The sequence below is a fragment of the Triticum aestivum genome, chromosome 1D (genome assembly GCF_018294505.1).
Source record: "Triticum aestivum cultivar Chinese Spring chromosome 1D, IWGSC CS RefSeq v2.1, whole genome shotgun sequence".
Taxonomy (NCBI): Eukaryota; Viridiplantae; Streptophyta; class Magnoliopsida; order Poales; family Poaceae; genus Triticum; species Triticum aestivum.
Window position 1 is genome coordinate 323,537,803 of NC_057796.1, and position 72,089 is coordinate 323,609,891.

The following is a 72,089-nucleotide window of genomic DNA, read 5'->3' on the forward strand; positions in this document are numbered from 1 at the left end:
TAGCATGGAAAACTTTCCGCGCTATATCCTCCGCGTCCTCAATCCTCTTTCCATCTCTTGCGTTATTCCGGGCCAGCCATAGACCATAGACACCTTGCAGCATTACAACTTTCTCATCATCGGATGCTTCGGAGAACCAGGAGAGGAGCCAGTTTGACAGATCGCCCTGGGAGCGCACTGAATCCGGCGGGATCGCCATCGGAACTCCCAATTCCGAGCCCATGATCTTCCAAAACTTGACTGAGTGAAAACATCCCCAAAACCGATGCATGTTAGTTTCCTCGCGGCCACATGCCACACAGAAAACTCCAGGCTTTATACTTCTTCGTTGTAGTTCTGCCCCAACCGCCAGCCTGTTCTTAGTCAAACGCCAAGTATGCGTTTTCACCTTCCCCGGAGCAATCGAGTCCCATAGACAAAGCCATGCTTTATGATTCGCCACTGACGATGACGACTCCGGCCGTCCGGATCTGAGTCTCTTATGCGCCATCTTCAAGTGGTACACCGACCTCACCGAGAAGACTCCACTTTTGGTATAATTCCATGTTAAGTAGTCTTCTACGGCTGGGCCACCAATCTGTGTTTGCATGATCTCTCTTGCCTCATCCGGTGGGAACATTGACTGAACCTTGATCGGGTCCCAAGCATTGCCATGACTATTTAGTAGATCACTTACTCTATTGATGCCCGGAATAAAAGTCTGGCCCAGTGGCGACAGACTACCTTTCCTTGGTATCCAATTATCGTGATGAATTTCGATTCTTGACCCATCTCCTATCCTCCATATAAGACCATCTGTCGTGGTTTTGTCATGGCAGATGTCCTAGTGTGAGGACTTAGTCGTGGAGCCATCGCAACGTAGTTAGCTTAAAGGGGTTAAAGCGGGACAAAGGACGCAAGGAGTTTATACTGGTTCGGCCCCTTGCGGTGAAGGTAAAAGCCTAATCCAGTTGTGGCGGAATTGCTAGGGTTTCGATGACCAAGGAGCGAATACGCTTTGCCTGGCTCTCGATCTGTTGTTTCTTGTCCCTAAACTGCCACCGGGTTGTCCCTTTATATACACAGGTTGACGCCCGGCAGTTCACAGAATCCCGGTCGGCTCATAAACGTGTCCGGCTCGGTTTCTACCCTTTCCTATCTTACAACACAAGTTATATATCATATGGCGGTTTATGTTTACGGACCCTAATCTGCCTTTGGGCCTTGGGCCTTTATGTTAGATCTCTTTCGTAAAGCGCCATACTCCTTGTCTTCATGGGCTTCAATATGAATAACTCATTATGGGTATAACTCGGCCCCTCCTGGGCGGTTTATACTCAGTAGTAATATCCCCAACATTAGGCCCCAGATTGATTTGAACCTGTTCATGTCAATCTTCAATACTTAGGAGAATTCCTTTTTCAACACCTTCATGAAAATCTTGTAACTCGTCATGACGTCATCTTCCAAGATCATGATAATCCGCCGTGACATCATCTGCCATTAACTTTATATAGAACCCGAATCTTTTAATACTTCTTCTTTAATGAATCTCCGAAAATTGAGGCGTCTGTATATCTACAGATCTGTTTTTCGACCTCCTCAATTCCCGCGCCTGCCACTTATCCATTCCCCTTATAAATAGGACCGGGGGTCATTTTCACTTATCCCCTCGTGCCTCTTCACTTCATCTCTTCCTCGCGTCGACCTAGCGCTGAAGCTCAGCCGCCGCCGCCAAGTCTTCGTCCTCAACCTCAACTCCGGACGCTGCATCACCCTGATCGTACCAGAGAATCGCGGCGCCACTCTGCTATTCCATCAGCATCAGTAAGCTTTCCTTCTTTCCGCCATAGATCTGCCATTAGGGTTTCAGTGTTCATCGAGGTTCGTCGGTGTTTGTCGCTGTGCAATAGCTCTTTGATTCAAACCTTGACTTTTATCCCGTACTGTGATATCCGTAGCCCTTCTTTCCATTACTGCATCTCATTTAAGTAGAAAATCCCATCTGGATCCTTCAACTGTTCAAGTACCAGAATATTTAAACATGAATATCTTTTCATTTTCTGACACGCGGTAGATCCAGATTTGTAATGCCAATTTGTGAAACCTGTTTTTCCATCACTTAGTTATCTAAGATCTGTACCTTCAATACTAACGTTGGCGGTTTAACTTTTTAGAAAATGATAACCCGCCAGGTACCATTAGTCCCCTCATAAACCGCCAATCGCTTGTCATTAGAACATCAACCTCCGGTTTAACAATCTAGCATGCTTTAACAATTTCTGCCTCTTAACCTGTAACACTTTATGCTTGCCAATCATGAATCTTAAACCGGCATAAACCTTCCTTCAGGTTGTTGCACAAATGGCCAAGTCTTTTTACGCTTGCAATTGGGTCCCTTCCCGGGTTACTGAAGAGCAACTGAACGGGTGCGTCGCAACCGGCGCTTTAGCAAAAAAGGAAGTCATCCACTGGAGAACCCTTGGTCCAAAAAATCCTCCTGAGCCCAAGGATGGAGAAGTAATCGTGTTCGTTGATCATCTGGGTCGAGGGTTTAGCCCTCCCGGATCAAAAAAATTCGTGACGTGCTTGCAAGCTTCCAACCCCGCCCTCAAGATATTGGACCTAACTCCGTGTCCAATATTTGTAATTTTCAAGTGTTTCGCGAGGCTTATCTGCAAGAAGAACCCACCATTGAACTGTTCAGAGACTTCTTTTATTTAAACCGTCAGACTGAATTTACAGATGGGCCCAACACTGAACTTTGCGGGGTCTCAATTCAGAAAAGGAAAGATGCCAGCTTCCCTCATGCCAAACATCATAGTCACCCGAAAGACTGGAATCAAACTTGGCTCTATTGCCGAGATACGTCTCCAGCTAACGAGAATCCTCTGCCGGGTTATCATCCTCACCGGCTTACCAATGCACATCCATTTCCCCAACGACTTAGTGCCAAGGAACGAGCCAAATATGCACCACAGCTTTCAAAGATTCGAGCCTTCGTTGCGAACGGTTTAACATGCATTGATTTTGTTCATTGCTGGATCTCCTGGAGCATTCTGCCTTTAAGTCGTCGCCCCGGTTTAATGTGCGAGTACACAGGGGACTTGAAAGATCCTCAATGGCATATTGACATTCAGCTAACAGAAGCTGAAATCACTGAAACTGTCAAGAAGATATTGGATGAACCGGTGGCTGTCTGCAGCAAAACAGGGCTTAGTCCCTTCTGCGCTTCCAATAAACCGCCAGCTGTAAGAATTATATAACTCTTGTTTTAATCCGGTCCTTTAAGATATTCCCTTATAATTTTGTCAATCTTTGACAGGGTGATGATCCGTTCTGGAAGAAGAAGCCACAGGACAAACCGGCCAAGACACCTCGCCCCAAGACTAAGGTTACCAAAAAACCTACCAAGAAGAAAACCGCCGAGTCCAACGATTTGAACATTGATGATGATCTTGATAATCCGGAATCAGAGGTAGAACTTGATTCTCTTGGCTCCTTTTTCATACACCTCATTGACAATGACTATTATCAGGATGATGCTGAAGCCAGCCATGCTGATGATGTAGACGTAATTATTCTTTCCTCCGGTTCAGATCCTCTGCCAACACAGAAAACCCGTCAAGCAAACCGGAAAGTAAGATTTTCTCACCCCCTAGCTCACTTGGATCCAAACTTTCTTTTGAAGAAGCAGCAACATGAAGCTCGCCGCACAACCCGGCATAGCGGCCAGGTGGTTACCTCATCCGGTTTACCGAACACGCCGGTTCGTAAACGCCGCCCAGAGGTTTCACCTATTCCTGACACATCTTATCCCAAGGCAGGTTATTTCCGACAACCTCTTAATCCGTCTGATTCAAACTATCAGGGAACATCTCATTCATCCTCTGGTGAGTCAACAGGGACACAGCTTCCACCTCTAAAAACTGTTCCTGGGTAAGTATATTAAACTAACCATTTATACCTTGTGGTTGCTTCTCATACTAACCTTTATGTTCATTCCTTTCAGAGCCAAGGCCAGGCCCAGCAAAAAGGCCAAACTGAATAAATCAGCTGATGATAATACAGCCACTGAACCAGAGAAAACTCCAGAACCGAAGGATACCAATGCTGACGCTATTCTCAATGATCCGCCACCGCAAGATCATGACTTAACAACTAAACAAATGGAAGTTGATCCTGAAGAAGGCCATGTTGATAAACCGGCAAGCCCAGTCGGAGCTGCTAACAAACCGCCAAGCCCACTCAAAGCTGTTGATGACAACACGAATGACATTATGATTACCGGCGTCGGCCACACCACCCCTGGCAATCCTATCTCTTTATCAAAGCATAGTGCCAAGGAAGAACTTTCTGCTATGGATAAGGGCAAGTGGAAAACAGATTTGTCAAGCTATGCCCACCTCAACGCCCAAGACCTTCATTCTGGATTTTTAAACCGCCTGTACACAAGCCGCGACTATGAAGCCGATTTAGTGAGCATGATGAAGGAGCGATATGAGGTAAATGTTGTTAACTCTGCATAACTATTCTTCCTTTATATCCACTTTATAATATCAACTCGAGTAGCCCCCAAGGGCCGGTTTATCATGTCCATATAAACCGGGACTGTGTAATACTTCAACCTTGCTTGCCTAGCCCCCAAGGGCCGGTTTATCTTTTCAAGATGAACCGGGACTTTAGCCTATAAGGTGCAAACTCTTGTTGAACATTTTTGTATACCAATTAACCACCAAGCTGATTGATAAAATAACATCCATAGTGTTAACTTGAGCAAATATGCATTAGCCCCCAAGTGCCAAGAATAACACTTGTATTGAGCTTGGGACTTATAAAAACTTTTTGATAAAAAGCAAATAGGCATTAGCCCCCAAGTGCCAAGTGCAGAACTTGATATGTGCTTGGGACTTCAAATATATGCTGCGACCTCATAAATTGAACATTACTTGCAGGCTGATCTTAGCAAGAAAGAATCCCAAATCGCCGACCTTCAAGAAAATATTAAGTCCCAACAATCAGAGACTTCCAAGGCTAAAGAAGAGTTGACCAACGCTTTAACAGCCATGGAGAAACTGAAGGAAGGCTTTAAGAAGGAATGGGCAGACTGGGACACAGAGAAATCCACACTGCAAAAGAGGGCTGAGGATGCAGAAGTAGCCCTTAATCCGGTGGTAGAAGAGCTGACTGGCTTGAAGCGGCAAATAAATGCCATGACCACTGCTGTGTTTGGTAAGTATCCTTATTATAAACGTTTAACATGTATTGTCCCATAAACTGCTGGTTTATCGACGTTCATAATGATGCAAGATCTCGCATTACCCATCTGGGCTCTAATATGCAAAAGAAATTGAAGGCTGCCTATACTCTTATAGAGCAATTATATACCGGCGCGCAACGGATCATCTTTACCGCCTCTCATAACAAGTCGCCCCCAACTTTAATCAAGGGGACATTGGAAAGACTGTCCATGTTACCTGCCCGGTTTGAAGAATTGAAGAAATCGGCTGCTAGGGCAGGTGCTCTTACTGCATTAACCCGGGCCAAAGCATGGATACCTGATCTTGATCCGGCCGATATTGGAAACGGCTATCCAAGCATAAAGGAGGACGGTTCAAACTTTGATAATGACGACCTCCGAGCCATAACAAGGGAAATGCGTCCACTGGCTAGCAAATTGGCTGAAGAAACTGATCTTTCACACTATCAGTCGACTTATGATGCCAACAACAAACGGGTTACTGCACCAACTTATGATGCACAAAATCTTATCCCGCCAATCCGTAAGCACACCTATGCCCCTGATGTTGAACCCTCCACGCTTATAAGTGATGAAGATGTATTCCAAGCCCTAACTGGGATCGATTGGGCAACCATTGACTTCCAGCCACTGGGTGGAGAGGAGGAGGATGAACCAGCGCAGGATGATCCACAACCGTCAAGTCAGCCCGACGAAGAGTCATGAACCGGAGGCTGGTTTAGCTTCTGCATACTGCAACACTTGTTGAAAACAATTATCCTTTTGGGAATCAAAACGCCTTGTAATAGGCTAGTTTAAACGCTTGGTCTGCTATGCCATCGTGCATATTCACTTTGCATGATACTGTTAATCCGCCATGATTAAGATATGCTATGTCTTCTTATAATCCTTAGCAGTTTATTCAATCTGTTCCTGCATACAACAAGTTGAAAGTGTCCTGGCGGTTTACCGCCGGACGGGTCATAATGCCCATCATATAGCCAGGGTTTATAACCAAGGCTGTACTTAAGAATACTCAAATGTGAAATATATCATACCTGTGATATTGAATCACGTCGTTGGTTTACCAACTTATTATGGTAAGGGTGATAACCCAAATCTTGAACATTGATAAATCCTCCTATGTTTTGCCGGTTTATAGCAAAGCCAGACCGGTTTTAATAAACACCGGATTATCCTTGTATCATACTGGCGACTTGTAGTCGAAGCCAGACCGGGTCAATAAACACCGGATTATAGCTGACCGTGCGCTGACAACTTATAGTCGAAAGCCAAGCCGGGTCAATAGACACCGGTTATCTTGTAATTTTTTACTGGCAACTTATAGTCAAAGGCGAGGCCGGGTCAGTAAACACCGGATTATTATAAACCTCATCAAAATAAACCGCCAAAAGACTTCAAAAGAAAACATGCAAGAAGCGAGGCTTTTCATGGGCTGCCAGGCCCAAAAACGAGGCTTTTCATGGGCTGCCAGGCCACTGAGTTAAACCATTTTACAAAGCCTTATAAGATGGACCTCACATTAACCAATTGTCATTTTAACTATGACAAGTTCAGGGTCTGTATAAGATTGACTTGTCAAACGTTCGACGGGTCTTACCAGGATTACCTGGGCGGAGTGACTTACTTAAAAGGCAGGATAACCCGGGGTTTTAGGTGAATACACCTGGCTTCCAAGCCTGGCTTTTATAGCCTATTACAAGGTTATAGACTCTTTGTTCTTGTAGAACGAAAGAGCCCCCAAGAAATATTTTGAGCTGTGCTCAATGGGTGCCTATGTTTGAGTTGTGCTTTTGCAACAGACTCTCTTTGGCCCCTGTAACTTTGGGTAGCAAGCCCCCAAGTTTTTTTATGTGGCCTATAAGCCGGATCAATGGGCAATCAGAACTCCATTTTATAAACAGAAGCCCCCATGTAACCAAAAAACTTTGAAGGAAGAACGGCAGAGGCCCCGCTTTAGCAGGGATGCCGGTTTATTATATTGATCATAATATATACATTGTCAAGAATATGTACATAAGAGGAGCCTATGGCTCAGGTGTAGTAAGGCCGAAGATGAGCGATATTCCACAGCCGGTGGGTCTCCTCCTCCGATTTACGTGAGTCTTTGTGCTCTCGAACATCGATAAGGTAGTATGACCCGTTGTTCAGATTCTTGCTGACCACAAAGGGTCCTTCCCAAGGTGGGGATAACTTGTGCATATCAGTCTGATCCTGGATGAGCCGGAGCACCAGATCGCCTTCTTGAAAAGTTCTGGTTTTAACCCGGTGGTTGTGATAACGACGCAGATCTTGCTGGTAAATCGCCGAACGAGCCGCTGCAATATTGTTGGAAATATGCCCTAGAGGCAATAATAAAAGGTTATTATTATATTTCTTTGTTCATGATAATCGTCTATTATTAATGCTATAATTGTATTGTCCGGAAATCGTAATACATGTGTGAATACATAGACCACAATGTGTCCCTAGTAAGCCTCTAGTTGACTAGCTCGTTGATCAACAGATAGTCATGGTTTCCTGACTATGGACATTGGATGTCATTGATAACGGGATCACATCATTAGGAGAATGATGTGATGGACAAGACCCAATCCTAAGCATAGCATAAAAGATCGTGTAGTTTCGTTTGCTAGAGCTTTTCCAATGTCAAGTATCTTTTCCTTAGACCATGAGATCGTGCAACTCCCGGATACCGTAGGAGTGCTTTGGGTGTGCCAAACGTCACAACGTAACTGGGTGACTATAAAGGTGCATTACGGGTATCTCCGAAAGTGTCTGTTGGGTTGGCACGGATCGAGACTGGGATTTGTCACTCCGTGTGACGGAGAGGTATCTCTGGGCCCACTCGGTAATGCATCATCATAATGAGCTCAATGTGACTAAGGCGTTAGTCACGGGATCATGCATTGCGTTACGAGTAAAGAGACTTGCCGGTAACGAGATTGAACAAGGTATTGGGATACCGACGATCGAATCTCGGGCAAGTAACATACCGATTGACAAAGGGAATTGCATACGGATTGATTGAATCCTCGACACCGTGGTTCATCCGATGAGATCATCATGGAACATGTGGGAGCCAACATGGGTATCCAGATCCCGCTGTTGGTTATTGACCGGAGAGGCATCTCGGTCATGTCTGCATGTCTCCCGAACCCGTAGGGTCTACACACTTAAGGTCCGGTGACGCTAGGGTTGTAGAGATATATGTATGTGGAAACCCGAAAGTTGTTCGGAGTCCCGGATGAGATCTCGGACGTCACGAGAGGTTCCGGAATGGTTCGGAGGTGAAGAATTATATATAGGAAGTCCAGTTTCGGCCACCGGGAAAGTTTCGGGGGTTACCGGTATTGTACCGGGACCACCGGAAGGGTCCCGGGGGTCCACCGGGTGGGGCCACCTATCCTGGAGGGCCCCGTGGGCTGAAAGTGGAAGGGAACCAGGCCTTAGTGGGCTGGGGCGCCCCCCTTGGGCCTCCCCCCATGCGCCTAGGGTTGGGAACCCTAGGGGGGAGTTCCCCCTTGCCTTGGGGGGCAAGGCAACCCCTTCCCCCCTTGTGGCCGCCGCCCCCCCCCCCCTTGGATCTCATCTCCAGGGCTGGCGCACCCCCCCCAGGGGCCTATATAAGGGGGGGAGGGAGGGCAGCAACACAACAGCCTTGGGCGCCTCCCTCCTCCCCTGTTACACCTCTCCGTCTCGCAGAAGCTCGGCGTAGCCCTGCCGGAGACCCGCTACATCCACCACCACGCCGTCGTGCTGCTGGATCTCCATCAACCTCTCCTTTCCCCTTGCTGGATCAAGAAGGAGGAGACGTTGCTGCACCGTACGTGTGTTGAACGCGGAGGTGCCGTCCGTTCGGCACTCGGTCATCGGTGATTTGGATCACGACGAGTACGACTCCGTCATCCACGTTCATTGGAATGCTTCCGCTCGCGATCTACAAGGGTATGTAGATGCACTCCCTTCCCCTCGTTGCTAGTATACTCCATAGATGCATCTTGGTGAGCGTAGGAAAATTTTAAATTATGCTACGATTCACAACAGTGGTATCAGAGCCAGGTCTATGCGTAGTTACTATGCACGAGTAGAACACAAAGAAGTTGTGGGCGTTGAGTTTGCCAATTCTTCTTGCCGCTACTAGTCGTTTCTTGTTTCGGCGGCATTGTAGGATGAAGCGGCCCGGACCGACCTTACACGTACGCTTACGTGAGACAGGTTCCACCGACTGACATGCACTAGTTGCATAAGGTGGCTAGCGGGTGTCTGTCTCTCCTACTTTAGTCGGAACGGATTCGATGAAAAGGGTCCTTATGAAGGGTAAATAGAAATTGGCAAATCACGTTGTGGTCATACGTAGGTAAGAAAACGTTCTTGCTAGAAACCTACAAACCACGTAAAAACTTGCAACAACAATTAGAGGACGTCTAACTTGTTTTTGCAGCAAGTGCTATGTGATGTGATATGGCCAGAAGATGTGATGAATGATATATGTGATGTATGAGATTGATCATATTCTTGTAATAGGAATCACGACTTGCATGTCGATGAGTATGACAACCGGCAGGAGCCATAGGAGTTGTCTTTATTATTTTGCATGACCTGTGTGTCATTGAATAACGTCATGTAAATTACTTTACTTTGTTGCTAAACGCGTTAGCCATAGAAGTAGAAGTAATCGTTGGCGTGACGACTTCATGAAGACACAATGATGGAGATCATGATGATGGAGATCATGGTGTCATGCCGGTGACGAAGATGATCATGGTGCCCCGAAGATGGAGATCAAAGGAGCATGATGATATTGGCCATATCATGTCACTATTTGATTGCATGTGATGTTTATCATGTTTTTGCATCTTATTTGCTTAGAACGACGGTAGCAAGTAGGATGATCCCTTATAATAATTTCAAGAAAGTGTTCACCCTAACTGTGCACCTTTGCGAAGGTTCGTTGTTTCGAAGCATCACGTGATGATCGGGTGTGATAGATTCTAACGTTCGAATACAACGGGTGTTGACGAGCCTAGCATGTACAGACATGGCCTCGGAACACACGCAATACACTTAGGTTGACTTGACGAGCCTAGCATGTACAGACATGGCCTCGGAACACGGAGGACCGAAAGGTCGAGCATGAGTCGTATAGAAGATACGATCAACATGGAGATGTTCACCGATCTTGACTAGTCCGTCTCACGTGATGATCGGACACGGCCTAGTTAAGCTCGGATCATGTTTCACTTAGATGACGAGAGGGATGTCTATCTGAGTGGGAGTTCATTAAATAATTTGATTAGATGAACTTAATTATCATGAACTTAGTCTAAAATCTTTACACTATGTATTGTAGATCAAATGGCCAACGTTGTCCTCAATTTCAACGCGTTCCTAGAGAAAACCAAGCTGAAAGATGATGGCAGCAACTATACGGACTGGGTCCGGAACCTGAGGATCATCCTCATAGTAGCCAAGAAAGATTATGTCTTAGAAGCACCGCTAGGTGAAGCACCAATCCCAGAGAACCAAGACGTTATGAACGCTTGGCAATCACGTGCTGATGATTACTCCCTCGTTCAGTGCGGCATGCTTTACAGCTTAGAACCGGGTCTCCAAAAGCGTTTTGAGAAACATGGAGCATACGAGATGTTCGAGGAGCTGAAACTAGTTTTCCAAGCTCATGCCCGAGTCGAGAGATATGATGTCTCCGACAAGTTCTTCAGCTGTAAAATGGAGGAGAACAGTTCTGTTAGTGAGCACATACTCAGAATGTCTGGGTTGCACAACCGCTTGTCTCAGCTGGGAGTTAATCTCCCGGATGACGCAGTCATTGACAGAATCCTCCAGTCGCTTCCACCAAGCTACAAGAGCTTTGTGATGAACTACAATATGCAGGGGATGGAAAAGACCATTCCCGAGGTATATTCAATGCTGAAATCAGCGGAAGGGGAGATCAGAAAAGAACATCAAGTGTTGATGGTGAATAAAACCACTAAGTTCAAGAAGGGCAAGGGTAAGAAGAACTTCAAGAAGGACGGCAAGGGAGTTGCCGCGCCCGGTAAACCAGTTACTGGGAAGAAGTCAAAGAATGGACCCAAGCCCGAGACTGAGTGCTTTTATTGCAAGGGAAGTGGTCACTGGAAGCGGAACTGCCCCAAATATTTAGCGGACAAGAAGAAGGCCGGCAACACCCAAGGTATATGTGATATACATGTAATTGATGTGTACCTTACCAGTACTCGTAGTAGCTCCTGGGTATTTGATACCGGTGCGGTTGCTCATATTTGTAACTCAAAGCAGGAACTACGGAATAAACGGAGACTGGCGAAGGACGAGGTGACGATGCGTGTCGGGAATGGTTCCAAGGTCGATGTGATCACCGTCGGCACGCTACCTCTGCATCTACCCACGGGATTAGTTTTAAACCTCAATAATTGTTATTTAGTGCCAGCTTTGAGCATGAACATTGTATCTGGATCTCGTTTAATTCGAGATGGCTACTCATTTAAATCTGAGAATAATGGTTGTTCTATTTATTTGAGAGATATGTTTTATGGTCATGCCCCGCTGGTCAATGGTTTATTTTTGATGAATCTCGAACGTGATGTTACACATGTTCATAGTGTGAATACCAAAAGATGCAAAGTTGATAACGATAGTCCCACATACTTGTGGCACTGCCGCCTTGGTCACATTGGTGTCAAGCGCATGAAGAAGCTCCATGCAGATGGACTTTTGGAGTCTCTTGATTACGAATCATTTGACACGTGCGAACCATGCCTCATGGGTAAGATGACCAAGACTCCGTTCTCCGGAACAATGGAGCGAGCAACCAACTTATTGGAAATCATACATACCGATGTGTGTGGTCCAATGAGTGTTGAGGCTCGCGGAGGATATCGTTATGTTCTCACTCTCACTGATGATTTAAGTAGATATGGATATGTCTACCTGATGAAACACAAGTCTGAAACCTTTGAAAAGTTCAAAGAATTTCAGAGTGAGGTTGAGAATCAACGTGACAGGAGAATAAAATTCCTACGATCAGATCGTGGTGGAGAATATTTAAGTCACGAGTTTGGTGCACACTTAAGGAAATGTGGAATAGTTTCACAACTCACGCCGCCTGGAACACCTTAGAGAAATGGTGTGTCCGAACGTCGTAATCGCACTCTATTGGATATGGTGCGATCTATGATGTCTCTTACCGATTTACCGCTCTCATTTTGGGGTTATGCTTTAGAGACTGCCGCATTCACTTTAAATAGGGCTCCGTCGAAATCCGTTGAGACGACACCGTATGAATTATGGTTTGGGAAGAAACCTAAGCTGTCGTTTCTAAAAGTTTGGGGATGCGATGCTTATGTCAAGAAACTTCAACCTGAAAAGCTCGAACCCAAATCGGAAAAATGCGTCTTCATAGGATACCCTAAGGAAACTATTGGGTACACCTTCTACCTCAGATCCGAAGACAAGATCTTCGTTGCCAAGAACGGGTCCTTTCTAGAGAAGGAGTTTCTCTCGAAGGAATTGAGTGGGAGGAAAGTGGAACTTGATGAGGTGATAGTCACCCCCTCTGAACCGGAAAGTAGCGCAGTGCAAGAAATGTTCCTGTGGTGCCTACACCAACTGGGGAGGAAGTTAATGATGATGATCATGAAACTTTAGATCAAGTTACTGAACTTCGTAGGTCCACAAGGACACGTTCCGCACCAGAGTGGTACGGCAACCCTGTCCTGGAAATCATGTTGTTAGACAACGGTGAACCTTCGAACTATGAAGAAGCGATGGCGGGCCCGGATTCTGACAAATGGCTAGAAGCCATGAAATCCGAGATAGAATCCATGTATGAAAACAAAGTATGGACTTTGACTGACTTGCCCGATGAGCGGCGAGCCATAGAAAACAAATGGATCTTTAAGAAGAAGACGGACGCGGATGGTAATGTGACCATCTACAAAGCTCGACTTGTCGCTAAGGGTTATCGACAAGTTCAAGGGGTTGACTACGATGAGACTTTCTCACCCGTAGCGAAGCTGAAGTCCGTCCGAATCATGTTAGCAATTGTCGCATACTATGATTATGAGATATGGCAGATGGACGTCAAAACGGCATGCCTTAACGGCTTCCTTAAGGAAGAGTTGTATATGATGCAGCCGGAAGGTTTTGTCGATCCTAAGAATGCTAACAAAGTGTGCAAGCTCCAGCGCTCAATCTATGGGCTGGTGCAAGCATCTCGGAGTTGGAACATTCGCTTTGATGAGATGATCAAAGCGTTTGGGTTTACACAGACTTATGGAAAAGCCTGTGTTTACAAGAAAGTGAGTGGGAGCTCTGTAGCATTTCTCATATTATATGTGGATGACATACTATTGATGGGAAATGATATAGAATTCTTGGAAAGTATAAAGGCCTATTTGAATAAGTGTTTTTCAATGAAGGACCTTGGAGAAGCTGCTTATATATTAGGCATCAAGATCTATAGAGATAGATCAAGACGCCTCATTGGTCTTCCACAGAGTACATACCTTGACAAGATATTGAAGAAGTTCAATATGGATCAGTCCAAGAAGGGGTTCTTGCCTGTATTGCAAGGTGTGCAATTGAGCACGGCTCAATGCCCGACCACGGCAGAAGATATAGAAAAGATGAGTGTCATCCCCTATGCCTCGGCCATAGGGTCTATTATGTATGCCATGCTGTGTACCAGACCTGATGTAAACCTTGCCGTAAGTTTGGTAGGAAGGTACCAAAGTAATCCCGGCATGGAACACTGGACAGCGGTCAAGAATATCCTGAAGTACCTGAAGAGGACTAAGGATATGTTTCTCGTTTATGGAGGTGACGAAGAGCTCGTCGTAAAGGGTTACGTCGACGCTAGCTTCGACACAGATCTGGATGACTCGAAGTCACAGACCGGATACGTGTATATTTTGAATGGAGGAGCAGTAAGCTGGTGCGGTTGCAAGCAAAGCGTCGTGGCGGAATCTACATGTGAAGCGGAATACATGGCAGCCTCGGAGGCAGCACAGGAAGCAGTCTGGATGAAGGAGTTCATTATCGACCTAGGGGTGATTCCCAATGCGTCGGGCCCGATGACTCTCTTCTGTGACAACACTGGAGCTATTGCCCTTGCGAAGGAGCCCAGGTTTCACAGGAAGACCAGGCATATCAAGCGTCGCTTCAACTCCATTCGTGAAAGTGTTCAAAATGGAGACATAGAAATTTGTAAAGTACACACGGACCTGAATGTAGCAGACCCGTTGACTAAACCTCTCCCTAGGGCAAAACATGATCAACACCAGGACGCAATGGGTGTTCGATTCATCACAATGTAACTAGATTATTGACTCTAGTGCAAGTGGGAGACTGTTGGAAATATGCCCTAGAGGCAATAATAAAAGGTTATTATTATATTTCTTTGTTCATGATAATCGTCTATTATTCATGCTATAATTGTATTGTCCGGAAATCGTAATACATGTGTGAATACATAGACCACAACATGTCCCTAGTAAGCCTCTAGTTGACTAGCTCGTTGATCAACAGATAGTCATGGTTTCCTGACTATGGACATTGGATGTCATTGATAACGGGATCACATCATTAGGAGAATGATGTGATGGACAAGACCCAATCCTAAGCATAGCATAAAAGATCGTGTAGTTTCGTTTGCTAGAGCTTTTCTAATGTCAAGTATCTTTTCCTTAGACCATGAGATCGTGCAACTCCCGGATACCATAGGAGTGCTTTGGGTGTGCCAAACGTCACAACGTAACTGGGTGACTATAAAGGTGCATTACGAGTATCTCCGAAAGTGTCTGTTGGGTTGGCACGGATCGAGACTGGGATTTGTCACTCCGTGTGACGGAGAGGTATCTCTGGGCCCACTCGGTAATGCATCATCATAATGAGCTCAATGTGACTAAGGCGTTAGTCACGGGATCATGCATTGCAGTACGAGTAAAGAGACTTGCCGGTAACGAGATTGAACAAGGTATTGGGATACCGACGATCGAATCTCGGGCAAGTAACATACCGATTGACAAAGGGAATTGCATACGGATTGATTGAATCCTCGACACCGTGGTTCATCCGATGAGATCATCGTGGAACATGTGGGAGCCAACATGGTTATCCAGATCCCGATGTTGGTTATTGACCGGAGAGGCGTCTCGGTCATGTCTGCATGTCTCCCGAACCCGTAGGGTCTACACACTTAAGGTCCGGTGACGCTAGGGTTGTAGAGATATATGTATGCGGAAACCCGAAAGTTGTTCGGAGTCCCGGATGAGATCCCGGACGTCACGAGAGGTTCCGGAATGGTCCGGAGGTGAAGAATTATATATAGGAAGTCCAGTTTCGGCCACCGGGAAAGTTTCGGGGGTTACCGGTATTGTACCGGGACCACCGGAAGGGTCCCGGGGGTCCACCGGGTGGGGCCACCTATCCTGGAGGGCCCCGTGGGCTGAAAGTGGAAGGGAACCAGCCCTTAGTGGGCTGGGGCGCCCCCTTGGGCCTCCCCCCATGCGCCTAGGGTTGGGAACCCTAGGGGGGAGTTCCCCCTTGCCTTGGGGGGGCAAGGCAACCCCTTCCCCCCTTGTGGCCGCCGCCCCCCCCTTGGATCTCATCTCCAGGGCTGGCGCACCCCCCCAGGGGCCTATATAAAGGGGGGAGGGAGGGCAGCAACACAACAGCCTTGGGCGCCTCCCTCCTCCCCTGTTACACCTCTCCGTCTCGCAGAAGCTCGGCGTAGCCCTGCCGGAGACCCGCTACATCCACCACCACGCCGTCGTGCTGCTGGATCTCCATCAACCTCTCCTTTCCCCTTGCTGGATCAAGAAGGAGGAGACGTCGCTGCACCGTACGTGTGTTGAACGCGGAGGTGCCGTCCGTTCGGCGCTCGGTCATCGGTGATTTGGATCACGGCGAGTACGACTCCGTCATCCACGTTCATTGGAACGCTTCCGCTCGCGATCTACAAGGGTATGTAGATGCACTCCCTTCCCCTCGTTGCTAGTATACTCCATAGATGCATCTTGGTGAGCGTAGGAAAATTTTAAATTATGCTACGATTCACAACAAATATCACGCTCCTCATCTAACAGGTCAAGTGCTTCCTGACGTGCTTTCTCATTGTCAGCTTCAACATAAGCCGCCACACGAGGCGAGTCATGACGGATGTCACTAGGGAGAACCGCCTCTACTCCGTAAACCATGAAAAAAGGTGTGTAACCCGTAGACCTGTTAGGTGTGGTATTGATACTCCATAACACAGAAGGTAACTCTTCCACCCAACAACCAGGCGTCCTCTGTAAAGGAACCATAAGCCGGGGCTTGATGCCTCTCAGGATCTCCTGATTGGCCCTCTCCGCTTGACTGTTAGATTGGGGGTGAGCCACTGACGATACGTCAAGCCGGATGTGCTCACGTTGACAAAATTCTTTCATAGCACCCTTGGACAGATTAGTGCCATTATCAGTTATGATGTTGTGTGGAAAACCAAACCGGTAAATCACTTTCTTGATGAATTGAACCACCGTGGCTGCATCACACTTACTGACTGGCTCTGCCTCCACTCACTTAGTGAACTTATCAACCGCCACCAAAAGGTGGGTCTTCTTATCCTTGGACCTCTTGAAGGGCCCAACCATATCCAGCCCCCAGACTGCAAACAGCCAAGTAATTGGAATCATCCTCAATTCTTGAGCCAGTACATGAGCACGTCGTGAGAATTTTTGACAGCCATCACACTTTTTGACCAAGTCTTCAGCATCAGCATGAGCCGTCAACCAATAGAAGCCGTGACGAAAAGCCTTGGCTACCAGGGACTTTGAACCGACATGGTGACCATAATCTCCTTCGTGGATCTCACGCAAAATCTCACAACCTTCTTCGGGAGGTACGCAACGCTGAAACACCCATGTTACACTGCAATGATGCAATTCTCCATTGACAATGGTCATTGACTTGGATCGCCGGATTATCTGCCTGGCCAAAGTTTCATCCTCAGGTAACTCGCCCCGGGTCATATATGCCAAATATGGGACTGTCCAATCTGGGATAACATGAAGAGCCGCCACCAACTGAGCCTCCGGGTCAGGAATAGCCAAATCCTCCTCTGTAGGTAACTTGACCGACGGGTTATGCAAGACATCCAGAAAAAACATTGGGCGGCACCGGTTTACGCTGGGAACCCAAACGGCTTAAAGCGTCCGCCACTTCATTCTTTCTCCGGTCCACATGTTCAACCTGATAACCCTTGAAATGACCAGCAATAACATCCACCTCTCGTCGATAACCTGCCATGAGTGGATCTTTGGAGTCCCAAGTACCAGATACTTGTTGAGCTACCAAATCCGAGTCACCAAAGCACCTAACCCGTCTTAAGTTCATCTCCTTATCCATTCGAAGACCGTGGAGTAAGGCCTCATATTCAGCTACATTGTTAGTGCAAGGAAACATTAAATGGAGAACATAACAAAATTTATCACCTCGAGGGGAAGCTAGCACAACTCCAGCCCCTGAGCCCTCCAATTGCCTGGACCCATCAAAGTGAATAGTCTAGTATGTGTTATCCGGTTTTTCCTCCGGCGCCTGCAACTCTGTCCAGTCATTGATGAAATCCACAAGTGCTTGGGACTTGACCGCTGTGCGAGGCACATATTTTAACCCGTGAGGCCCAAGCTCAATGGCCCACTTGGCAACCCGGCCAGTTGCTTCCCTATTTTGGATTACATCTCCCAACGGAGCAGAACTGACCACGGTGATGGGATGACCCTGAAAATACTGCTTAAGCTTCCCGCTTGCCATGAAAACTCCATACACCAGCTTCTGCTAATGTGGGTACCTCTGCTTGGACTCAATAAGCACCCCACTGATATAATAAACCAGCCGTTAAACCGGATATTCCTTGCCAGCCTCCTTACGCTCCACCACAATGGCCACACTAACAGCCCGGGCATTGGCAGCCACATATAACAATAGCGGCTCTTTATCTACTGGGGCAGCCAGGACAGGTGGCTCAGCTAACTGCTTCTTCAAGTCCTCAAACGCCCGCATTAGCAGCATCACTCCAGACAAAATTATCCATCTTGGTTGCCCTGACTGCCTTGATTGCCATGACCGCCTTGATTGCCTTGAAATCCTGAGCCAAAACTGCCTCCACCATAACCCGGCCCATGAGAACCGGGTCCTGACCCGCCGCCCGGTCCATGACCATCTTGGAAAAGATTTGAGTTTTTGAACTCCCTCATAATAAAGCAATCCTTCCAGAGGTGCGTAGCTAGCCTTTCTCGCGTCCCGTGCCTTGGGCAAGGCTGGTTTAACAGGTGCTCAAGATTGATACCTGATCCTCCACTCCGCGGGGGCGGTTTACCCTTACGACGCTGACCATTGTTCTACGTGTTGGTGTTAGCCACAAAATCCAAACTGTTATCCGCCTTGCGCTTACCGTTGTTTCCATGGCCCGCCGGGTTATGCTGTTGCCCTTTGGTGTTGCCGCTCTTCTTTCCCTTTCCCGGCTTTTCATCGTCAGACTCGGGGTCCTTCGTACTATCAGAGTCGCATACTTAACCAGAGCTGCCATAAGCGTCCCCATGTCATTACAGTGACGCTTGAGCCGTCCCAACTTCAGCTTCAGAGGCGTGAACTGGCAATTGCCTTCCAACGTTAAAACTGTTGTATCGGCATTGATGCGGTCTGATGAATGCAAGATTGCTGAAACTCGGCGCACCCAATGAGTTGTCGATTCACCTTCTTCTTGGACACAGACGGCTAAATCCACAATTGACATGGGCTGCTTGCACGTGTCCTTGAAATTCTGGATAAACAGGGCCTTTAACTCAGCCCATGATCCAATGGAGTTAGCTGACAAACTTTTCAGCCAAGTACGAGCTGTTCCTTCCAACATCATGGTGAAGTATTTAGCGCATGCCGCATCATCCACATCCAGCATCTCCATCGCCATCTCATAGCTCTCAACCCATGATTCGGGGGGTAAGTCGGCAGTGTAATTGGGCACTTTACGAGGACCTTTGAAATCCTTGGGCAGCTGCACATTACGTAGAGCCGGGGTGAGACACAGCAACCCCAAAGAACTGAAAGCAACACCTGGTTCCACCGAAGTTGTTGGACAAACCGGAGTAAGCTGACGGGCCGCGTACGGCGCTGCTAACTCGGCTTCTCGACGTGCTCTATCGTGATCCACCACGTCCTGAGCATTAGCACCACCGCCCGCCGGGTTATGCCCTCGAGGTGGGTTACGATTCCGCGCACTGCTTGATACAGCTGGTTCATCAATATGCCTGCTGTAACTCTGGCTTGGGCGGGGGATGGAATGAATCCTCTCGCGGCTGTACGAATAAGCCTGCTGCTGAGTCAAGGCTGTCTGAAGGAGCTCTCTAGCCCGTCGCATCTCAACCGCTACTGGGGACTCGCCTTCGACTGGGAGGGCCGCCAATCGAGAAGCAGCGGCGACTATGTTATCCAAAGGGTTGGAGTAATGACCCGGAGGCGTTGATACGTGCTGTGACGGGACATTCTGACGAGGCGGATCCATCGTGCGCGGCTGAACCGGCGCCCCCGTTCCAGGTGCTTCCACCCGGTTTACCACTGGCTGGTTACTGGTTCCTGCTCCTGGCGTGTTAAAGAGATTCCTTGCCTCATAAACCGGAGGCAGGTGAGACCGGTACCTTCTCCTCATTACATCATTTGACGCGTTTTGATCCAACATAAGCCGGTAAGCCTGTGCACCCAACTCGGCCCGCTCTGCAGCCATCCTGGTGTTCTCAGCTGCCAGGTCTGCCTTGGCTTGAACTATCTGATCCTTCACTTTCGCAACTTCCGCGTTATGCTGATCCTGATTCGCCAGGTTAACTTCCGTCGCCAGCAGTGTTGCCAAAGTGTCAAATAAATCGGACAAAACCTGAACCGGCGGTTGCGCAGGGCCTCCTGCCCCAGCTGCTGTCGCCGCCGCTGATCCGGAGATCATCGCCGCTGCAGTCGAAGAGTGCTGCACTGACTGTGTACCGGCCATGAAGATCGCAACACGGCTCGGCGGATCGAAGGGGTCCGGAATACTGTCTTGCAGTTAGTACAATGACTCGGACTCTCCGGTAGATGACTCGTCATCAGAGTAAACAACGGTTTCACCACCAGATGCCGATCTATCCTCAGATTCTGCTCCGTGGATGATTCCCACGAAGGCATGCTTCATGGCAGCCTGAACCCGGGCGGGTCTCGCACGCTGAGCCGTTTCGACGATGTCGGTGCAGATGTCCGGCTCAGGGCCCGGTTCGCCGATCTTGCCAATGAAGACGTGAATACCGCTGAAGGGAACCCGGTATCCGTACTCAATTGAGCCGGCCTCGGGGCCCCAGCCTGCATCGTCGATGTAGAGCTTGCCGCGACGACTCTTGGTCATCCGGCCCACGGCGTATCCCTTGAGCCCTTCGAAGCAGCCCTCTAAGAACTTGAAACCATCATGCGATAGCCCCACGGTGGGCGCCAACTGTCGTGGTTTTGTCACGGCAGATGTCCTAGTGTGAGGACTTAGTCGTGGAGCCATCGCAATGTAGTTAGCTTAAAGGGGTTAAAGCGGGACAAAGGACGCAAGGAGTTTATACTGGTTCGGCCCCTTGCGGTGAAGGTAAAAGCCTAATCCAATTGTGGTGGAATTGCTAGGGTTTTGATGACCAGGGAGCGAATACACTTTGCTTGGCTCTCGATCTATTGTTTCTTGTCCCTAAACCGCCGCCGGGTCGTCCCTTTATATACATAGGTTGACGCCCGACGGTTCACAGAATCTCGGCCGGCTCATAAACGTGTCTGGCTCGGTTTCTACCCTTTCCTATCTTACAACACAAGTTACATATCATATGGCGGTTTATGTTTACGGGCCCTAATCCGCCTTTGGGCCTTGGGCCTTTATGTTAGATCTCTTCCGTAAAGCGCCATACTCCTTGTCTTCGTGGGCTTCAATATGAATAACTCATTATGGGTATAACCCGGCCCCTCCTGGGCGGTTTATACTCAGTAGTAATATCCCCAACACCATCCAAAAGCAGGTTCCTCCCATGGATTACGCTTCTGAATGTGAAAAACCCACCCCCCGGGCACGTAGCATTGAGAATGGAGGAATCAGGGAAGTATCGTGCCTTGAGAACCCTCGCACAGAGGGAATCTGGGACCTGCAGTATCCGCCAAGCTTGCTTGGCGAGTAATGCTTGATTAAACGTCTCCAGGTCCCTAAATCCAAGGCCTCCCTCATTTTTACTTGTACACATCTTATCCCAAGCTATCCAATGCACCTTCTTCTCACCATTGACTGCACCCCACCAGAAGTTCGACGAGATTGATGACAAATTCCGGCACATTTTCTTTGTGAGTTGAAAACAACTCATGGTGAACGTTGGCGTGGATTGGAGACCAGACTTAACAAGGACTTCTCGAGCTGTTTTTGATAGCCCTTGGCCCTTCCATCCCCTACTTTCTTCCCTGCACTCTCTTTAACATACTTGAAAGTTCCGTCTTTGGATCGCAAGGATACACCCATTGCTAGGCAAGTTGTCAAATTGTTGTGTCAATGCTGTATTGGGAGGAGGGGGCCCATGAGGAGTAGGAAAAAATAATCTGGACAAGATTTTGCTGTATCACACTTACACCACCATAATCGCATTGACATATGTCGAAGCGTTGGACAACAAACCGTATGTCGAGAGCCGTTGATTCAGATGACCAAAACACTATAGGCTCTTCGATATCCACCTCGTCGACAATAACGACCGTGCGCGGACGATAATAGAATTGTGCAACTTTTTATTCCGTTCAACACCATCTTCACCATCGAGACGTCACTGCAAACATCACAAAGACCTAATATGGTAGAAATTAAATCCGCACACGATTCCCGCACCTTTCGGTTGCATAGAGAGATCCGAGGCGAGGGAACCGGCGGCGGAGTGGACGGAAAACCTAAACTCTCTTCGGCGTCTCTAGGGTTCACCTGTTTTGATCATAAATCCCATCTGTATAATAGGCACGAATTAAATTTTTTCCCAAAATGAAACAAGAAATTAAGTGGTGATCCTGCTGTAGAGTTCGGCCCGGCCCATGTAGCCCCAACTTAATAAAACCCGCCGGCTGCTGCTTCCCTCGCTCTTCCATACTTCCCTACTCACCAGCTGACGGCGGCGCCGCACGAAAGGAACGAAGCGCCTCTCGCTCCCGCTCGCCGCCGCCTCCGGCGCCGCTGCAGGTCAGGTGCCTTCCTCCCCGCTCCCTCCCTCCTCCCCGTTAACTCTGCCGTCCTTCTTTGTCGCGTACTCCCCCCATCCACATAGCTAGCGCTGGCGGCTGGCGCCGATTCCAGAGCTCGCTCGGCGCGCGCCTCCGGAGCCAGCGGCGGCGCGGCGCTCCTGTTCTCGTGCGCATTTTCTGTTAACAAGTGAGGATCCGAGCTACGGGAGGCCTCTTTCACCCTGCGAATTTTCAGGTTTGCTTGCGGTTATTGCTCCTGTTCGATAGGAAACGCCAGCAGCGAGCTCTAGCTTTGCTGATGTCAGGTTGTTCTAGTAGAGAATATTCTGCTGCGGCTATGCTAGCCAAGGTCAGTTCTTTGATGCCGGCCGTTCTTGTCGCTCGCCGCCCTAGTCGGCTGCTAGGATGTAAGCTTCCGACGATGCTTCCATACCCCGGTCGGTTTGGTGCCTGTTAACATGTCGTGTGAGACGGATAGGCTTTCTGACATGTACATTTGTGAAGAAGATGCTTGTGAAGTTTGCAAGTTCTGTTATTAGGCAAAAACTTCTTAGAAATTTATAGGTTTCGATCCAGAGCTAGTTTGATCGATGTCGCATGTCTAGGAGTTGTTGGTTCTATCTGAAGTGCACAAGAGATTCTGCGGCCTACGTTTGTACTGCTACTGCCGGCTTCAGCAACCAGTGGAGATTTCAACATAGTGGAATTTGCCAGTTGCCGAACTCGATATCTTTCTTTTTGCTTATTTTGATAGATTCATTGCCTGGTGTCTTCGATCGATAGCTATCGCTTCATTGTAGTGGAAGCATTGCTTATTTGTTTACTTCTCATTGGATTATCATTTGGTCATGCAATTCTACCATGCTTTACTTTTACATAAGTTCCAACTCTAATTTGTTAGAATATTTGAGAAATTATGCCACATTATCCTCGAGTCATTGCTCATCGCCTCTGGTGCATCTCTATGGTGCCGAAGAAGCTCTAAAACCGCAGTAGATTGGAGCAAGATTTTTTTTCCTGGAAACATAAGAAATCCAGTGATCGACCATGGTTGGGCCCTTCGGAGCGAGTGTGTTTAAGTTAGGGGAACTTTTTTCGAAGGTAGTTAGGGGAACTTGAGAATGGTGTGTTTGTTTAAGGGGGGTCCCTACTTTAGGGGCCTTGTTTTTTTTTTTGCACTCCAACTATTTCTCCTATAATCTCCTTCGAATTTTATGTTCTTCTCTTTTTCGCATTAAAAAAACTAGCATAGGCGAACTCCAGGCTATGACAAGGTTTGGCTATCAGGGTGACGAGCTCCGGTGAGCTCCCTCGAGTTCCGACGATCGTTGTTAGCGAGCTCCGGTGAACTCTGGTGATCTTCAGTGACCTTCCATGGGTGGCGCGGCGGCCTATGAGCGAGCTCCGGCGGTGTAGGAGCGGGGAGGGGGGGGGGCTACTTTTTCCATACGTGTAGGAAGAAAATGAGGTGTGAAGCGGGGGTCCTTAGGAGGGTACGGGGTGTGTGCAGGGTTGGACTTTCTCTATTACAATTCATACATTTTTTGTCTAAAAAAACCAGTCTGTTTTTCTACTTGTTTTTTTCGCTGTGCTGCACAGTGATAAAGTTTTTCCTTTTTTTTGATTGAGGGGTCTCTGCCTCGGTTAAGTTTTTTTTTTCCTGAGGGAACTCTGCTTCTGTTAAGTTTTTTTTTTTTGAGGGAAGTCTCTGCTTCGATTAAGTACCACGGGGGGATGGTGTCCAAGAACAGCCCAACAAGGCCCATTAGGGTTGTATCAACCCCCTCACTTTGGTCACATCGTCGTACCCCACACCGTTTTCTATTCCTTCCCACTTTTGTTTTCTCCCGCGAGCAGCTCCTGCGACAGCTGAGCTGCGGCCTTTCTATTCCTTCCCACTTTTGTTTTCTCCCGCGAGCAGCTCCTGCGACAGCTGAGCTGCGGCCGCCGCCGCCACACTTTGCTTCGCTGTGAGCAGTCCCGAGCGAGAGCCGGTGGGGGTGTCGGCGAGGGTCTGCCAGCGAGGAGATCGCCGCCGCTGCAGCCTGGTGTGCGCGCGCTCCAGGCTGCCCCGCCACTCAGGCACCGGGTTGCAGATGCCGCCATTGCTCCTGCTAGGCTGCTACCCTCCGTCGCCAGCCGTCCGCGCTGCTGCTGCCACCTTCGCCGCGCACCTGACCGCGCCGCCGCCCGGGAGTCGGCCCACGCAGTCGTGTCGTGTTGCCCTCTGCCGGCGCGCGCGGCAGACGCAGCGTTTGACGTCTATCTTTCTGGCCAGACGCATTCCTCGGTTAGTTCTGCGAGTTGATTCCTTACATTCCGGTTTACGAATCAATGGAGGTGCCCTCGGCGAACGCAGGTAGTTGTAGTAAGCTATACTTCAATGGCCAATTATTTCAATAGTCATATTCTAGCGATAGGGGATAGTAAATATTACACATTCCCACGAGGCGGTGAATCAAGAGATGCGAGAAATACAAATGCAGTAGAAAATTAGTTATACTGTTATACTCGGATAGACTACTTTCTTGTGCGCCTCATCCCATACTCTGATAAATATGGCATGAGCATGCACATCACCTGAGTCAAGGGATGTGCATTCCTTCACCAAAACATTGGTAGATTAGAAATCCTCTTCAAGTGTAGTAGAAACTGCCGGTATCAAGAACGAAATAAATGAATCTCATGGAGGAAACCCAAATAACGGCAATGGTCATGATATATTCAGTTTGTTACTCTGTATGATTTTGTGCAGCACCGTTTGTGATTCTTTTTAAGGCAACCTTTGTAATCCGCCAAAGATACTGCCACCTGCTTAGAATATACTCCCTCCGTTCCATAATTATTGTCAGTTATGGAACGGAGGGAGTATTATTTATCAGTTATTTGCTCTTGTGGTAAAGTAGGTGACATATTACTCTTTGCATCCTTGATCGTAGGGTCTTTGGCTGAACTTAATCCATTTCACACATTGTTTCATTACTTCAGTTGACATACAGATAATTGATCGTCACAGTTTGAATAGATTACTTTTTGAAAGTGGTACCTTCGTGTAGATTTCAACTACAATTTGAAGATGTAGTGGGTTGTGATATGAAACTATTTTGGTAGATCATATTATTTCTACATGTAGGCATTTTGGCCATCTCCTTGGAATTTTCTCATATGGAACTATTTTGGCAACTATTTACAGTACACTTATCATTTGGATTCTGAACATTTTCAGGTGTCTCACAAAATTTACCATGGATGATTTCAGTTTATGTCTACTAAAAAATTTGTTTTCCCCATGCAATGCACTTTGTTCTAAATGTTATCACAATTTTTTTTGCTGAATACCTTATGTTCTCTTAATTTAAGCAGAGCATACAGAGGCTAAAGTCAACCTTAACATGGAGGATGCTAATGCAGTAGTAGATTGGAATGTTGACATTATTGGCCCAGATGGTGGTAGCGGCGCTTGCCGCAAATTGGCGAAAACTGAAGACCCCGATGCCACGGAGTGTTCAAGTTCCTTTGGGGACACACTATCCGGATCTCAGGATGATGCAAAGCCTTCAGAGATTAGTGACATTGAAGTAGACTCACCATTCTGCCGATATCCTCATAATGGTGATGCTGCTGCACTCTTGGATGCAGCCGCTGCTGACAATTTGGATAGATTATTGAAGTAAGTTGTTTGGGTAACTGATTACCTCCCAACCTTGTTTTTCCGCCTTAATATAAATGTCAAATCATGTTTTCAGTAGTTGCTCATCTTGTGATAGACTCGAACAGAATGAAAATTATGGTAGAAGCAAAGTTACCCTTATAACATTTTCCTTGCGGAATCAATTTGGGTAACTGATTACCTCCCAACCTTGTTTTTCCGCTTTAATATAAATGTCAAATCATGTTTTCAGTAGTTGCTCATCTTGTGACAGACTCGAACAGAATGAAAATTATGGTAGAAGCAAAGTTACCCTTATAACATTTTCCTTGCGGAATCAATTTTTTCACTCATGCTAAAAGCATTGAGTTATTATACTCATTTGAGCTGTAATCGCTCTTATCTGGATGATATTTTTCCCTCTGAAAATTAGTCAGAAAACTTCTTATCTTGAATGGCTAATGTGAGACATGAATTTGGTACTTAATATGCCAACCAATTGTTAGTCTGTCTACAGTTTGAAAGGAGCATGATGTTAACCAGTGAGAAATTAAGAAATGACGAATAAACGGCATAGTAATTAGATAGAGTCAGCTGAAGAACAATAATATGCTACACATTAACACTTGTTTGCTGTAGGCAGATACTAGTTTAGGTCTTCTATCAGTTCAGAACTGATTGGAAGTGCATACCCTGAGGAACTTATAATTCATAAGCAATTTACGGATTAGTTATTTGCAGTTGAAGTTTGCATGTGCAGTTTCCTGTACATATATTTGGTGCTATTAGTGCATGAGCTTAATTTTCTATTGAAGGGCTATGTTCCTTCATTGAACTCTTTTTGACCAGTTTCTAGACTTCATCTTTGCTGGTCAGAGCATTTGTACTCCAATATGTTAAAGTCCAGTGTCCACTTGGTGCGCACCCTCCACAAGCTATGGGTCCATGCACACAGCTATGGGTCCATGCACACATAGCACCCTGCTTGCACTTTGTCTCCCCTTGTTGTAAAGGGGTTGATCAGGAAGTACTTTTACTTTTAGACCAAACTAAGCATTATATATGCTAGTCACTTTAGACTTTTAGTGTGGCCCATGTGGGTACTATGCCATGCTACAACTCTGTAACCATATGAGCCACATGGCCCAGGCTGCAAAACTAGTCAGGTGTCACTTTATATTTAATACCCATCATATGTAAAAATTCTTATAGTGATAAAGAAGCATGTCTTCGATCTGATGTAATTGATTCCTGAAAGTGGGACTTAACAATATCACAAGTGAAATGTTTACTCTTCCGTCCAACGCACATGCTGGCTCTAGTTTGTGATTTTTTTAAGCAAGTAAATTGATTAAAGCTGATGCCTTTCCCAAACCCTTCTCCATCAAGCTAAGGCCCTTGCAAGTTTGATGATGCCTGTACTTTAGATGTACAATATGCCATTCAGTTGTGTGTATGTTTCTAGTTTTGTAGCAATGCCTGATTTCTTGGATTCCTATCTGTGGTGTTATCTCAGTGGTCTTACTATTAACATGTGGCACAACCGCGTAAAGCATATTTGAGTATTTAACGCAACTTATCATCCATTGCAGAAAGAAAAAAGTGACTGATCATTGGAGAAGCTATATCAGCCCATTAATGTGGAGATGCCAATGGTTAGAGCTGCGGATGAAAGACTTGCAATCTCAAGTATCCAGATATGACAGGGAGCTTGCAGTACTTAAACATGAGAAAGAGTTACAGACAAAAATGATTGAGTTGGACTGTTCCTCGTCGAGATCAGTGCCCTTCTCTTCTCATTGCTGCAGGAAGACTATGAAGAGGAAGAAGAGAAAGAGAAATGAGGAGAAAATCAATGCTCCCTCATACATCGCAACCCACACCATATTGTCTTATTATGGTAACCATTGTGTTCTACTTCACACAATTTATTACAATCTGCCCTAGTGAGATCTCATTACAATCGTCCTGCAGAAAAAGAGAAAACGGAAGGTGATGGCCATTCTATTGACGACATTGGAAACTTAGGTAACACTGGCAATTGCTTCATGATTTCAAAACAAATATGATCTCTCGAACACCTAAAATGCTAGTGATTATATTGTTCTACTTTCTGAATTCGTTTTCCTAGTGCTTTTGTCCAGAAATAATGTGTTGCATACTTATAGAGCACAAAGACACTGTTGGTTGCATCTTGTATAGAGGAAGAAACTCATTTCCTGCTTACGATAGTAGTAGCACTCTAGATATGATGACTCAACTAATAAAAGTTATACTCATAATTGCATGTCAAGGTCAGTTTAACAAGAAACCATACATATTGTAATCAGTGCTCTGTTTGCTGGAAATAAATAAAAATGATTTGTTTTATATGTAGCAGATTAGTTCACAAAAGTTTTTCTGACCTTTCAGCAGATGACAGCACAAAAGGAAATAATGACGCTGACTGGCTACTCGGTAATGGAGACGATGCTACTGTCGAGCAGATTCTTGTAAGCATTCAGTCTGTTCAAGACAGAGTCTGTAGTCTGAGATCAGATCTCAAGAAAGCAATGGCCAAGAAGAGTAAGGGGCTTCTCCTTAAAGTCAACACACAGGTCAACGGCGCACAGAGCTCTAATTGCTCACATGGAAAAGGCAAAGTTGCTGAAATGCCTGAAATATCACCTCAAGATGCATCGGATTGTGATATGGGTGATACGGACATGCCCGATAGTGCTGTCTCAAGCTATGGAGAAGCTAACAATATGGATATTTTTGAGAGCACGATGAACCTATTGTCAGTTGAAGATCCAGATAAAATTGGTGAACTACGCCAGGTAAGCTACCACAACTCTTTTATATCACGCCATAACAAACTAATTCGTCCACCTATTTGGAGGAGCTTGAGCTCCAACCTCTACCACCCCACCCCTTCAAGAGCCAAAACTCTCCACAACAATGTTTCTGGTTAACTTCTCCTATGCCATAGATTCTACACTATACACGTCATACAGGTTTGACAAACCTTGACATTTCCATGTGGCTAACAATCCAAGTTAGTGAATCAAGTAGGTAAAGGCTAACAATGATAGATTGTCTACTGAAATATTTTAAGCATGATCACTAATGGGATTTGATGCGTACTAAATCATGGGTAGTCTTAAAAGTGGCAATTTTAAAGAACTGTGTATTTGAAGGAGATGAAACCCAAAAGAAAATCGTTGGGGCGTAATCTTAGCGACACGCTATATTGGAACCCTGGTGTGGTGTCGATCTTATGGGTTTCAACTCTAGTCTACCCCAGCTTGTTTGGGACTAAAGGTTTTGTAGTAGTTGTTGTTATTGTTGTGGTGGTGGTGTATTTGAAGGAGGTCAACTCTTTACTATTATCTTGCTTTGCTTACAGACTTCAGAAGATGTATTGATCGACAACCAACCAGCTGAGGAAGGGTATCAAAATTTTGAGGTGATCAGTCACCCATGCCAGCGACTACGGGTATCAGTCAAGAGGGAACAGGTACCTGTCAAGAGAGAAACTGTAGCACATTCTGAGGATGAGAGCGTCGCCGCCCCCATGGCGGTCGTCAAGGAAGAAGGCACAACCAGGATGGGCCTCCAGGGGATCTTGAAGCCCTGCTACACGGGTAAGAGAAATGGGAGGAGGCCGAAGATTCTAAGGCGCGGTGGTTCATCATCTGCTCTCAGCTCATGGAGGAGCGCCCGCACTCGCAAGAAGAGGAAATCGTAGATGCAGATCGTCTCAGTGAACACACCCTATCCTCTCGCTTCGGTTCTTCCGTTTAATTAGATGATGATGACGGCAACTGCACACTTCCTCTCTCTTTTTTTTCCTTCTATCTGACTGATGACATTTTCGCGGAGCCAGAAGAGAGTGATGGAAAATGGCGCTATGGCTTTCAGCCGCGAGGTGCTTGTAAACCTAGCAATGTCTGTTTCTGTTTCTATTGTTGTTGTTGCGTCTGGTCTTTGTTCTGAAATAGTCGAACTTTGGTTGTTACAGTGTAACTTTTGAAAAGGCTTTCCTGCAATGTTGTTTATTTTCAGACGGGCACTTGCGCGCCAACTCCTTGACTCTACTGAAAAACGTATTTTTGCGTGCAGTTTAAAAGAAGAAAACCACTGAGTTCAGACTAATGGAAAACTTTCATCTATGTCTATGACTACTTGTAATGAAGAAAATCCCATCCACCTGTACGATTGAACGTGCTTCTAATTCATGTTGTTTTCCCTGTTTCCAAATTCATGACCAGCAGCAGTGCTCTGAAAACAGAGCTCGTTTCCTCCGTATAGCTGCAGCCGGCAGACGAGAATTTGGTGCTCGGGCCAACAGGGAGCAACGGAGTGTTGTAGGAACTTGGATACAGAACGGACATGAAAACGTGAAACATGAGTAGTTTATTCCATCCAGTCCAGTACGGCGAGTACCTACTCTCCGGAAAACGACACTACTGCAACGTGTCTGCCTTGCGTATCTTTGCCGTGGACACGAAAAATACATGGAAATAATGCAGGACTTCGTGAAGAAATGTATTACTCCCTCCGTTCGGAATTACTTGTCTCGAAAATGGATGTATCTAGAACTAAAATACGTCTAGATACATCCATTTCTGTGACAAGTAATTCCGAACAGGGGAGTACGTGTGTACAAGCTCTCCGGATTAGAGCATCCACGGCCGGGCTCGGCAAATCCCGTGCTTTAAACGTCTGCGGACAACTTCGGTCAAACACAAACAACGTTGGAAGGCTCCTCAAATATCGTGATTACACAACTTCATTCCTCATATAAAAATCTCAAATCCATGCACATCGATCATATAGATAAATATTATATATAAAGTAACATTTGTTCATAGAAAATACATAGTCAAACATAAAATTTATTCAAAGTGCATAATTCAAACATTAAACTCACTGGTTTTCACTGTGGGTTCACATATGCTTCATAAAATCATTGAGTAGTTGCGTGCACGTGATAATCTCGAAGTTGTCGACACTTTTTCAGAAAGTTCACAATATGCTCTGCATCTTGTTTCAGGAAGCGACGGACATATACTCTGGACTTCTCAAAGTCATGCATTCAGACTGTCCCTTCATCCTCATCCTCAACGATCATATTGTGTAAAATGACACAACATGTCATCAGCTGCCACAAAGTCTCTGATTCTCACATCATTACAACTCCACGAACAATACTCCAACGAACTTGGAGCGCTGCGAATGCCCTCTCCACATCCTTCTTAGTTGCTTCTTGCATTGTTGCAAAGTAGCATTATTTGTTGCCATGCAAGGTAGCACTTGTTGATGGTGTAGTTGCATGGCAACACATCCCCATCGCAAAATCTCTTGAAAACAACGAAGATCGACGGAGCACATTGATGTCATTGTGATAAGCTGACATATGCCAAAGAACCTATGCCAAATCCACAAGTCCCTTGATGTCACTACTTCTAGTATGATGGAGGCTCTTTGATGTGACCTTGATACACCTTGCATGAATCTCTAGGTTAGTTCTTTCATTGCCAATGCATGCAATCAACTGAACCGAGCATAGCTGAAAAACCCCTTGCCGCTCCAATAGCCATCAACCTTTTTGTATCTTGCACAGTTAGTTCTCTGAAATACTCTGCTCCAGACACCTTCATCACGACGCGGGCAAATCTCGCAGTGGTATCAAGGCATGTGCTCTCCCCCATTTGAACCATCTCAGCAATGGCATCAACTATGATACCTAATGTAAGCATCCTCAAACCAACCATGCATTTATGCAATGGAGAGAACAAGAGTTGCCCGCAACAATCCCTCTTGAGCTAAGTAGGGATCATGTGCATCCACTCTCTTCACCGCGCAAGAACAAGGGTTTGCGCCTACGGGAGCATCAACGAAGTAATGAATCGAGGAATGCTGATCCGGGCTAGAAGTAGTCCTTGTAGAGTAGTCGTGCGCCAGGACCCTAACCAGAACCCTCCTCTCTTTGATTGAACACTTGAAGTTCAGAATGAGTTGTACCAGTGGCGAAGCCAATGTATAGGCTGTGTAGTCAAATGACTACACAACTTTGTGGAAAAAGTATCATATATAAGCACAAATCATGCCAAAAATAATACAAAATTTGTAGAAATACATATATCTTGACAACACAAGATTGAGTTGACTACACATGATTAAAATCCTGGCACCGCCACTGAGTTGTACTTCCCTCTACATTTTCTCATGGATGCTGATTATCATCATCAAGTCAGCACTTCGTCGTCCGAATCTGACGAATCGAAGAACTCTTTTTTAATGAATTCATCAAGCTCCTTGTTTTGATACTCCTCATCCGACAAACCAGGCGAATCCATCATTTTGAAAACAAAAGAATCCAAAAAAATTGCTCAAACATTTTGTCGAACACATAGCGGCAAGGTGTATGACGTAAGAAGCAGGACATACTGCGGTGGCGTCCAGTGTGATGAGAATGGTGAGGAGTTTTGTGCCGGTGGTGGCGGCGATGTGGGTTCGGGACGACGATGGAGCTAGGAGAGGGCCGTCGCGGATAAGGGAGAAGACATGAGGGGAAAATGACAAATCTGGCTAGGTCGGGACGATTTGATGAAATTTCAGGTGGGTCTCTTTTGTCTGGTCCGGTGAGGCGGACACGCTCAGGCATGTCCAGACCTCCCATATCCATCCCAGATATGAGAGGTGTCGGTCAGCCCAGACGCCAGTGACCGAACTGTTCACCCAGACGTGTAGGACCAATATAAGGGTCTTGCTGTAGACGGTCTTAGGGCATATCCAACACGGACTCCTAAACTACCCGCAACTATCCGGACCGAGTGGTCCGGACGTGATTTCCCATCCAACGCGGTACCCCATCGGTCCGTGAGTCAGGGCGTCCGTTTTCCCGCAAACCCGAGGCAAACCAGGGGCTTTGCAAGCTTCCAGACCGCTGCCACGCATGTGTCTGACACCCTGGTCCAATCAAACCCCTCATGCTTGAAAAACCCTCTCCGCGTGAAATGGTTGCCGCACATTCATGCCTGTCAGCGCCGCTCCAGAGCGCACATGACTCTGCGGCATTAATTTTTCTGCGGCCGCCGGCTCCATCGACGAGGAGGAGATCGTCATCTCCTACGCGACGAGGACCAGGCGTCGCCGTAGCAGTCACGCTGCTCTCGGAGGCCACGGCCACAAACGATGAGTTCGTGCGGCAGATCGACCTGCTGGCGGACTAGTTCCTGCGGCAGATCGAGCTGGGACCAGTCCGCCGACAAATACAACATTTTCTTGTAGGGGTGAGCGTCGGAGATGCCGTGCCGATGAGATAAAAGGTGGGTTGTTCAGTCTGGCGTATCTGCGCCCATTAATTCCGAAAGCAGCGTGGAACAGATCGATGGAGCGAGTGGTCAAGATACGCACTCGCAAGCATGGAGCTAGCAGTAGCAGGTGAGTTGGCTTCCGCTTTCCACTACTACTTCACTTTCATCGGCGCGAGGCCGCGACGTTGTTGCTGATCGAGTTAGCCAGCTACCACTCCAAAGTCCAAACGTGATCTTGACCACAAAGAACCTCGGTGCATGCTTGGATCCTCTGCGCCGCTCGATCGGCTCCCTCTTTTCTTTTCCCAGGTGAAGTCGCCGTTAGGCATCGATATCGCACGCGCACAGGATCAAACAAACCAACGAACCTGAGTAGGGTGGGCCAGGGCGAGCTCTTGGGTCTGCTGCTTCCGTCTTTGAATGGTCCGGCCAGGCATAGTCCAGCTGAACCAAACATGTGATCACGTGCCAGTTTTGTCTTGGTCTCGCGTGATGGGAGCCATTGCGTGGCAGCTCTGTCACTTTGCGTGGCAGCAGCTAGCCACCCGCGGTTTCGACCATCGCCATCTCGTTCTACTCCGGCCCCTTCGCGCCTTTGCTTGGAGGCTTCCACGCTCCTCTTGCAGCTTCACCAGTTTGTACCGTTTCGTCAACGTTAAAGGTGCCAATTAGTAAAAGCACCGTCACAATACACATGGCCGAACGATACAATACAAGCCATGCAAGCAGATCGAAAGAAAACCGAGAGGGCGAAATCGAATAAAAATAGGACAAAATGACAAAGAAGACACCGCCGGACAAGAGCACACGATGGCGTGAGCCCACCGTCACAATCCGACCGCTCATGTCCGAGCTCCACAACGACACCCCACAAAAGTTGCATCGCAAGGTGTTACCGCTATCGAGTCCAAACATGTATGGGTTTTCATCTGGGGCCTGACCTCGGAAGGAAATCCATTAAAACGTCCTTAAAAGAAAAGTGACACTCATAGATGCCCCGTCGTCTGCATCAATGTACGAAGCTTTCGCTTGAGCCCTTACCCGCACCATCAGACGCCTGCGCCATCCCTAACTGCGTGGAAGTCCAGCCCACCAATCTAGAAATCGGCCTTGACACTTCTATTGTAAGACCACGAGCCATCCATCGCTATACCCATTGCCGCCCATGCAACCAAGGGCCACAATCACCACCGTCACCACGGCGCCCGTTACAGAGCGGACCTAATAGCCCGCCATCCGGGGCCACTGCTCCGGCACTCTAAGCCAAACATCTCGTCGACGCAAAACGCGCTTACGTCACCCACTAGGAAGGGAAGCAGACACCTCCCAGCCGACCCATGAACCCCACTTTGATAGAAGAGCGGAAAGAGGTCACAACTGACACACCGGCTACCTGGCAAAGAGGCACCAAGCCACACTTGAGGGAATCCAGTCCCGAGCAGGGGGCAATGCCACATCACCATACCAGCGACTAGGTTCGTGTCGTTGGCCGACTTGCGACACGCCCCACCAGAGGGGGCCTCGACCACCGCCCCGTCAGATTAGGTCGCTCCAGATCTTGACTGGGGACACCCAGATAGCCGGCACTCCAACCGCTCGGGTAGCCTCAGCCGTCAATCATTGCAGCCTCCAATGCCCCCCATGACGAGTCAATCTCCGTCGCCACCTATAGCGGGCCACCATCCAGTCATCAATCAAAGCCAATGCACCCGCAGAGAAATGCACGCAATGCCTGCCCAGAGCCATCCGAGCACATTGGACCGAGCCAGGCCGGCACCAACTGCCATCAAACGACTACCACCACAACCACACCAGCACATCCACCGGCATAATTCACCATGGCAAAGGCACCCGCACGTACCCCGCCCCTCTTGGTGAGCAAATCTGACCGAGAAACCCGCCACTGCCACTCCAGGCACGCCCTGCCACCATGCCTCCACACCCCGCCAGTGCTGCATCTCGACCTAGCAGCATCGGGCTGTGTTGATTCCACCATGCAAGGAGACGAGAAGGCCCTGTCGATGCCGAACGGGCTTCGCCGGACAATGCCCTCTGGCGTTGCTGAGGGGGAGAAGGGAAGGGGATGGAGGGTACCGGTAACGGCTAGGGTTCCCTCCCTGTCGCATGCGGGGACGGCGCATGGAGGATGGGGTGGGGTTTTTCAACCAATTATATATTCTCGGAGTGAATATACATGTAGTTCTAAAATAAGTACGTTTCCAAGTGAGAAGATCTTAGGACTCTTTGATCATAGTATAATAATATTATATAAATAGAAAAGCTATAGAAAATACAATGACATGTATCTTAAATATAATAGGTATGAAAAAAAATAAGTCGTCTAGTTCGTAGCATAGAGTGTTTCGGTCAAGTATGAGCTAATGCTTATTTTTGAAATATGAAGGATCAGAATGTGAATTTGTTCCGCAAAACGAAGAACTCTAAATAAAATTTTCCTACAAAAATTACATCCTACAAAATTCTTGTAAGCCAAAGAAGGTTTTGCTCTATCTAACTACGATTCAGATAGTTGGACCCTTTTTATGTAGAACTCCCTCCATTCAGTAATCAACATATCACAAGATGCTATCGCTCCATATGAGCTGCCAATGCTCTACATTCTTATAGCTTTATAGCTTTAGAGCATCTACAATCAGATCCCTTACTTCCTAAACGTCCGGGCGGGCAGCCCAGACAATAAAGCGTCACTCAAACGGAACCCAAACCCAGCCCAAACGTTCGGGTTGTCTCACACTCCTCATATCCATCCCAATGTCGGCGGATATGGGGACGCCTGCTCGAAGCCGGACGCGTCTGTCGCGTCGTATCCAATAGGTCGGACCCTTCACAAATCTCTTCAAATCGTGCCCAACCTAGCCTGACATATCCTCTTCCTCTTTTCTCGTCTGCCTCGTCCCCTCCTCCTACCTAGCTCCGTCGCCGTCTCCAACCCATAGCGCCCCCACCACCGGCCCCGACCCCCCTCCCCGGTTGTCCGTACCAGCCCGGTACATCCTACTCCTACGGACAATCACCTCGCCCTCTATTTGTTCGATGAAATGTTCGAGCTATTTTTTAGATTATTTTGCTTATTTGTAGACAAATGATGGATTCGTCAGATGATTTTTGAGAACAAGGAGCTTAATAATTTCATATACAAAGATTCCGTCGATTCGTCGGATTCGAACGATGAAGATGTTGAAATGATATTGATGATGAGCATCCAGGAAGAAATTGAAAGTAAGTGGAGCATGTTTTAAGCTTCAAAGGTTCCATAAAGGCAGGAGAGTTGTTCCCAAGGATAGGATCATTGGCGCACGGCTTCTCTACAAGGATTGCTTCAAACCTGGTCTAACGTACCATGAAGGGTTATTTCGACGTCGCTTTCTGACGAGCAGACCATTGTTCTTGTGCATAGTGAATGATGTGGAGGAATATGGTTCTTATTTCAAGCCGAGGAAGAATTGTTGCGGACAACGGTCGTTCTCTCCTATAAAGAAATGCACGACTACTATGAGAAGGCTTGCATATGGTAAAGCCGCAGATGGCGTTGATGAGATTGTCTAGACGGGGGAGAGCACATACCTTGAGGCCACGATGAAATTTGCATGCGCCATGATGAAGGTGTTTGAACCGAAGTATCTGAGAGAACCAACTGTCGAGGACACGGAAAGTTATTGGCAGTTGGAGCAGCAAGATGTTTCCTAGGTATGTTCGGTTCAGTTGATTGCAAATACTAAAATGCAAAACAGGTAAACGGTAAAAATGCACTTCATGGTGAATTTAATGATGCCAATTTGTATTACGGGTGTTTGTATTTTTTTCTATAAACCTATCAAATATGCACATGTTTGACTTTTAAAACCTATTATGCACTACATTTTTTGAAACAGGGTCAGTACATATTTTATAAAGTTATTACGGTTCTCTGGAAGCCATTTCATCTCACTTGCAAGAGCCCCATTTTTGGCATTTCCCTCCATCTCCTTGTACAGCCGGCCGCGCAATGTCTGGCAGTTTCGGCACCATGGGTACCCCAAGCAAGAAAGATCCTCTTCGTGGTTACCAAACACAGCGCGTCGCCATCACCTGCCGTTCGGCGCAAACTAGGAGCTGATAAATACGACATGCGGCCAACAACATATATAGGAGCCAGAGGTTGCCCAGAAGAACACGAGGCGTCACTGTTGGGCGACGGAGAGATATGAGGGCCATACCCTGCGCCGTGTCGCTCATCCAGCTGCTGCTGCTCGTCGCGCCATGGCGAGGCGGCGGCGCGACGGCGGCCGGAGCTCTCAACTTCACGAGGGCGGACTTCCCCGGGGACTTCGTCTTCGGCGCCGGCACGTCGGCCTACCAGGTACGTGCGTGTTCGCTCGGCGTAGCGGCGCAGTTGTTTGGTCCTAGCGCTTGTTTCCCGTGATGGAACGGAGCAGGCTTTGCTTTGTTTTTCCCGTCGATTTGATGGGTTTCTTGCTTGGTTTTGTGTTGCGGGTTCAGTACGAGGGGGCGACCGACGAAGACGGGAGGAGCCCAAGCATTTGGGACACTTTTACTCATGCAGGTGATGATAAATCTCACATCTTATTGGCTCCGTGCTGCATGATCATATATTCATATTTACATGTAGCTTCATGGCTAAATGGTTTTTTTTTCTCTTTCTTGAGTTCCTTCCATGATCATGCTAGTGATCACTGATTGTAATTTCTCCAATTCTGAATGAAAAAACAGAGCACCTTCTATGTTGGTGAAAAAACAATGCTATGAGCTTAGTTTTTTTTGTTACTCTTTTGCATATGATAATTCAGTGCCAGGCACCACCGTATATCTGGGATGAAAGAAGATTTCTTATCTAGCAGAACTAGTTGCCTGCACATTTTATAGATCATGGGCAATTTTAAGACTTATGATGTGCAAATCAGCGGATTCAGAAATAACTTTTCCGGTGACTGAGGAATAGAGAGTTCAATATGTATTTTTGTGAACAAGTCTGCTCTGTTTTACAACTTACAGCAGTGTTATTTATCTCTTGCTTACCTGAAACATGTGTTGAACAAGGCATAATTTGGCAGAGAACAGAGCAATTTCTCTAAACTCCAGCTAAAATCCTCTGCCCCAGAACTTGCTCTATCTCGTTCCACCTCTCAAGTCTCAACACAAAAGTACAGTACTAACTTGTGCTGATAGTGCACGGAACTGACGATGACGTTGTTGATCTGACCGTGACCGCAGGGAGGATGCCAGACAAGAGCACCGGCGATTTGGGCGCAGACGGCTACCACAGATACAAGGTCTGCATATGTTCCTCCGCCAGTGCACTAGGCTAGCCTAGCTTAGCTTGCATACAAAAGTGGGGTCGTCTCTTGAATTTTTCGGATCGACAGCGATGCCATGCGTTGGTTTCTAGGCGTATGTATCGTTCTGGTTGGAGCTCATGTGGCTGTCATTTTCAACCTTTCTTGTTGACAAATGGATTCTACGCCGCTACGGCTTTCGTCAGAACATGTGCAGGCTCATTTCGGAAGAATTGAAAAATGTGCAGAAGAAGTTGTAACTTGACCATTTGTGCGTGGAATCCTAGTATTCGAATTCACCGTGTCAAATGACGTACCGTTAGGTTTTCGATGCTCGGTTATTTTTTCTCTTATATACTGCATTTTGTAGGAGGATGTGGAGTTGATGAGCGACACCGGCCTGGAGGCGTACCGGTTCTCCATTTCCTGGTCCAGGCTCATTCCAAGTAAGAGCACACCAGTTGCACCTCATTTGAAAGACCAAGATCTGTCGTCACCCTTGCAACCTCCCCTGACTGATGATTTTATTTTCTCCCTTCCCTTCATGAAAACAGGAGGAAGAGGGCCTATCAATCCGAAAGGTCTAGAGTACTACAACAACCTGATAAATGAGCTGACAAGAAGAGGTAGCAGAAAATATCCATGAATCAATGTCGGAATTCCCTTTTTCAGGCTCATATCCTTGTGTTGTGTTACCCATCACTGCAGGGATCCAGATACATGTCACCCTGTACCACCTCGATTTTCCTCAGATCCTCGAAGACGAGTACCACGGCTGGCTCAGCCCCAGGGTCGTGTAAGAAGATCTTACTATTTGGCTACACAAATTATTAGTACATTCTGATGGGTGTTGGAACTTGCAAGTGCAAGGGTGTGCATTGCATTCTGATGGGTGTTGCATGCATGCATGCAGGGATGACTTCACGGCGTTCGCGGACGCGTGCTTCCGGGAGTTCGGGGACCGGGTGCGGCACTGGACCACCATGGACGAGCCAAACGTGATCGCCATCGCCGCCTACGACAGCGGCGCCTTCCCGCCGTGCCGCTGCTCGGCACCCTTCGGGATGAACTGCACGGCGGGGGACTCCACCGTGGAGCCCTACACCGTGGCGCACCACTCCATCCTGGCGCACGCCGCCGCCGTCAGGCTCTACCGGGACAAGTACCAGGCGACGCAGGGGGGCGTCGTCGGCATGAACATCTACAGCTTCTGGAACTACCCCTTCTCCCCCACCCCCGCCGACGTCGCCGCCACGCAGAGGTCGCTCGACTTCATGGTCGGCTGGTGAGAATTAAGATCTTCTCCATGGACATGTCCCGTTTATCTACTATCTATGATCTATCTATAACTTGGACCTTCTTGTTTAGGATCTTGGACCCCTTGGTGAAAGGAGACTACCCTGAGATCATGAAGAAGAAGGCCGGGTCACGGATTCCGTCCTTCACCAAAGAGCAGTCGGAGCTGATCCGTGGGGCCATCGACTTCGTCGGCATCAACCACTACACGTCGGTGTACGTCAGCGATGGGAAGAGCGGCGCCGACGCGAGCCTCCGGGACTACAACGCCGACATGTCTGCTACATTCAGAAGTATGTCTAGATAGAGTATATTTTTTGGATCAAGAAAGCATGGTTCAAACCACCTGACAAACAATGAAATAACTGTGTCGTTTGTTTGTTTTGTGTTTCAGTGTCAAGGAATGATAGCGGTACTGGTCAGGTGCTTCTGTTACTCTTTTCTTTGATTTTTACCTTTTCTTTGGACGAATTTTGGGTAAAGCCAGTCAAATTGTCCTTTACCTATCCATTATTGGTACAGTTCATCCCTATCAACATGCCCAATGATCCACAAGGGCTGCAATGTATGCTCCAGTACCTCACGGACACATACCAGAACATCCCTATCTATGTCCAAGAAAATGGTAAGCCTTCTCATCTTTTGTCTATAATCTTTCTGTTTACAGTATCTTCCATTGTTGACATAATATAGTATCCAAGATCATGGGCACTGCAGTCTTATGTGTTCTGTAATCCTTCGGAAGTGCCTAAAATAATCCAATGATGATATTCCACATTGCCATAGTTTGAAAGAAAAATATACATTGCCGGCAAATTCTGCAAAACTGAGACACGACATTGCCGCTTCATCACCGAGTTACTATGTATCAAGTCAAACATTAAATCAAACCTTTCTGGCCTATTCTTCCACGTTATCATATTTCAGGCTATGGGCGGTTCTTCATCGACTCGGTCAATGATCATAACAGAGTGGAGTACTTAAGTGGTTACATCGGGAGCACACTCGCTGCACTCAGGTGAGCGTTATTCTGTACATCACTGAAGATGAATATTTTGTCTCAACTTGGTGTTATTAGTAGAGTTTAAGCCATTGGGTTCACAAGGGGAACACTTAAAAACCTTATTGTAGGAATGGAGCCAACGTGAAGGGCTACTTTGTTTGGTCATTCCTGGACGTGTACGAGTTTATGGCGGGCTATTATTCGCGATACGGACTGCACTACGTTGATTTTCAGGATCCTGAGTTGCCAAGGCAGCCAAAGCTCTCTGCTAAGTGGTACTCCAAGTTCTTAAAGAGTGAAATTGGGATAAACATAGAGAACATGGTTAGTCCTCACACGAGGTCACATGCTCAACAATGAGGTTAACTAGCAGTGCATAGAGATATTCAGGTCGGGGGGACTGGAGAAACAAGAAAAAGTCCAGATGGTTGCTTATAATTTTTCTTGTTCGGTTTGGAAAGATGGAATTTTATTCGTCCTCTTATAGTTGATGGTGGCTCACCATCATGTGTTTTTCTGATGAGAAATAGGTTTGTACCCTTATGTTCTTGGTGTCATGACTAATTACGTTTTGGTAATCAGATATAAATAAAGCAGACCATACTTAAGCATGTGAGTTTTTTTTTTTGCGAGAAAACCATTTGAGTTATTGTCTATGAAGTTCGAAGTAAAAAATGGTGAGAATTTCCAATGCTTGTCTTCAAGTGCCAAAGTGTCTTTGTGCCAAATTGCCAAAAAAAAGTGCCAAAGTGCCCTTGTGCCGAAGCGATGCATCCATGATAACTTCATGCATGTGCAAGACCTGATTAAGGACCTCAATCGCACGAAGAGTCTAGGGCTATTCTTCAAATTAGACGTCTCCAGCTCTTCCCTCAAATCCTTTTAACTCGCAAAAAATATATTTTGAGAAGTTAAAACCTATCTGGCTCTTCCCTCAAAACCGTTAACTCGTCAAAAGATTGGGGGGAAACTCCTCAAACCATATGGTGACCCTACCAAAAAATTGGTTCGCCCATTGGATTTGGTCATTGCTTGGATTGGTGGCAAATATTTGGCGTGCCCAGCTCGCCCAGGTAGCTCCCATCTAAATTTGAGTGAAGTTTGTTTTAAACTTTGAACTCATATGGCTCGTCAGAATCAAACCTCAACCTCTTAATCCCTGAAATCAACGTCATGTACTCATTGATCCTGATCAATTTCGACCTTGGAGCTGTTTGGCGTATCGGGATAAGGTCCATCCCGGCGGGGATTAAGATCTATTCTCACCGACACCCATACCCCCACATGTCATATCCATCTTCTTCCACAACCCCTTTTCTCCCGCTCTCCTGCAATCAGCGTCGATCCTCATCCAGCACCTCCCCATCTCCACGGGGGTCGGGCGCCTCAACACTGTCCAACCCGCGCTCGAGGACATCGCATTGGTGGCGTCTGGCCGCTCAATTTCGTGTCCACTGCCGCCCCGCCTGGTGTGATGGCTAATAACTAATGTTTACACCCATTAAACTTGTCCATAATCTCACAAATAAGTCCCGTGGCTAGCTTAGGAATCAATCCACGTGCTTGCTTGTTTAGGTTAGCTTTTTTGAGCTTCTCTCGCCGAAGCTACTAAACCTGACATCTCGTACGAGCCCATCGAGCTACTGCTATGGAACCGTAGGTCCTGTGGAGAACTACTCACGCATCATCATGGAGGCAACAAGGTGATCAATTCCCCCTCCGACAGAGTACCAGCGCAGGCCTCCAAATGGCATCGCGGAAGAACAGAGGCTTGCGGTGGCGACAAAATTGTTTCGGGTCTCGCTTGGGGGTTTCACGATTTTAGGGAATTTATAGTGTTGCAATTAGGTGAAGGGGCCTCCGAGGGGCCAACAAGCTCACCGGTGTCCCCCCTGAGGGCGCGCCACCTGAGCTTGTGTAACGTCCAGATAATTAAGCTACAGTAATCCCTTATTAATGATGCCATGTCATCATTTTCACTGTTGCTAAATCCCTCTTTGATTCAATCCAGTTCGAATTCAAATTTAAAATGAAGTCAGATAATTAAAATTTTCAAATGTCGAACCTAAATTGTTCATCACATGGCAATTGTTCCATAGTTAATTATGGTGTGATCCAATATTTTTACAAAGTGGTTTAGTGCCCTAAAATAAATAAAGCAGAGGGCAAAACAATGATTTAATTTCTTTTAAAACTATAAAAATACTAAACTATTTTATTTAAGGTTAGCAAACATTGTGTTGGTCACTTGAATAATTCATGAAAAAATATTGAAGGAAAAGAGATTTCACATATAAATATACTAACTTGGACATCTTTTGTAGTTATGAGCACTCATTAAAATATGACATGCTAAAAAGTTGATGTTGGACAAGGAAGACAACTTAATGGGTTATGTTTTCCTATATCCGAAACATTATATTGTCTTGGATCATCCAACATGTTGAGCTTGCCTTTCCCTCTCATGCTAGCCAAATTCTTTGCACCAAGAAGAGATACTACTTGTGCTTTCAAACATTCCTTAACCCAGTTTTGCCATGAGAGTCCACCATACCTAACTATGGATTGAGTAACATCCTTCAAGAAAGTTGTCATCGGTGCATGCAATAAAAAAATTGGTCCTTAAATATGTATGATCTATTAGTGCGAAGAAAATAAGCTTTATACGAACTTGTGATGGGGAAGAAATAAAAGCGACGGACTGCATAATAAAGGTCTTTATCACAAGTGGCAATATAAAGTGACGTTCTTTTGCATTAAGATTTTGTGCATCCAACCATAAAAGCGCATGACAACCTCTGCTTCCCTCTGCGAAGGGCCTATCTTTTACTTTTACATTCTACCCTTATACAAGAGTCATGGTGATTTTCACCTTTCCTTTTTACACTTTTTCCTTTGGCAAGCACTTTGTGTTGGACCAATCCGGATATATATATCCACTTGGATGTAGGTTTTCATAAAGTATTATTGTTGACATTACCCTTGAGGTAAAAGGTTGGGAGGCGAATCTATAAGCCCCTATCTTTCTCTGTGTCCGATTAAAACTTTAAACCCATAAATATCACGTGAGTGTTAGCAATTGTGAAAGATTAAATGATAGTCGAGTATGTGGAGTTTGCTGAATCAAAGCTCTTATGTAGACCCTTCCCGAAATAAGATGAATTGCAATTGTTTGATGACTAAGAGCATGGTTTGTTAGTTTCAAGAAAGTTTATGATCTATACTTTAACATGTGAATAGCTTGTTACTTGATCATGAAAAGTTTTATGAGATGAGCTACTGTTATGACATATAATGATGCTAGAAAAGGTGATTGAAATTATCATTGATCAAACTTGTGCACCTGCTAGCATTCACACTTTATAAATTATTTTTTTATCATTTACCTACTCGAGGACGAGCAGGAATTAAGCTTGGGGATGCTGATACGTCTCCAACGTATCTATAATTTATGAAGTATTCATGCTATTATATTATCCATCTTAGATGTTTTATATGCATTTATATGATGTTTTATATGATTTTTGGGACTAACCTATTAACCTATTGCCCAGTGCCAGTTTCTGTTTTTTCCTTGTTTTTGAGTTTACAGAAAAGGAATACCAAACGGAGTCCAATTGACGTGCCAATTTTTGATGATTTTCTGTGGACCAAAAGAAGCCCCCGGAGTAAAAGAGTTGGGCCAGAAGAGTCCCGAGCCGTCCATGAAGGTGGAGGGCGCGCCCTACCCCCCTGGGTGCGTCCCCCTGCCTGGTGGACGACTCGGAGACCCCCCTGACGTGAGACCTACGCCAAAAATTCCTATAAATATAGAAACCTCCAGAAAATAACCTAGATCGGGAGTTCCACCGCCGCAAGCCTTTGTAGCCACCACAACCAATCAGGACCCTGTTCCGGCACCCTGCCGGAGGGGGGATCCATCATCGGTGGCCATCTTCATCATCCCGATGCTCTCCATGACGAGGAGGGAGTAGTTCACCCTCGGGGCTGAGGGTATGTACCAGTAGCTATGTGTTTGATCTCTCTCTCTCTCTCGTGTTCTTGATTTGGCATGATCTTGATGTACCGCGAGCTTTGCTATTATAGTTGGATCTTATGATGTTTCTCCCCCTCTACTCTCTTGTAATGGATTAAGTTTTCCCTTTGAAGTTATCTTATCGGATTGAGTCTTTAAGGATTTGAGAACACTTTATGTATGTCTTGCATGTGCTTATCTGTGATGACAATGGGATATTCACGTGATCTACTTGATGTATGTTTTGGTGATCAACTTGCGGGTTCAGTGACCTTGTGAACTTATGCATAGGGTTGGCACACGTTTTCGTCTTGACTCTCCGGTAGAAACTTTGGGGCACTCTTCGAAGTTCTTTGTGTTGGTTGAATAGATGAATCTGAGATTGTGTGATGCATATCGTATAATCATACCCACAGATACTTGAGGTGACATTGGAGTATCTAGGTGACATTAGGGTTTTGGTTGATGTGTGTCTTAAGGTGTTATTCTAGTACGAACTCTAGGATAGATCGAACGGAAAGAATAGCTTCGTGTTATTTTACTACGGACTCTTGAATAGATCGATCAGAAAGGATAACTTTGAGGTGGTTTCGTACCCTACAATAATCTCTTCGTTTGTTCTCCGCTATTAGTGACTTTGGAGTGACTCTTTGTTGCATGCTGAGGGATAGTTATATGATCCAATTATGTTATTATTGTTGAGAGAACTTGCACTACTGAAAGTATGAACCCTAGGCCTTGTTTCCTAGCATTGCAATACCGTTTACGCTCACTTTTACCACTTGTTACCATGCTGTTTTTATATTTTTAGATTACAAAAACCTATATCTACCATCCATATTGCACTTGTATCGCCATCTCTTCGCCGAACTAGTGCACCTATACAATCCACCATTGTATTGGGTGTGTTGGGGACACAAGAGACTCTTTGTTATTTGGTTGCAGGGTTGTTTGAGAGAGACCATCTTCAACCTACGCCTCCCACGGATTGATAAACCTTAGGTCATCCACTTGAGGGAAATTTGCTACTGGCCTACAAACCTCTGCACTTGGAGGCCCAACAACGTCTACAAGAAGAAGGTTGCATAGTAGACATCAAGCTCTTTTCTCGCGCCGTTGCCGGGGAGGTGAGTGCTTGAAGGTGTATCTTTAGATCTTGCAATCGAATCTTTTAGTTTCTTGTTTTATCACTAGTTTAGTCTATAAAGGAAAAGTGCAAATAAATGGAATTAAGGGTGCCTCATATGCTTCATCTTTTCAATGTCTTTCGTGAAGAAGAATTACATAGAATGCTTGGCATAAAATATGTGAATGATGAGCATTATTGCAATGTTGTTAGTATGAATTCTTTGAATACCCATGGTGCTAATGATATACAAAGCCACAAGGTTGGGGATGTTATGTTTGATGAAGATGATATGTTTAGTCCCCCAAGTTTTGATGAGCAAATTCATTATGATGAAAGCATGCCTCCTATTTATGATGATTATTGCGATGACACATATGCTATAGAGAATAAAGATAACTGATACGTCTACAACGTATTTATAATTTATGAAGTATTCATGCTATTATATTATCCATCTTAGATTTTTTATATGCATTTATATGATATTTTCTATGATTTTTGGGACTAACCTATTAACCTAGAGCCCAGTGCCAATTTATGTTTTTTCCTTCTTTTTGAGTATCGCAGAAAAGGAATACCAAAGGGAGTCCAATTGACGTGCCAATTTTTGATTATTTTTTATGGAACAAAAGAAGCCCCCGGAGTAAAAGAGTTGGGCCAGAAGAGTCCCGGTCTGTCCACGAGGGTGGGGGGCGCGCCCACCCCCTAGGCGTGGGCCCCTATCTCGTGGACGATTCAGAGACCCCCTGATGTGAGACCTATGCCAAAAATTCCTATAAATACAGAAACCTCCAGAAAATAACCTAGATCGGAAGTTCCACCGCCGCAAGCCTCTGTAGCCACGAGAAATCAATCTAGGCCCTCTCTGGCACCCTGCCGGAGAGGGCCATCATCACCGGAGGCCATGGAGGAGGATCTCGGAGGGGCCATCATCGCCATGAAGGCCAAGGACCAGAGGAAGAACCTCTCCCCATCTAGGGGGAGGCCATGGAGGAGGAAGCACAAGGGGGAGAACCTCTCCTCCTCTCTCTCGGTGGCGCCGGAGTGCCATCGGGAGGGGAATCATCGCCGCGGTGATCGTCTTCATCAACATCACCACCATTATCACCATCCTCATCTCTTTTACGCAGTCCACTCTCCCGCACCCCGTTGTAATCCCTACTTGAACATGGTGCTTTATGCCACATATTATGATCTAATGATGTGTTGCCATCCTATGATGTTTTGAATAGATATCCTTTGTCTTTGGGTTGATTGATGATCTAGATTGGTATGAGTTGTAAGTTTTATTTTGGTGTTGTCCTATTGTGCCCTCCGTGTCGCGCAAGCGTGAGGGATTTCCGCTGTAGGGTGTTGCAATACGTTCATGATTTGCTTATAGTGGGTTGCTTGAGTAACATAAGCATAAACCCGAGTAAGGGGGTTGTGGCGTATGGGATAAAGGGGACTTGATGCTTTAATGTTATGGTTGGGTTTTAACTTAATGATCTTTAGTAGTTGCGGATGCTTGCTAGAGTTCCAATCATAAGTGCATATGATCCAAGAAGAGAAAGTATGTTAGCTTATGCCTCTCCCTCATATGAAATTGCAATGACGACTACCGGTCTTGTTAACAATTGCCTAGGACAATTCCGCACAACGATCCATCATTATTCCACACTCGCTATTTATAATATTTAGTAATATATTCTAACTTTATGATAACAGCACCTACTTTTATATTTTAGCTCTCCGATATCATGCAAAGTTATCCTCTTCATACCCACAACGTAGTTTTATTTCTCGTCTCTAGTTGGAAGCAAACGCTCGGTGTACGTAGAGTCGTATCAGTGGCAGATAGGACTTGAGAGAATATTGATCTTACCTTTAGCTCCTTGTGGGTTCGACACTCCATACTTATCACTTCCATCATTGGGAATTGCTATGATGATTCCCTGCACTTGGGGATTATCAAGCTCTTTTCTGGCGCCGTTGCCGGGGAGCAATAGCGTGGGGTTGATATTCTCGTGTGTGCTTGTTTGCTTTCTTCACTAAGTAGATTTTGTTTTTCCTTTTTGTTTCTGTTTAGTTGTGGGTGAAACATACGGAAAAAAATTAAGAATGAAAATACAAAAAAATTACTTGCCTCTCATGCCTAAAAAGTTTTTCAATAAGAGAAGTGATTGGAAGGTTATGCATTGGAGAAGTGAGGGTCGACCTTGAACACTTGTGTTCATGCTCATGGAAACAATGTAAAAAAATTCATGGAAGCTTCTCTGAAAATAATTATCCCCTTGTATATATCCATTGTATTATAAAAATAATGTGCCAAGCTTTGGTTTTAGGATGATTAGATTGCTTGTTTATTATGTGCAGTACAAAAACAGAAACTTTGGCTGTAGTGCGTGAATTTACATTTTTTACTGTAAAGTCAAATGGGTCTGAAACTTTTTGCACATTACTTCTGTACAAATTGTTTAAATTTTCATATTTTTTTAGAATTTTTTGGAGTTACAGAAGTTTACTAAACTTCCAGATTACTACAGACTGTCCTGTTTTTGACAGATTCTGTTTTCTATGTGTTATTTTGATGAATCTATGGGTAGTATCGGGGGGTATGAACCATGGTGAAGTTGGAATACAGTAGATAAGGTGCTAATATGAAATTGGAATGAGTTTGCAACAGTACCTAAAGGTAGTGATTTGATTTAGTATACTAACGGATCTCACAAAGTTTTTGTTAAGTTTTTGTGGATGAAGTGTTCGAAGATCGAGGAGCTATCAATATGAGAAGAATAAAGAGAGGCAGGAGTTCAAGCTTGGGGATGCCCAAGGCACCCCAAGTAAATATTTCAAAGGATACTCAAGCATCCAAGCTTGGGGATGCCCCGGTTGGCATCCCATCTTTCTTCTTCAACAAATATCGGTATACCTTGGTTTTTGTTTTGTTCACATGATTTGTGTCCTTTGTGTTTTTCTTTTTCTTTAAGAACCATGCTAGTATGAGATAGCCCTTCACTGATTTATAGAATGCTTCATGTGCTTCACTTATATCTTTTGAGTATGATCTTATAGAATGCTCTTCGTGCTTCACTTATATATTTTGAGCTTGGATATTGGTTAGTCTATATCAATTGTAGAATGCTCCATGAACTTCACTTATATCTTTTGGAGTATGAATAATACTATCATTGAAAGTAGATTTGGAAGAGTGTCGATTTTAGTTAGTAATGATTCCACTATTTCGGAAGAGGTTCCAATTGATTATGAAAACAAAGTTGCTATCCATGATGATTATTGTGATAACATGTATACTATAAAGAATAATGTTAACCATGAAACTTGTCATCATGATTTTAATTTTCAATTGGATTATGCCTCACATGACCATTATTTTGTTGAATTTGCTCCCACTATTCCGAATGAGAAGAATTTTGCTTATGTGGAGAGTAGTAAAATTTCTATGCTTGTAGATCATGAAAAGAATGTTTTATGTGATGGTTATATTGTTGAACTCATTCATGATGCTACTGAAAATTATTATGAGGGAGGAATATATGCTTGTAGGAGTTGCAATAATATCAAGTTTCCTTTCTATGTGCTTAAAGTCTTGAAGTTATACTTGTTTTGCCTTCCTATGCTAGTTGATTCTTGTTCCTATAAATTATGTGTTCACAAAATCCCAGGCATAGGAAGTGGGCTAGATTCAAATGTGCTAGTCATATTCTTCATAATGCTCTCTTTATGTTTCAATTCTTTTCTTTTATGTGAGCATCATTGAAATCATCATGCCTAGCTAAAAGGCATTAAAGAAAAGCGCTTGTTGGGAGACAACCCAATATTTACCCTTACTGTTTTTGTGTGTTTACATGATTAAGCTACTATATTAATCATGTTTTATAGCTTTTTGTTTCAATAAAGTGCCAAGTAAGACCTTTGGGAAGACTTGGGTGAGAGTTAATGTGATCTTGCTGTAAAAAATAAAAACTTTGCGCTCACGGGATTAGCTACCATTTTTTACAGAAGAGTGCTTTTGAGTTGATTCTTTTTAAAGAAGATTAATAGACAAATTCCTAACGTCCACCAATTTATCTCATAATTTTTGGAGTAGCAGAAGTATGGTTGCTGTTCAGATCATTACAGACTGTTCTGTTTCTGACAGATTCTGTTTTCATTGCATAGTTTGCTTGTTTTCTAGTTTCTATGGCTTATATTTCTCAATATAAATTGTAGAAATGGTATGGTACAGTAGGCATTGTGTGAGAACAATTATGAACCTTGTCTTTTACATTACCAAAGTGAATGGTTTACTCTTTATCATACTAACCTATCTCACGAAGTTCCGTTAAGTTTTGCGTGATTGAAGTTTTCAAGCTTTGAGTGAGATATCGATATGAGGAGAATAAGGAGTGGAAAGACCCTAAGATTGGGGATGCCCAAGGCACCCCAAGGTAATATTCACGGAAGACTCAAGCGCCTAAGCTTGGGGATGCCCCGGAAGGCATCCCCTCTTTCATCTTCAAAACTATCGGTATACCTTACTCGGAGCTATATTTTTATTCATCACATGATATGTGTTTTGCATGGAGCATATTTTCAATTTTACTTGCTGTTTGAATAAAATCATTGGATCTAAAATCTTGAATGAAAAAGAATCCTCCCATGGCTAGTTAATTATTTGACTACTCAGTGTTCTTCGCTTATATCTTTTGGAGTAGTTTGTCATTTACTCACGTGCTTCACGTATATCCTATGAGTAAATGATTAAATGAATTGAATATCATAAATATGAATTTATATATGTTTCATATGCTTATAACATGGGGAGTAATGACTTCACACATAATAAGTATAGGTAGTAAACTTATTGAAAGTTAGCAAACGCGGAATTAGTCACTTGAACAATTCATGAAAGAATATTGAAGGAAGAGAGATTTCACATATAAATATACTATCTTGGACATCTTTTGTAATTGTGAGCACTCAATAAAATATGACATGCTAAAAGGTTGATGTTGGACAAGGAAGACAACTTAATGGGTTATGTTTTCCTATATCTGAAACGTTATATTGTCTTGGATCATCCAACATGTTGGGCTTGCCTTTCCCTCTCATTGCTAGCCAAATTCTTTGCACCAAGTGAAATACTACTTGTGCTTCCAAACATCCCTTAAACTAGTTTTGCCATGAGAGTCCACCATACCTACCTAAGGTTTGATTAAGATCCTTCAAGTAAGTTGTCCTTGGTGCATGCAATAAAAATTGGTCCTTAAATATGTATGATCTATTAGTGCGAAGAAAATAAGCTTTATACGAACTTGTGATATGGAAGTAATAAAAGCGACGGACTGCATAATAAAGGTCTTTATCACAAGAGGCAATATAAAGTGATGTTCTTTTGCATTAAGATTTTGTGCATCCAACCATAAAAGCGCATGACAACCTCTGCTTCCCTCGGCGAAGGGCCTATCTTTTACTTTTATCTTCTACCCTTATACAAGAGTCATGGTGATCATCACCTTTCCTTTTTACACTTTTTCCTTTGGCAAGCACTTTGTGTTGGAGCGATCAGGATATATATATATCCACTTGGATGTAGGTTTTCATAAATTATTATTGTTGACATTACCGTTGAGGTAAAAGGTTGGGAGGCGAAACTATAAGCCCCTATCTTTCTCTGTGTCCGATTAAAACTTTGAACCCATAAATATCACATGAGTGTTAGCAATTGTGAAAAATTAAATGATAGTTGAGTATGTGGAGTTTGCTGAATCAAAGCCCTTACATAGACCCTTCCCGAAAATAAGATGAATTGCAATTGTTTGATGACTAAGAGCACTGTTTATTAGTTTTCAAGAAAGTTTATGATCTATACTTTAACATGTGAATAGTTTGTTACTTGATCATGAAAAGTTTTATGAGATGAGCTACTGTTATGACATATAATGATGCTAGAAAAGGTGATTGAAATTATCATTGATCAAACTTGTGCACCTGCTAGCATTCACACTTCATAAATTATTTCTTTTATCATTTACCTACTCGAGGACGAGCAGGAAGTAAGCTTGGGGATGCTGATACGTCTCCAACTTATTTATAATTTATGAAGTATTCATGCTATTATATTATCCATCTTAGATGTTTTATATGCATTTATATGATATTTTATATGATTTTTGGGACTAACCTATTAACCTAGAGCCCAGTGCCAGTTTCTGTTTTTTCCTTGTTTTTGAGTATCGCAGAAAAGGAATACCAAACGGAGTCCAATTGATGTGCCAATTTTTGATAATTTTTTATGGACCAAAAGAAGCCCCCAGAGTAAAAGAGTTGGGCCAGAAGAGTCCCGGGCTGTCCACGATGGTGGGGGGCGCGCCCACCCCCCTGGGCGTGGGCCCCTATCTCGTGGACGACTCGGAGACCCCCCCATGACGTGAGACCTACGCCAAAAATTCCTATAAATATAGAAACCTCCAGAAAATAACCTAGATCGGAAGTTCCATCACCGCAAGCCTTTGTAGCCCCGAGAAATCAATCTAGGCACCCTGCCGGAGAGGGCCATCATCACCGGAGGCCATGGAGGAGGATCCGGGAGGGGCCATCATCGCCATGAAGGCCAAGGACCAGAGGAAGAACCTCTCCCCATCTATGGGGAGGCCATGGAGGAGGAAGCACAAGGGGGAGAACCTCTCCTCCTCTCTCTCGGTGGCGCTGGAGTGCCATCGGGAGGGGAATCATCGCCGCGGTGATCGTCTTCATCAACATCACCACCATCATCACCATCCTCATCTCTTTTACGCGGTCCACTCTCCCGCACCCTGCTGTAATCCCTACTTGAACATGGTGCTTTATGCCACATATTATGATCCAATGATGTGTTGCCATCCTATGATGTTTTGAGTAGATATCCTTTGTCTTTGGGTTGATTGATGATCTAGATTGGTATGAGTTGTATGTTTTATTTTGGTGCTGTCCTATTGTGCCCTCCGTGTCGCGCAAGCGTGAGGGATTCCCGCTGTAGGGTGTTGCAATACGTTCATGATTCGCTTATAGTGGGTTGCTTGAGTAACAGAAGCATAAACCCGAGTAAGGGGGTTGTGGCGTATGGGATAAAGGGGACTTGATGCTTTAATGCTATGGTTGGGTTTTACCATAATGATCTTTAGTAGTTGCAGATGCTTGCTAGAGTTCCAATCATAAGTGCATATGATCCAAGAAGAGAAAGTATGTTAGCTTATGCCTCTCCCTCATATGAAATTGCAATGAGGACTACCGCTCTTGTTAACAATTGCCTAGGACAATTCCGCACAACGATCCATCATATTCCACACTCGCTATTTATAATATTTAGTAATATATTCTAACTTTATGATAACAACACCTACTTTTATATTTTAGCTCTCCGATATCATGCAAAATTATCCTCTTCATACCCACAACGTAGTTTTATTTCTCGTCTCTAGTTGGAAGCAAATGCTCGGTGTACGTAGAGTCATATCAGTGGCAGATAGGACTTGAGAGAATATTGATCTTACCTTTAGCTCCTTGTGGGTTCGACACTCCATACTTATCACTTCCATCATTGGGAATTGCTACGACGATTCCCTGCACTTGGGGATTATCAATAACCATGAAACTTGTCATCATGATTTTAATTTTCAATTGGATTATGCTTCACATGATAATTATTTTGTTGAGTTTGCTCCCACTATTATTCATGAGAAGAAATTTGCTTATGTGGAGAGTAATAAAAATTCTATGCTTGTGCATCATGACAATAATGCTTTATGTGATGGTTATATTGTTGAATTCATTCATGATGCTACTGAAAATTATTATGAGAGAGGAACTTATGCTTCTATTTATTGCAATAATATCAAGTTTCCTCTCTATGTGTTGAAAATCTTGAAGATTTGCTTGTTTTACCTTCATATGCTAGTTGTTTCATGTTCCCATAAGTTGTTTGCTCACAAAATCCCTATGAATAGGAAGTGGGTTAGACTTAAATGTGCTAGTCATATTCTTCATGATGCTCCTGTTATGTTTCAAATCTTATCTTTTATGTGAGCATCATTGAAATCATCATGCATAGCTAAAAAGGCAATAAAGAAAAGCGCTTGTTGGGAGACAACCCAATATTTATCTTTACTGTTTTTGTGTGTTCACATGATTATGCTACTGTAGTAATAATGTTTTATAGCTTTTGTTTCAATAAAGTGCCAAGTAAGACCTTTAGGATAGCTTATGGTGATAGTTGTGTTGATCCTGCTGAAAATGAGAAACTTTTGCGCCCAGTAAATTAGTTTTGATAATTCACAAAAACGTGCTTTTGATCTGATTCTTTTTGCTCTGTATTGGTACACAAATTGCTCAGGTTTTCCTAATTTTGTAGAATTTTTGGAGTTACAGAAGTATGGAAAGTTACCAGATTACTACAGACTGTTCTGTTTTTGACAGATTCTGTTTTCTATGTGTTGTTTGCTTATTTTGATGAATCTATGAGTAGTATCGGAGGGTATGAACCATAGAGAAGTTGGAATACAGTAGATATTACACCAATATGGATTTAGAATGAGTTCACAACAGTACCTAAGTGGTGATTTATTTTCTTATACTAACGGAGCTCATAAGATTTTCTGTTGAGTTTTGTGTTGTGAAGTTTTCAAGTTTTGGGTAAAGATTCGATGGACTATGGAATAAGGAGTGGCAAGATCCTAAGCTTGGAGATGCCCAAGGCACCCCAAGGTAATATTCAAGGACAACCAAGAGCCTAAGCTTGGGGATGCCCCGGATGGCATCCCTTCTTTCGTCTTCGTTCATCGATAACCTTACTTGGAGCTATATTTTTATTCACCACATGATATGTGTTTTGCTTGGAGCATCATTTTGTTTTATTATTTTTTGCTTGCTGTTTGAATAATATCCTAAGATCTGAAATTCTTAAATGAGAGAGAGTCTTCACATAGCTACATAATTATTTAACTACTCATTGATGTTCACTTATATCTTTTTAGAGTAGTTTTGTCATTTACTCGTGTGCTTCACTTATATCCTATGAGTAAATCGTTGAATGAATTGAATATCATAAATCTGAAATTATATATGTTTCATATGCTTATCCCATGGGGAGTAATGACTTCACATATAAGAAGTAGAGGTGGTAAATTTATTTAAGGTTAGCAAACATTGTGTTGGTCACTTGAACAATTCATGAAAGAATATTGAAGGAAGAGAGATTTCACATATAAATATACTATCTTGAACATCTTTTGTAATTGTGAGCACTCATTAAAATATGACATGCTAAAAAGTTGATGTTGGACAATGAAGACAACTTAATGGGTTATGTTTTCCTATATCCGAAACGTTATATTGTCTTGGATCATCCAACATGTTGAGCTTGCATTTCCCTCTCATGCTAGCCAAATACTTTGCACCAAGTAGAGATACTACTTGTGCTTCCAAACATTCCTTAACCCAGTTTTGCCATGAGAGTCCACCATACCTACCTATGGATTGAGTAAGATCCTTCAAGAAAGTTGTCATCGGTGCATGCAATTAAAAATTGCTCCTTAAATATGTATGATCTCTTAGTGCGAAGAAAATAAGCTTCATACGAACTTGTGATGGGGAAGAAATAAAAGCGACGGACTGCATAATAAAGGTCTTTATCACAAGCGGCAACATAAAGTGACGTTCTTTTGCTTTAAGATTTTGTACATCCAACCATAAAAGCGCATGACAACCTCTGCTTCCCTCGGTGAATGGCCTATCTTTTACTTTTACCTTCTACCCTTATACAAGAGTCATGGTGATTTTCACCTTTCCTTTTTACACTTTTTCCTTTGGCAAGCACTTTGTGTTGGAGCGATCCGGATATATATTTCCACTTGGATGTAGGTTTTCATACCCTTGAGGTAAAAGGTTGGGAGGCGAAACTATAAGCCCCTATCTTTCTCTGTGTCCGACTAAAACTTTGAACCCATAAATATCATGTGAGTGTTAGCAATTGTGAAAGATTAAATGATAGTTGAGTATGTGGAGTTTGCTGAATCAAAGCTCTTACGTAGACCCTTCCCGAAATAAGATGAATTGCAATTGTTTGATGACTAAGAGCATGGTTTGTTAGTTTCAAGAAAGTTTATGATCTATAATTTAACATGTGAATAGCTTGTTACTTGATCATGAAATGTTTTATGAGATGAGCTACTGTTATGACATATAATGATGCTAGAAAAGGTGATTGAAATTATCATTGATCAAACTTGTGCACCTGCTAGCATTCACACTTCATAAATTATTTCTTTTATCATTTACCTACTCGAGGACGAGCAGGAATTAAGCTTGGGGATACTGATACGTCTCAAACGCATCTATAACTTATGAAGTGTTCATGCTATTATATTATCCATCTTAGATGTTTTATATGCATTTATATGGTATTTTATATGATTTTTGGGACTAACCTATTAACCTAGAGCCCAGTGCCAGTTTCTGTTTTTCCTTGTTTTTGAGTTTTACAGAAAAGGAATACCAAACGGAGTCCAATAGACGTGCCAATTTTTGATGATTTTTTATGGACCAAAAGAAGCCCCCGGAGTAAAAGAGTAGGGCCAGAAGAGTCCCGAGCCGTCCACGAGGGTGGAGGGTGCGCCCTACCCCCTGGGTGCGTCCCCCTGCCTCGTGGACGACTCGGAGACCCCCCCTGGCGTGAGACCTACGCCAAAAATTCCTATAAATACAGAAACCTCCAGAACATAACCTAGATTGGGAGTTCCGCCACCGCAAGCCTCTATAGCCACCAAAACCAATCGGGACCCTGTTCCGGCACCCTGCCGAAGGGGGGATCCATCACCGGTGGCCATCTTCACCATCCCGGCATTCTCCATGACGAGGAGGGAGTAGTTCACCCTCGGGGCTGAGGGTATGTACCAATAGCTATGTGTTTGATCTCTCTCTCTCGTGTTCTTGATTTGGCACGATCTTGATGTACCGCGAGCTTTGCTATTATAGTTGGATCTTATGATGTTTCTCCCCCTCTACTCTCTTGTAATGGATTGAGTTTTCCCTTTGAAGTTATCTTATCAAATTGAGTCTTTAAGGATTTGAGAACACTTTATGTATGTCTTGCATGTGCTTATCTGTGGTGACAATGGGATATTCACGTGATCTACATGATGTATGTTTTGGTGATCAACTTGCGGGTTCAGTGACCTTGTGAACTTATGCATAGGGTTGGCACACGTTTTCGTCTTGACTCTCCGGTAGAAACTTTGGGGCACTCTTCGAAGTTCTTTGTGTTGGTTGAATAGATGATTCTGAGATTGTGTGATGCATATCGTATAATCATACCCACAGATACTTGAGGTGAAATTGGAGTATCTAGGTGACATTAGGGTTTTGGTTGATTTGTGTCTTAAGGTGTTATTCTAGTACGAACTCTAGGATAGATCGAACGGAAAGAATAGCTTCATGTTATTTTACCACGGACTCTTGAATAGATCGATCAGAAAGGATAACTTTGAGGTGTTTTCGGACCTACAATAATCTCTTCGTTTGTTCTCCTCTATTAGTGACTTTGGAGTGACTCTTTGTTGCATGCTGAGGGATAGTTATATGATCCAATTATGTTATTATTGTAGAGAGAACTTGCACTACTGAAAGTATGAACCCTAGGCCTTGTTTCCTGGCATTGCAATACCGTTTACGCTCACTTTTACCACTTGTTACCATGTTGTTTTTATATTTTCAGATTACAAAAACCTATATCTACCATCCATATTGCACTTGTATCGCCATCTCTTCGCCGAACTAGTGCACCTATACAATCCACCATTGTATTGGGTGTGTTGGGGACACAAGAGACTCTTTGTTATTTGGTCGTAGGGTTGTTTGAGAGAGACCATCTTCAGCCTACGCCTCCCACGGATTGATAAACCTTAGGTCATCCACTTGAGAGAAATTTGCTACTGTCCTACAAACCTCTGCACTTGGAGGCCCAACAACGTCTACAAGAAGAAGGTTGCGTAGTAGACATCAATATTCATTTGAGTACTTTAACCCCCTTAAAGAGAAATCCATATTCTTCAGTGCCTAAATTCTCTATTGGCGCACTTCGATACATTGCTTCTCAGTCACCCCTACATATGTGGGTGGTTAAGAAGAAGAACTAATTTCTTCTGCAGGGTGAGGTCTCCATACTAAATTCAACGTCTGATGAAATTGCTGGAGACGTGAGAAATGCTTTTTGGGACACAAGATAATCATGATGAAATGATTTTTTTCATTTGTGACGTCCTATATGCTACTAAAATTACTATCACTTGATGAAATTCTCTCTGACAAATTTGATTGTCATATTCTTCGCTTTGAAGTATATGTTGGGGCACGCAGTAATTTCAAAAAAATCCTATGCACACGCAAGATCCATCTAGGTGATGCATAGCAATGAGAGGGGAGAGTGTGTCCACGTACCCTCGTAGACCAAAAGCGGAAGCGTTATGACAACGCGGTTGATGTAGTCGTACGTCTTCACGATCTGACCGATCCTAGTACCGAAGGTACGGCACCTCCGCGATCTGCACACGTTCTGCTCGGTGATGTCCCACGAACTCTAGATCCAGCTGAGGTCGAGGGAGAGTTTCGTCAGCACGACGGTGTGGTGACGGTGGTGATGAAGCTACCGGCGCAGGGCTTCGCCTAAGCACTGCAACGATATGACTGAGGTGGAAATCTGTGCAGGGGGGCACCGCACATGGCTAAACAATCAACTTGTGTGTCTATGGGGTGCCCCCCTCCCCCGTATATAAAGGAGTGGAGGAGGGGAGGGTCGGCCCTCTCATGGCGCGCCCAAGGGGGGAGTCCTACTCCCAGTAGGAGTAGGTCCCCCCCTTCCCTAGTTGGAGTAGGAGAAGAAGGAAGAGGGAGAAGGAGAGAAGGAAAGGGGGGCCGGCCCCCCTCCCAATTCGGATTGGGATTGGGGGGCGCGCCCCCACCTTGGCCACCTCCTCCTCTCTCCCACTAAGGCCCATTAAGGCCCAATGACTGCCCGGGGGCTTCCGGTAACCCCCCAGTACTCCGGTAAATGCCCGAACTCACCCGGAACCATTCCGATGTCCAAACATAGCCTTCCAATATATTGATCATTATGTCTCGACCATTTCGAGACTCCTCGTCAGGTCCGTGATCACATCCGGGACCCCGAACAACCTTCGGTACATCAAAACACATAAACTCGTAATACCGATCGTCATCGAACGTTAAGCGTGCGGACCCTACGGGTTCGAGAACTATGTAGACATGACCGAGACTCATCTCCGGTCAATAACCAATAGCGGAACCTGGATGCTCATTGATTCCTACATATTCTATGAAGATGTTTATCGGTCAAACCGCATAACAACATACGTTGTTCCCTTTGTCATCGATATGTTACTTGCCCGACATTCGATCATCGGTATCTCAATACCTAGTTCAATCTCGTTACCGGCAAGTCTCTTTACTCGTTCCGTAATGCATCATCCCGTAACTAACTCATTAGTCACATTGCTTGCAAGGCTTCTAATGATGTGCATTACAGAGCGGGCCCAGAGATACCTCTCCGACAATCGGAGTGACAAATCCTAATCTCGATCTGTGCCAACTCAACAAACACCATCGGAGACACCTGTAGACCATCTTTATAATCACCCAGTTACATTGTGACGTTTGATAGCACACTAAGTGTTCCTCCGGTATTCGGGAGTTGCATAATCTCATAGTCATAGGAACATGTATAAGTTATGAAGAAAGCAATAGCAATAAACTAAACGATCATAGTGCTAAGCTAACGGATGGGTCAAGTCAATCACATCATTCTCTAATGATGTGATCTTGTTAATCAAATGACAACTCATGTCCATGGCTAGGAAACTTAACCATCTTTGATTAAAGAGCTAGTCAAGTAGAGGCATACTAGTGACACTCAGTTTGTCTATGTTTTCACACATGTACTAAGTTTTCGGTTAATAGAATTCTAGCATGAATAATAAACATTTATCATGATATAAGGAAATATAAATAACAACTTTATTATTGCCTCTAGGGCATATTTTCTTCAGTCTCCTACTTGCACTAGAGTCAATATTCTAGATTGCATAGTAATGATTCTAACACCCATGGAGTCTTGGTGTTGATCATGTTTTGCTCGTGAGAGAGTCTTAGTCAACGGGTCTGCAACATTCAGATCTGTATGTATCTTGCAAATCTCTATGTCTCCCTCCTTGACTTGATCGCGGATGGAATTGAAGCATCTCTTGATGTGCTTGGTTCTCTTGTGAAATCTGGATTCCTTTGCCAAGGCAATTGCACCAGTATTGTCACAAAAGATTTTCATTGGACCCGATGCACTAGGTATGACACCTAGATCGGATATGAACTCCTTCATCCAGACTCCTTCGTTTGCTGCTTCCAAAGCAGCTATGTACTCTGCTTCACACGTAGATCCCGCCATGACGTTCTGCTTGGAACTGCACCAACTGACAGCTCCACCATTCAATAAAAATATGTATCCTGTTTGTGACTTAGAGTCATCCGGATCAGTGTCAAAGCTTGCATCAACGTAACCGTTTACGACATGCTCTTTGTCACCTCCATAAACGAGAAACACATCCTTAGTCCTTTTCAGGTATTTCAGGATGTTCTTGACCGTTGTCCAGTGATCCACTCCTGGATTACTTTGGTACCTCCCTGCTAAACTAATAGCAAGGCACACATTAGGTCTGGTACACAACATTGCATACATGATAGAACCTATGGCTGAAGCATAGGGAATGACTTTCATTTTCTCTCTATCTTCTGCAGTGGTCGGGCATTGAGTCTGAATCAACTTCACACCTTGTAACACAGGCAAGAACCCTTTCTTTGCTTAATCCATTTTGAACTTCTTCAAAACTTTATCAAGGTATGTGCTTTGTGAAAGTCCAATTAAGCGTCTTGATCTATCTCTATAGATCTTGATGCCCAATATATAAGCAGCTTCACCGAGGTCTTCCATTGAAAAATTCTTATTCAAGTATCCTTTTATGCTATTCAGAAATTCAGTATCATTTCCGATCAACAATATGTCATCCACATATAATATCAGAAATGCTACAGAGCTCCCACTCACTTTCTTGTAAATACAGGCTTCTCCAAAAGTCTATATAAAACCATATGCTTTGATCACACTATCAAAGCGTATATTCCAACTCCGAGATGCTTGCACCACTCCATAAATGGATCGCTGGAGCTTACACACTTTGTTAGCACCTTTTGGATCGACAAAACCTTCTGTTTGCATCATATACAACTCTCATTTAAGATATCCATTAAGGAATGTGGTTTTGATATCCATTTGCCAAATTTCATAATCATAAAATGCGACAATTGCTAACATGATTCAGACGGACTTAAGCATCGCTATGGGTGAGAAGGTCTCATCATAGTCAACTCCTTGAACTTGTCGAAAACCTTTCGCAACAAGTCGAGCTTTGTAGCCAGTAATATTACCGTCAGCGTCAGTCTTCTTCTTGAAGATCCATTTATTCTCTATGGCTTGCCGATCATCGGGCAAGTCAACCAAAGTCCACACTTTGTTCTCATACATGGATCCCATCTCAGATTTCATGGCCTCAAGCCATGTTGCGGAATCTGGGCTCATCATCACTTCCTCATAGTTCGTAGGTTCGTCATGGTCAAGTAACATGACCTCCAGAACAGGATTACCGTACCACTCTGGTGCGGATCTTACTCTGGTTGACCTACGAGGTTTGGTAGTAACTTGATCAGAAGTTTCATGATCATCATCATTAGCTTCCTCACTAGTTGGTGTAGGAATCACTGGAACTGACTTCTGTGATGTACTACTTTCCAACTCGAGAGAAGGTACAATTACCTCATCAAGTTCTACTTTCCTCCCACTCACTTCTTTCGAGAGAAACTCCTTCTCTAGAAAGGATCCATTCTAAGCAACGAATACTTTGCCTTCGGATTTGTGATAGAAGGTGTACCCAACAGTCTCCTTTGGGTATCCTATGAAAACACATTTCTCCGATTTGGGTTCGAGCTTATCAGGTTGAAGCTTTTTCACATAAGCATCGCAGCCCCAAACTTTAAGAAACGACAATTTGGGTTTTTGGCCAAACCACAGTTTATAAGGTGTCGTCTCAACGGATTTAGATGGTGCCCTATTTAACGTGAATGCAGCCATCTCTAAAGCATAACCCCAAAACAATAGCGGTAAATCAGTAAGAGACATCATAGATCGCACCATATCTAGTAAAGTACGATTACGACGTTCGGACACACCATTACGATGTGGTGTTCCGGGTGGCGTGAGTTGCGAAATTATTCCGCATTGTTTCAAATGAAGACCAAACTCGTAACTCAAATATTCTTCTCCACGATCAGATCGTAGAAAATTTATTTTCTTGTTACGATGATTTTCCTCTTCACTCTGAGATTCTTTGAACTTTTCAAATGTTTCAGACTTATGTTTCATCAAGTAGATATACCCATATCTGCTCAAATCATCTGTGAAGGTCAGAAAATAACGATACCCGCCGCGAGCATCAACACTCATCGGACCGCATACATCAGTATGTATTATTTCCAACAAGTCTGTTGCTTGCTCCATTGTTCCGGAGAACGGAGTCTTAGTCATCTTGCCCATGAGGCATGGTTCTCAAGCATCAAGTGATTCATAATCAAGTGATTCCAAAAGCCCATCAGCATGGAGTTTCTTCATGCGCTTTACACCAATATGACCTAAACGGCAGTGCCACAAATAAGTTGCACTATCATTATTAAACTTATATCTTTTGGCTTCAATACTATGAACATGTGTATCACTACTATCAAGATTTAGTAAAAATAGACCACTCATCAAGGGTGCATGACCATAAAAGATATTACTCATATAAATAGAACAACCATTATTCTCTGATTTAAATGAATAACCGTCTCGCATCAAACAAGATCCAGATATAATGTACATGCTCAACGCTGGAACCAAATAACAATTATTTTAGTCTAAAACTAATCCCGAAGGTAGATGTAGAGGTAGTGTGCCGACGGCGATCACGTCGACTTTGGAACCATTTTCCATGCGCATCGTCACCTCGTCCTTAGCCAATCTTCGCTTAATCCGTAGCCCCTGTTTCGAGTTGCAAATATTAGCAACAGAACCAGTATCAAATACCCAGGCGCTACTGCGAGCATTAGTAAGGTACACATCAATAACATGTATATCAAATATACCTTTCACTTTGCCATCCTTCTTCTCTGCCAAATACTTGGGGCAATTCCGCTTCCAGTGACCAGTCCCTTTGCAGTAGAAGCACTTAGTCTCAGGCTTAGGTCCAGACTTGGGCTTCTTCACTTGAGCAGCAACTTGCTTGTTGTTCTTCTTGAAGTTCCCCTTCTTCCCTTTACCCTTTTTCTTGAAACTGGTGGTCTTGTTGACCATCAACACTTGATGCTCCTTCTTGATTTCTACCTCCGCAGCATTTAGCATTGCGAAGAGCTCGGGAATTGTCTTATCCATCCCTTCCATATTATAGTTCATCACGAAGCTCTTGTAGCTTGGTGGCAGTGATTGAAGAACTCTGTCAATGACACTATCATCAGGAAGATTAACTCCAAGTTGAGTCAAGTGGTTGTGGTACCCAGACATTCTGAGTATATGTTCACTGACAGAACTATTCTCCTCCATTTTGCAGCTATAGAACTTATTGGAGACTTCATATCTCTCAATCCGTGCATTTGCTTGAAATATTAATTTCAACTCCTGGAACATCCCATATGCTCCATGGCGTTCAAAACGTCGTTGAAGTCCCTGTTCTAAGCCATAAAGCATGACACACTGAACTATCGAGTAGTCATCAGCTTTGCTCTGCCAGACGTTCATAACATGTGGCGTTGCTCCTGCAGCGGGTTTGGCACCTAGCGGTGCTTCCAGGACGTAATTCTTCTGTGCAGCAATGAGGATAATCCTCAAGTTATGGAACCAGTCCGTGTAATTGCTACCATCATATTTCAACTTAGCTTTCTCTAGGAACGCATTAAAATTCAACGGAACAACAGCACGGGCCATTTATCTACAACAACATAGACATGCAAAATACTATCAGGTACTAAGTTCATGACAAATTAAAGTTCAATTAATCATATTACTTAAGAACTCCCACTTAGATAGACATCCCTCTAATCATCTAAGTAATCACGTGATCCATATCAACTAAACCATGTCCGATCATCACGTGAGATGGAGTAGTTTCCAATGGTGAACACCACTATGTTGATCATATGTACTATATGATTCACGCTCGACCTTTCGGTCTAAGTGTTCCGAGGCCATATCTGCATATGCTAGGCTCGTCAAGTTTAACCCGAGTATTCTGCATGTGCAAAACTGGCTTGCACCCGTTGTATGTGAACATAGAGCTTATCACACCCGATCATCACGTGGTGTCTTGGCACGACGAACTGTCGCAACGGTGCATACTCAGGGAGAACACTTATACCTTGAAATTTAGTGAGAGATCATCTTATAGTGCTACCGCCGAACTAAGCAAAATAAGATGCATAAAGGATAAACATCACATGCAATCAATATAAGTGATATGATATGGCCATCATCATCTTGTGCCTTTTATGTCCATCTCCAAAGCACCGTCATGATCACCATCGTCACCAGCTTGACACCTTGATCTCCATCGAAGCATCGTTGTCGTATCGCCAACTATTGCTTCTATGACTATCGCTACCGCTTAGTGATAAAGTAAAGCAATTACATGGCGATTGCATTTCATACAATAAAGCGACAACCATATGGCTCCTGCCAGTTGCCGATAACTATGTTACAAAACATGATCATCTCATACAACAATTTATATAATCACGTCTTGACCATATCACATCACAACATGCCCTGCAAAAACAAGTTAGACGTCCTCTACTTTGTTGGTGCAAGTTTTACGTGGCTGCTACGGGCTTAGCAAGAACCGTTCTTACCTACGCATCAAAACCACAACGATTTTTCGTCAAGTTTGTTGTTTTAACCTTCAACAAGGACCGAGTGTAGTCACTCTGGGTTCAACTAAAGTTGGAGAAACAGACACCCACTAGCCACCTCTGTGCGAAGCACGTCGGTAGAACCAGTCTCGCGTAAGCGTACGCGTAATGTCGGTCTGAGCCGCTTCATCCAACAATACCGCCGAATCAAAGTATGACATGCTGGTAAGCAGCATGACTATTATCGCCCACAACTCTTTGTGTTCTACTCGTGCATATAACATCTACGCATAGACCTGGCTCAGATGCCACTGTTGGGGAACGCAATAATTTAAAAAAATCCTATGCACACGCAAGATCCATCTATGTGATGCATAGCAACGAGAGGGGAGAGTGTGTCCACGTACCCTCGTAGACCGAAAGCGGAAGCGTTATGACAACGCGGTTGATGTAGTCTTACGTCTTTACGATCTGACCGATCCTAGTACCGAAGGTACGGCACCTCCACGATCTGCACACGTTCAGCTCGGTGATGTCCCACGAACTCTAGATCCAGCTGAGGTCGAGGGAGAGTTTCGTCAGCACTACGGTGTGGTGACGGTGATGATGAAGCTACCGGCGCAGCGCTTCGCCTAAGAACTGCAACGATATGACCGAGGTGGAAATCTGTGGAGGGGGCACCGCACATCGCTAAACAATCAACTTGTTGTCTATGGGGTGCCCCCCTCCCCCGTATATAAAGGAGTGGAGGAGGGGAGGGCCGACCCTCTCATGGCGGGCCCAAGGGGGCAGTCCTACTCCTAGTAGGAGTAGGTTCCCCGCCCCCCCCCCCCTTGCCTAGTTGGAGTAGGAGAAGAAGGAAGAGGGAGAAGGAGAGAAGGAAAGGAGGGTCGGCCCCCCTCCCAATTTGGATTGGGCTTGGGGGGGCCACCTTGGCCGCCTCCTCCTCTCTCCCACTAAGGCCCAATGACTCCCCGGGGGTTTCCGGTAACCCCCCGGTACTCCGGTAAATGCCCGAACTCACCCGGAACCATTCCGATGTCCAAACATAGCCTTCTAATATATCGATCTTTATGTCTCGACCATTTCGAGACTCCTCGTCATGTCCATGATCACATCCGGGACTCCGAATAACCTTCGGTACATCAAAACACATAAACTCATAATACCGATCGTCATCGAACATTAAGCGTGCGGACCCTACGGGTTCGATAACTATGTAGACATGACCGAGACTCATCTCCGGTCAATAACCAATAGTGGAACCTGGATGCTCATTGATTCCTACATATTCTACAAAGATCTTTATTGGTCAAACCGCATAACAACATACGTTGTTCCCTTTGTCATCGGTATGTTACTTGCCCGAGATTCGATCGTTGGTATCTCAATACCTAGTTCAATCTCATTACTGGCAAGTCTCTTTACTTGTTCCGTAATGGATCATCCCGTAACTAACTCATTAGTCACATTGCTTGCAAGTCTTATAATGATGTGCATTACCGAGAGGGCCCAGAGATACCTCTCTGACAATCGGAGTGACAAATCCTAATATCGATCTATGCCAACTCAAATAACACCATCGGAGACACCTGTAGAGCATCTTTATAATCACCCAGTTACGTTGTGACGTTTGGTAGCTGATACGTCTCCAACGTATCTATAATTTATGAAGTATTCATGCTATTATATATTCTGTTTTGGATGTTTAATTGGCTTTATTATACACTTTTATATTATTTTTGGGACTAACCTATTAACTGGAGGCCTAGCCCAAATTGTTGTTTTCTTGCCTATTTCAGTGTTTCAAAGAAAAGGAATATCAATTGGAGTCCAAACGGAATGAAACCTTTGGGAGAGTTATTTTTGGAACGGAAGCAATCCCGGAGACTTGGAGTAGACGTCAGGGAAGCTTCGAGCAAGCCACGAGGCAGGAAGGCGCGCCCTACCCCCCTGGGCGCGCCCCCACCCTCGTGGGCCCCTCGTGGCTCCCCTGAGCGACTTCTTTCGCCTATATATATATCCATATACCCTAAAAACATCGGGGAACAGAATAGATCGGGAGTTCCGCCGCCGCAAGCCTCTGTAGCCACCGAAAACCAATCTAGACTCGTTCCGGCACCCTGCCGGAGGGGGGATCCCTCACTGGTGGCCATCTTCATCGTCCCGGTGCTCTCCATGACGAGGGAGTAGTTAACCCTCGGGGCTGAGGGTATGTACCAGTAGCTATGTGTTTGATCTCTCTCTCTCGCGCGTTCTTGAGGTGATACGATCTTGATGTATCGCGAGCTTTGCTATTATAGTTGGATCTTATGATGTTTCTCCCCCTCTACTCTCTTGTAATGGATTGAGTTTTCCCTTTGAAGTTATCTTATCGGATTGAGTCTTTAAGGATTTGAGAACACTTGATGTATGTCTTGCATGTGGTTATCTGTGGTGACAATGGGATATCACGTTATTCACTTGATGTATGTTTTGGTGATCAACTTGCGGGTTCAGTTGAACTTATGCATAGGGGTTGGCACACGTTTTCGTCTTGACTCTCCAGTAGAAACTTTGGGGCACTCTTTGAAGTACTTTGTGTTGGTTTGAATAGATGAATCTAAGATTGTGTGATGCATATCGTATAATCATACCCACGGATACTTGAGGTGACATTGGAGTATCTAGGTGACATTAGGGTTTTGGTTGAATTGTGTCTTAAGGTGTTATTCTAGTACGAACTCTTCAATAGATCGATCCGAACGAATAACTTTGAGGTGGTTTCGTACCCTACAATAATCTCTTCGTTTGTTCTTGTCGGTGTGGAACGACACCTATGGGATCACAAGAATCCCTACTACGGTTGCCGGGGCGCGGGGTTGCGAGAAGAGCAGGGTTAGTAGCCAGCACAAGGATCGTTTACCCAGGTTCGGGCCGCGAGGATGCGTAAAACCCTAGTCCTGCTTTGGTGGGTGTATTTCAGAGAGTTCTTGAGCTCTCGAACTAGCTGTGGTCAGTGCGTGGTTTGAAAGAGCCGAATCCTTCTCCAGTATGCCATGGGCCTCCTTTTATAGTCAAAAGGGGCTGCCACAGTGGCACACAGGAGGTGGAAAGGCGTACAGTGCCCTGAGCTTATCGCTCGTATTACAGGACAAGACGCATTTAATGCGTAGCTTAGGTGTCCCTCTGCTTTATCGAGGACGGGGGCGAGGCCCGTCCCGTCCGTCGCCGCTCCTCCTTGCTTTGACACGCGCCCTGGCCAGTGAGGCGTGCGGCGCCATGTAGGAAGGCAGGCAGCTGAGGAGGCGCGTTGGTGGAGCCTTCACGAAGATCTGCATGCCGCCACGCAAGCGCTCGATGAATTGGCCTGGGAGCTGCATGTTGCCACGCTGGTGCCCGCCCAGCTGGTTGGGCTGGCAGCTGCATGTGAACGGCGGTGGAAGCTTGGTTGGCGTGGGCCTGGCAGTGGCCATGCTGGCGTCCTTGGAGAGGGCCTCGCCGGGTGGCCCGGCAAGGGTCTTGCCGTGGCGCGCTGTCGTCCCCGGCAAGGACCTTGCCGGGGGTCTGGTGGCTTTCCTCGGTAAGGATCTTGCCGAGGGTTGTCGTCTTCTAATCCTCATCTGATCTTGAATATGTCTTCAGAAAGATCTGCATGCCACCACAGAGGTGCCTTCCCGAGCCCTGGCCCCACGTGGATGATGGCGTTGGGGACCGTGGGCTCAAGGGTGGCTCGCTCTGTTGGTGTGGGGCGAGCTGTCCCGGCAAGAGGCTGCCCCGGCAAGGGTCTTGCTGGGGGAACCTGCTTCGTCCCTCTGCTCTTTGTGGTCTTGGCCTTGGCTTTGCTCTGATTATCTTGAGCTTCGGTCTTACCTTGGCTCACCTCCCCTGCTCTGCTTGGCGTGACCGTAGGCGCGGCTCCGACTGCCCGTGCACAGGTATAGGGGTACAAAAACGCACCCCTCTTTTTGTACACCGACAGGAGCCCCCGGGCCTGGGCCACACATAAGCGCGACATGTTTTTGGGCCAAGCCCAAAACGGTGCGCGGGCAGGCGGGGCGGTTTTTACCGCGGTAAAACTCTTCGCTTCGCTTCCCACGACCCGCACGCGCGGCGCGGCGTGGAGGGGTGTGCGTGACGTGGGCGACATGCGTGGGGCGGTTCCTGCATGCATGCGTCACATCGCAGTAAATGGGCAGCGCGACCCGTGGCTTCCCCATAAAAAGGGATAACCGCGGGCGCACTGTTCCTTTTACCCTTCGCGCAACCCAAATCTCGGAAACCTCCGCCTGCCTTCCTCTTCTTCTCCAAGCTTCGTTCCTGCTCGCCGCCGTTGCGCTTCCGCCGCCCTCTATCCTGCCCTCCTCCCCCAGCCGCCATGGCGCCAAAATCCACCAAGGGCAAGGGAGTGGCCAAGGACGCCGGAGCCGCGGAGCCGCCGGAGAGTGCGCTGGTGGTGCAGCGGACGCAGTCCGCCTTCTTCCCCTCGACAGTTGACGTGTTCGAGCTTCAGGACTCCTTCAGGCCCCTGTGGGGAGTGAAGACGGTGGGGAAGAATTCGGGGCATCCAGCCACGCGTGTCATCCCCGCCGACTGCGCCGAGGCTGCCCCAAATCGATACCCCTTCTTTGTCGATTATTTTTCCTGCGGGCTCTGTCCTCCCTTCTTTGATTTCTTCAACGACGTCATGCATACCTTTGGCTTCCGCCTCCTGGATTTTACTCTGAATGCGGTGGCGTGCATGGCCCTTTTCGCGCATCTCTGCGAGGGCTTTGCCGGGGTGCACCCCAACACGGCGCTCTTCCGCCTTTACTTCTCCCCTCGGATCCAACGAGGGGGCGCCATCTCCGGTTGAATCGCCTGGGTCTCAAGATCCAAGGGAGCGTATCCGGAGGGCGCCATGAAGGAGAGGTGGGAAGAATGGCGGGGCCAGTGGTGCTAGATCGAGGAGAAGGACCCGCCGGCGTTCTGCGAAGTTCGCCGGGCGCTGCCGGTCCACAGAAGCGATTGGAGCGATGTCGATGCTGACGACGAGAAGCTCACGGTCGCCACCACCAGGATCCTCTGGCTCACCGAGGCCGGCCTCACCCTTGAGATGATCGGGGCGGACTTCATCTGCCGCCGGATCGCTCCACTGCATAACAAGGGGAGGCCAGCCTGGTTCTTCACGAACCCCGCCGACATCATGCGGCTTCGTCCCGGCCTCGACCACAATTTCACTGTGATGGGGCACGCCCATTTCTGCCAGCGGCTCTTCCAGCTTGACGTGGGCCTTGACGGCGATGTCGAGCGGACCAGCAAGGTCGCGAGGGCCGCCGCGAAGGCCGGCAAGGTCCTCAAGGGGCCTCTGTTCAAGCTGCCGACGGGGGTGGTCCCGTTGTGCAATAACTCGCGCCGGTCCGATATCATTGCCATGATGCCGGACTGCAACGCGCATGGCCTTGACCTGAGCTGGAAGGAGCCGGAGGACGCCGAGGTGTAGCAGTTCTTTGACACCCTGCACGAGGGGTACATCAACGCCGACGCGGAGCGGCTGCTTGTCCAGGACACCACCCAGGCGGAGCTGGACTACATCGCCACCAGGGCGAGGGAGGCACAGCTTGCCAAGGAGGCCGGCAGCGCCGGCGGTGTGGAGGACAAGGCCGCGATGGCCGCGGAGGAGGAGGAGCTCGCCTGGTGGGCGGCGGCCGCCGGGGGAGCCAGCAGCGCCGGCACCGAGGCTCCTCTGGTTGAAGATGTGATCGGCGAGTCGTCAGAGGAGGAGGCCGAGACCGCAGGCCCGACGCCGACTATGGGGAGAGGGTGGGTTCTGCGGCGGGCCAGTTCCGGCGAGCCGGTCCGGCCCGGCAGGGCTGCGCGGCCACAGCTGACCTTGGAGGGGTCCGGGCGCCACACGAGGGCCGCAGCGGCAAAGAAGTCGGCGAAGGCCGCGGTGAAGAAGAAGACAACCGCCCCTTCTTCGTCCACGCGTGTCCAGACACCACCTCCTTCTCCTCCTCCGGCGGATGTTGATACGGAGGTTACTTTCGATTATGGATCCCTCAGCCCGAGGAGGAAGAGGAAAACAGCAGAGGAGGAGGCAGACGACGAGTAAGTATCAGGTTCCTTTTCGTTATCTCTGCCTCCTCAATCTGTGTTGCTCGTCTTGACTTGTCTTCGCCTTGGCAGGGACATGGAGACGCTGGCCCAGAGAGTGAAGAGGGCCAAGGTCTCGGCGGGTGGTCAGCCCCCAGTTGGTACTTCGAGGGCGCCACTGGTGGTGTTGAGCAGCCCGGACAACAGCCCCCGGCATAGCCCCCAGCGTAAGTTCATCACTCTTCCCCCGTCGACATGTGTCAGGGGCACGACACTTTGGTGCTGACCTTGCTAGGTATGCAGGAGGAGAGCAGCAGCAGGAGGAGCCACAGAGGGCTACTCCCAACACGCCGCCCTCATCGACCACGCCGCCCCAAGGGGCGTCCCCGGCAAGGGCGCCAAATACCGAGCCCACGCACATGGAGGAGGAGGAGGAGAACTTGGGCGCCGGCGGCTTTCCCTCGACGTCAAATGTTGGCGGGGAGGGGACCTCCGTTCCCCAGCCTGGTACTGGCACAGGTAAGTCGTTCGCCGTTCGTCCCTGTTTCTTTTTCTTTCTGGCTCTTGGTCCTGGCCTTGCCTCACCCCCTTCTTCGGCGTCCAAATTCCTCCTCGGTGAATCCAGAGGACGTGGACACCGTCATCGAGGACATCGCCAAGGCCGCCGAGGCGGACGCCGAGAAGATCGCCGCCAAGGGCGCTGCCGAGGATGCCGCCAAGGGGCCTGCCGGGGAGGCCGGCAAGGCTGCCGCTGAGGAGACCGGCAAGGGGCCTACCGGAGAGGCCAGCAGGGCCGCTGCCGAGGAGGAGGAGGAGGTGGCTGATGACCAGCCTTC

At 45.8% G+C, this 72,089-nt stretch overlaps 2 protein-coding genes across 6 annotated transcripts; both read left to right on the forward strand.

Moving 5' to 3' along the window:
* Nucleotides 1–22,357: 22,357 nt before the first annotated feature.
* Nucleotides 22,358–30,193, forward strand: LOC123181784 (uncharacterized). Of its 5 annotated transcripts, none has more exons than XM_044594122.1 (6): nucleotides 22,358–22,496; nucleotides 25,862–26,168; nucleotides 27,740–28,047; nucleotides 28,122–28,175; nucleotides 28,560–28,966; nucleotides 29,536–30,193. In XM_044594122.1, the coding sequence occupies exons 2-6, from the start codon at nucleotides 25,891–25,893 to the stop codon at nucleotides 29,875–29,877; spliced, it is 1,389 nt and encodes a 462-aa protein (XP_044450057.1). In that variant the 5' UTR covers nucleotides 22,358–22,496; nucleotides 25,862–25,890; the 3' UTR covers nucleotides 29,878–30,193. The 5 variants fall into 5 exon arrangements, with proteins under 5 accessions (XP_044450057.1, XP_044450058.1, XP_044450054.1 ...); XM_044594123.1 differs by having other exon boundaries at nucleotides 22,417–22,501; XM_044594119.1 differs by lacking the exon at nucleotides 22,358–22,496 and adding an exon at nucleotides 24,387–24,857.
* A 7,393-nt stretch (nucleotides 30,194–37,586) lies between these two features.
* LOC123169383 (beta-glucosidase 22) lies at nucleotides 37,587–41,655 on the forward strand. Its single transcript, XM_044587226.1, has 12 exons — nucleotides 37,587–37,811; nucleotides 37,952–38,015; nucleotides 38,684–38,742; nucleotides 39,116–39,191; nucleotides 39,300–39,371; nucleotides 39,454–39,541; nucleotides 39,659–40,030; nucleotides 40,114–40,334; nucleotides 40,436–40,464; nucleotides 40,564–40,666; nucleotides 40,969–41,059; nucleotides 41,173–41,655. Exons 1-12 carry the CDS (start codon nucleotides 37,656–37,658, stop codon nucleotides 41,402–41,404), a joined length of 1,563 nt encoding a protein of 520 aa, XP_044443161.1. The 5' UTR covers nucleotides 37,587–37,655; the 3' UTR covers nucleotides 41,405–41,655.
* Nucleotides 41,656–72,089: the final 30,434 nt, after the last annotated feature.

Bases quoted from the DNA above. Each gene is read 5' to 3' on its own strand.
- LOC123169383 (XM_044587226.1), top strand. From the start codon at position 37,656: ATGAGGGCCATACCCTGCGCCGTGTCGCTCATCCAGCTGCTGCTGCTC. The intron at 38,743-39,115 runs GTCTGCATATGT...TGCATTTTGTAG, and splicing joins ACGGCTACCACAGATACAAG to GAGGATGTGGAGTTGATGAG. The intron at 40,335-40,435 runs GTATGTCTAGAT...TTTGTGTTTCAG, and splicing joins CATGTCTGCTACATTCAGAA to TGTCAAGGAATGATAGCGGT.
- LOC123181784 (XM_044594119.1), top strand. From the start codon at position 24,833: ATGGAGGTGCCCTCGGCGAACGCAG. The intron at 28,048-28,121 runs GTAACCATTGTG...ATCGTCCTGCAG, and splicing joins CACCATATTGTCTTATTATG to AAAAAGAGAAAACGGAAGGT. The intron at 28,967-29,535 runs GTAAGCTACCAC...CTTTGCTTACAG, and splicing joins AAATTGGTGAACTACGCCAG to ACTTCAGAAGATGTATTGAT.